At 43.9% G+C, this 72,089-nt stretch overlaps 2 protein-coding genes across 3 annotated transcripts; one reads left to right on the top strand and one right to left on the bottom strand.

The window, feature by feature from the left end:
- Positions 1-24,303: 24,303 nt before the first annotated feature.
- Positions 24,304-44,967, bottom strand: LOC306912736 (poly(A) RNA polymerase, mitochondrial-like). Of its 2 annotated transcripts, XM_079489179.1 has the most exons (10): positions 44,627-44,967; positions 44,002-44,028; positions 43,644-43,810; positions 43,222-43,485; positions 38,337-38,561; positions 36,853-37,064; positions 29,905-30,131; positions 27,583-27,675; positions 27,353-27,426; positions 24,304-25,043 (listed from the first exon to the last, which is right to left on the bottom strand). In XM_079489179.1, exons 1-10 carry the CDS (start codon positions 44,814-44,816, stop codon positions 24,711-24,713), a joined length of 1,812 nt encoding a protein of 603 aa, XP_079345305.1. In that variant the 5' UTR covers positions 44,817-44,967; the 3' UTR covers positions 24,304-24,710. The 2 variants fall into 2 exon arrangements, with proteins under 2 accessions (XP_079345305.1, XP_079345306.1); XM_079489180.1 differs by lacking the exon at positions 44,002-44,028 and having other exon boundaries at positions 44,627-44,909.
- A 968-nt stretch (positions 44,968-45,935) lies between these two features.
- Positions 45,936-53,525, top strand: map3k8 (mitogen-activated protein kinase kinase kinase 8). The gene is made up of 8 exons (XM_079489454.1): positions 45,936-46,004; positions 46,644-47,015; positions 48,081-48,251; positions 49,047-49,308; positions 50,577-50,683; positions 51,762-51,914; positions 52,800-53,046; positions 53,231-53,525. Exons 1-8 carry the CDS (start codon positions 45,999-46,001, stop codon positions 53,359-53,361), a joined length of 1,449 nt encoding a protein of 482 aa, XP_079345580.1. The 5' UTR covers positions 45,936-45,998; the 3' UTR covers positions 53,362-53,525.
- Positions 53,526-72,089: the final 18,564 nt, after the last annotated feature.

Genomic DNA, 72,089 nt, shown 5'->3' with positions numbered 1-72,089 from the left:
ACACACACACACACACACACACACACACACACACACACACACACACACACACACACGATTCCTCAGCAGGCTACTGACAAGTAGCTCAGGAACTCTCTCTCCCTTTGAGGAGAACTCACAGTGGTCACTGTTAGCTTTTCGCAGAATCCTTCCAGTGACTAATTATAGAGTCAGCCTGGCTATCTGCAACCATTCCTACGACCAGCGGATCCACATCCACCCTCCCTGGCCCTCCTGTGCTCGTGTCTAAGCAAGCGAAGCTCGACTCTTTCCAGATGCTGCTGGGCTACAGTCTTTTTCTTTCTTGCATAATGGATGTTTTCTGTACAGTAAGCGGAGCAATGGAGTGCGACACACAGGAGAACAGCACGACAAGCACATCTTGCTACAGTACATGCCACTGCACTTAGGCAATGCAGCTTAACCTCTGCGCCCCGCTATGAACCAAACGGCAGGCAGACAGACAGACAGACAGGCAGGCAGGCAGGCAGGCAGGCAGGCAGGCAGGCAGGCAGGCAGGCAGGCAGACAGACAGACAGACAGAGATGAAGCCAGAGACTAGGAGACAGAGACCGCCGGAAAGACAGACATGGAGAAACAGGCAGAGACAGAGATGGAGACAGACAGAGAATCAGACAGAGACATACAGGTAGATGGAGACAGAGACTTAGACAGAAATGGATATGAAAATAGATAGGATAGAGCGACAGACAGAAAACAGAAAACAGGCAGAGATGGAGACAGCCAGCCAGGCAGACAAAGAGACAGAGATGGAGACATGGAAACACACAGAGACAGAGAACAAACAGAGACACAGACACAAATGGAAATAGAGATGGCAGAGAGACCGACACACATAGATGAGATAGAGAAGCAGGCAGAGACAGATATGGAGAAACAGGCAGAGACAAATATGAAGACAGAGAAACAGGGAGAGAGAAATAGAGACAGACAGATGAACAGACAGAGACAGTGAGGGCGAGAGACAACAAGGGGTCCTCTGCTATGGAGATGGAGCATGTGGGAGAGGTGCTGGCGGAGTATAAGAAAACAAAACCACCCCGGGTTTCTCAAGCCCAATTGAACATTAAATCACTACAGGCGAGGAAAATATGACAGTGTTATTTCTGCTGAGCTCCAATGCAAAGCGTTCCATGAGAGGTAAAGATGGAAGGGTATGGAAGTGGAGCCAAGAGGATTAAAGAGCGTTTGTTGTTTTTTATCCTTGTTGATCTTGCATGGAAGTTAACTTCTCTAAACATGGCTGTTGTTTTGTGCCTTGGCGTGCCACTCTACTACGGTGGAGGTCTGTGGCCAACAAGGGGTCCCGGGGGTGAAGTTAAAGGCACACTCCGCAATTCCCCGCGGTGATCCCAGCCTCGTTATTCTGTGCTACAGCGTTGCATGTGGTGGGGTGGGATGGAGCAGGGGAGGTGTCGTCTGTGTCCAATTTATAATTCATGCGTCTGGCTCTCCAGCGGTTTGTCTAAGTACAAACAATGTGGAAGGGGACAGCAGGAAGCTGGGGATATAAATAAGGACAATCCATTGTTTCCTGCCCCACCCAATTAAGGCTGCTTTCAGCCCACAATGTGCAGACCCTCAGAATGTGCTCACGCGCACGCTCTGTCCTCGACATGAGTCAGTGGACTTTGATGACGTCAAGCAATAAACTAATTTGTTAGCGTTATCAGCTATCGCCTAGTTCACTACTTGCAAGTGGAATGGCAGCAGGCCTGGGTCAAATGCAGTGCATTGCTGCTACATTATTTTGGTGCTTGCTCAGGGCCATAACACCGGGCTAGCCTATTTACAGATATAGCCCCCATACGGTCATGAATTACTTCTGCACTATTGCCACCCCCCCTGGGGGGGGTCAACTGTTTTTTGGGGTATCTAATTCTGCTCTCTTCACATGTCTCAGAACCTACAGGAGAATCTAATGACCAGTCAACCACATGGACCCGAGCGTCCCTATTCTAGGCTTAGGTGGATATTTGAGGAAAATAGCATATCTACAAGTTCATAACACGTCGCTTTGTGTGACCCTGTAGCTATTTTTGTCAAAGAGATTTGGTGTCAAGGGAAACAAAGAGGGGTCAAAGTACACATCCCTGGCAGACCCTAACAAACAAGTCCATAGACTTTAAACATCTCACTTTGTGTGTACCCCATAGCGACGATTTGATTGGCTGAGCAATGTGTGTACCCCATAGCGATGATTTGATTGGCTGAGCAATGTGTGTACCCCATAGCAATGATTTGATTGGCTGAGCAATGTGTGTACCCCATAGCGATGATTTGATTGGCTGAACAATGTGTGTACCCCATAGCTATGATTTGAATGGCTGAGCAATGTGTGTACCCCATATAGCGATGATTGGATTGGCTGAGCACGGAATGTGATGTATGATGATCCTATAGCCAGATTTCTGTGTCTGTGTGTACCACAGATTCGAGGATAAAAAGTGAGGACAGGCCCAGGTGCCGCGGGTTCGACTCCCGAGCCCGACACGGCCTTTACTGCATGTCTTCCCCCATCTCTCTCCCGTTTCCTGTCAGCCTACTGTCTGTCCCTTCAAAAACCAATAAAAGGCGTAAGCCGCAAAAAAAAAAAATATCTTAAAAAAAAAGTGAGGACAGAAAAGTGAGGACGCCAATTGTAATTGGCCGGAATGTGATGTACTGTATGATGATAAGAGCGCCCCTCACTTGTGTGTGATTTTTTTGAATAAAATGTAATGCTGTCCAATCTGTATGGCAGAGTATGTTAATGTAATGCTGTCCAGTGTCCAATCTGTATGGCAGAGTATGTTAATGTAATGCTGTCCAGTGTCCAATCTGTATGGCAGAGTATGTTAATGTAATGCTGTCCAGTGTCCAATCTGTATGGCAGAGTATGTTAATGTAATGCTGTCCAGTGTCCAATCTGTATGGCAGAGTATGTTAATGTAATGCTGTCCAGTGTCCAATCTGTATGGCAGAGTATGTTAATGTAATGCTGTCCAGTGTCCAATCTGTATGGCAGAGTATGTTAATGTAATGCTGTCCAGTGTCCAATCTGTATGGCAGAGTATGTTAATGTAATGCTGTCCAGTGTCCAATCTGTATGGCAGAGTATGTTAATGTAATGCTGTCCAGTGTCCAATCTGTATGGCAGAGTATGTTAATGTAATGCTGTCCAGTGTCCAATCTGTATGGCAGAGTATGTTAATGTAATGCTGTCCAGTGTCCAATCTGTATGGCAGAGTATGTTAATGTAATGCTGTCCAGTGTCCAATCTGTATGGCAGAGTATGTTAATGTAATGCTGTCCAGTGTCCAATCTGTATGGCAGAGTATGTTAATGTAATGCTGTCCAGTGTCCAATCTGTATGGCAGAGTATGTTAATGTAATGCTGTCCAGTGTCCAATCTGTATGGCAGAGTATGTTAATGTAATGCTGTCCAGTGTCCAATCTGTATGGCAGAGTATGTTAATGTAATGCTGTCCAGTGTCCAATCTGTATGGCAGAGTATGTTAATGTAATGCTGTCCAGTGTCCAATCTGTATGGCAGAGTATGTTAATGTAATGCTGTCCAGTGTCCAATCTGTATGGCAGAGTATGTTAATGTAATGCTGTCCAGTGTCCAATCTGTATGGCAGAGTATGTTAATGTAATGCTGTCCAGTGTCCAATCTGTATGGCAGAGTATGTTAATGTAATGCTGTCCAGTGTCCAATCTGTATGGCAGAGTATGTTAATGTAATGCTGTCCAGTGTCCAATCTGTATGGCAGAGTATGTTAATGTAATGCTGTCCAGTGTCCAATCTGTATGGCAGAGTATGTTAATGTAATGCTGTCCAGTGTCCAATCTGTATGGCAGAGTATGTTAATGTAATGCTGTCCAGTGTCCAATCTGTATGGCAGAGTATGTTAATGTAATGCTGTCCAGTGTCCAATCTGTATGGCAGAGTATGTTAATGTAATGCTGTCCAGTGTCCAATCTGTATGGCAGAGTATGTTAATGTAATGCTGTCCAGTGTCCAATCTGTGTGGCAGAGTATGTTAATACAATATAACTGTCCAGTGTCCAATCTGTATGGCAGAGTATGTTAATACAATATAACTGTCCAGTGTCCAATCTGTATGGCAGAGTATGTTAATGTAATGCTGTCCAGTGTCCAATCTGTATGGCAGAGTATGTTAATGTAATGCTGTCCAGTGTCCAATCTGTATGGCAGAGTATGTTAATGTAATGCTGTCCAGTGTCCAATCTGTATGGCAGAGTATGTTAATGTAATGCTGTCCAGTGTCCAATCTGTATGGCAGAGTATGTTAATACAATATAACTTACACAAGAATTGCGGCGGTTGTATTTGGTCTCCCTGTTCCACTATTGACACATTTAGATCGTGTCAAAGGTCATGTCTCACCTAGACACAGGATCTGATGGTCAAGATTCAATTTATCCCCCGAGCAAGTAGGCAGGCTCTATTAGCTCAATGGTAAAAAAAAAAAACCCACTTGAACAGGAAACCGGGTTCAAATCCAGGGTAGAGAGGAGAAAGTTACATAGTGCTGCTTTAAGTGGTTAACTGACAGACATGGATTTTGTGCTAACAATATGCCTGTTCAGTTCAAGTTTCAAGAACGAATAACTGACACTGTGTGTTGACATCCATCCTAAATTCAAATCAGTGTATTTACTCCAATTCAAATCTGGGTGCTCCTCTGTAACCACTGTATGGTTGACCACTAGAGCAGTATAAAACCGGCAAAGCATCTGTGTAATTTTAGATTTTTTATGTTTATTTGCTCAGACACTATGATGTAAATTTGTCCATTCATTCTCAATGGGAATTTAAGGTTTGTGTAGGACGAAAATAGCCGATTTGCTCAGACACATGACGTAAATTCTTCATTCATTGTCAATGGCAATTTACACTAATAGCTGAATATACTGTAGGAGGGGCTAGCTCCCCTAAAAATAGCAGATATTATGCACTCATTGCGAGCTTGTACATCTGCTGTATGTTTTTTGAAACATTTTTGAAACATCTTGAAAGAACTATTGGTTTAGAAGGCAGCCTCGGGCCTTAATGAGTTAAGGCCTTTTGCTCAAGGGCGGGGGGGGGGGGGGGGGGGGGGGGGTGGGAGGGTTTCTAAATCATGTCCCCAAGTCTGTATTTTTCTGCACCAAATGATGAGGGATTTGAGCCATCAACCTATGTTTACTGTTTAGGCTAGCAACACCACAAATTGAGTGGTACAGGTTCAAAGCGTGATCACGTTGCAGCGCGAACCTGGAGCAGCCGGCTTTGCAATTAAGGTTTGGATCCACACAACCTGTGATCAGTGGTGGAAAAAGTACTAAAAGTAAAAAACGAATTGTGAGCTTGTAGATTGGCTATTTTCAAATGCTTAGGGCTTAAGTGGATAATGCATGTTTTTTTTTAAAAGAACCCTTGCTAATGAGACAAATATGCTTTAAAACATTACACTTGCCCTCTATAACTAAAATAAAATAAATAAAAACACCTTAAATATTTTTATTTCTTTCATAAATAGAGAATCTTTCACTCAATAGGAACTGCTCCTGTCGCAAGGTGATGATGTCATATGTCCATGCGTGGTCCAGCCCTATGGAATATATGGAATGCACGTGCTAATATAAATTTTAAATATTGCTTTGATACTGAGATTAAGCACATGCATTCCATATATTCCATAGGGCTGGACCACACATGGACATATGATCGACATCATCAACTTGAGATGGGAGCAGTTCCTATTGAGTGAAAGATTCTCTATTTATGAAAGCAATACAATATATATATATTTTTTAAACAAATTTCATTCAAAGAGTATGACATCATATTATGCAAGTTTCACAGAAAGAAAATACAACTCTTTGTTTTTATATTTTCTCCCACAACTCCTTTCCCAATCCTCCCCACCCACCCACCATCTTTCCCCACGAGGCCAGACATACAAACAACATAAATTATATACAGGTATAAAACCAATAAGTTGAGTACATAACTAAGATACACACAACATATATACAGGTATAAAACCAATAGGTTGAGTACATAACTAATATACAAAGAAAGGGATCACATGGTTACGTTCACAGAAATAATTAATAAACAACTTAAAAGGGGGTAAAATAAGAAGCAATACAATATTTAAGGTGTTTTTATTTTTTTATTGTAGTTATAGAGGGCAAGTATAATGTAAGTAAGTCAAGTTTTCAAATAAATGCAGTGGAGTAAAAGCACAACATTTGCCTCTGAAATGTAGTGGCTAGTAGAAGTAAAAGTAAGATAATTGGAAATACTCCAGTAAAGTAAAAGTACCTCAAAAGTTGTACTGTACAGTACTTAAGTACTTTCCACCATCGCCTGTGATCGGCAGCCAGTAGCCAGCCCCCCCTCTCCCTAATAAACACTAATCTGGTGTCCAGCTGCAGTCCAGGGACAGGGCACTAGAGAGGAGGAGGGGGCAATGGTGCACCTCCCCACATAGAGACTAGAGTAGGAGAGAGCATATCACATAGCTGATGTTTAGTAATGGCATAATAATTGTCAATACCCCTTCGTCAGCAGTTTGATGAGTTATTTTATTATTCTCCTACTCGAAATATTCTTATTCCGTCTCCTCCACTTCGCCTTGCTCTTATTTTTCTTTGTCTAGAGGAATCCATGTTTAATATCACGTGAAGACTTGGGGAGCACTGGCCATGCCCTCTGCAAGTCTGCAGTGATGGTGCAGAGCCTTGTTTACCGTGGGTTCCGGCGCCATCATTGTTTAACTAGAAGAGAATGGGCCAGCAAGCATGCTCAGCAGGGAACTTCTCCAGATGCATGATTATTATACTGCAACGTCCCACGGCTGCTGGCTCCCTTTCCCATCAGAGGGAGACCTGAGAGAGCTCTGCCTAAACTGTACCATAAAAACCTGAGCCAGGCATGGACCACCAACAAAGCAGGACCCTTTGTAGGTCTCGTTTAGTGGTCGCTACTACCCCCACACACATTTGGTGGGTGTAACAAGGGTTTACCGTCCGGTGGCACACCGAGCTGTGCTGATGTCTGCAAAACAGAATTACAAAATAAACAGAGAGTTTAGTTAAAAGACCACTACGACTCTTTGATCCAAGTGGTTTGCAGCAGGGGCTAAAGAATTAAAAGAGTCGGTGCAGACTCGTGGCTGCCGATGCCAGTAGTTTATTGAGGGCACAGAGACGCTTCGGACAGACTGCTTCTGCAGGGTTGCAGCAGGAGCTAACCATGAGGTGGATTCTGTGATGTTTTGCGGCGTTGTGAATAATCTTGCTGGCATTAGTGTTTTACTTGATTATGTGGGGCAGTGATATAAGCTCTTAAGTCCAAAGTGGCAGAAAAATCAATGGACTAAAAGAACAGCCCTGCGTAAGGATGCTGTGGAGAAATTGCCTTTCCATTAACCACTTGAACCCTAGCCTCCCTATTCTGGGTATATTACAATGGTAAACAATTCTGTTAAAATAGTAGACGTATATTGAACAAAAGGAGTTGGCCAAGGATAGAGCCCATGGGGGACACCGCTCAGTGAGGTATACAGTGTTTAAGTGGTTAAGAATGTTACATCTGTCTCTTATCCCATCCCCCCCTGACTGTCTTTCCCCGTGGCTGCAGTCACTTACTTGTCAATACCAGCTCTTAGTTTTCCTGGCAAACTGTGATCTTGGACTGTGTATCCAGCATCCTCGCTCGCTCGCTCGCTCTGGACAGCGTCTCCGGTGGCAGACACACCCATCCCCTTCTCTGTGGGAACCCTGCCAGCCGTGATGCTCAGCCACATTCCGAGCGATAGTGCCATGGGAAAACTGATAATAACAGCTCTGTGATAGCATTCCAAAACAAACCTGATAGCGGCAAACTATAAATATAAGACTTCAAGGTGTTTTCATCAATAAGGGCTTTACTGACTCTCTAGGCACTGTGCTGAAGCTGGCCACTCAAGTCACAAATGATTATCCCTTCTAGCGTGCTTTATGAGCTGTGTGAGTTTTGAGTTCACGTCTGCATGCTAATTGTTTATAGAGTAAAGACATTCCATTTGTCATGTCAGTTTAATAGGCTACCATGTAGGCCTGAGGTGGGAGTGTGCCGTTTTGGGTCTGACACAGTAATCACCATTCTTGGAACGCATCTCCATTCATTACTCATGTAAAAACGGAGCAATACAGCTCCGGGAGTTCACGCTAGGTGCCAAGTCCGAGTTGGAAAGTACAACACAGCCGGCGAATGAACCTGCAGCTGCCCAGCGACAATAGAAGCACTTCCCTAAAACAATGCCCAGGTCCCATGCAGGACCTCTGCATCCCTGCTTGCTAAGCTATTAATGACGAAACAGGTTGTCGGCGGTGCTCCTTATTTGGGCGGAAAACTAGATCAGCTGTGATGCAGAGATCTCATAAGAAATTCCGGGGGCTTGTTGTCCCAGTGGTGAATAAGAAATTAGACTAATAAATTGCTGAGGGACGAACACAACAGAGTCTCGTCTCGCACACTGCAGCTCGTGATGCATACACACGAGATATACAGTCTCCCCTCTCAGGGTAGCAGTCTGATGTGAGATGTTTGGTCTAGTAGTCCATTGGTCCTCCAGTCTGTCTAAGGAGACGAGCCAGAGAATCCATCTTGTGAATGGGGCTCTGTTGTGTCCCAGTGGGGGGTTGTCAGGGACAGCCAACGGCGGGTCAAACATTAGTGAAGGCAGGGGTCAGGGGTTAATCTTATGGGCGGGCGGTCACTCACACGGGTCAGAGCCCTAGAGACTCCACAGGCCCCGGGGGACAGACTCCGGAAAAAAAATGAAAAAGGGGTCACTTGTTTGCGTGCTTGAGCAATACTAGTGCACACAATATGGGCATTAAGGAAACAAACAAACAGGTCCCACCCCCCCCCCCCCCCACACACTGTTGAATGGGATTTTGGGGGATAGGAGAGTTTCTTGCTCTCTGCAGATGAATGACAAATAAACATGAGTGGATTCGGCTTTTTTGACTGCACCTCAAAACCCAAACCTGTCATCATGGACTGTCAGTTGCAAAGGCCCTGATTACATGTATGCAGCAGCTAAAATGAAGAGTCCGACAATGAAAGATGTGATTACTGGGCAGGTATGCAAACATGGTGAGTTCGACACGCATGCATGCATGCACAAAATTATCTTTTCTTCCTACACAAACACAAACACACGAATAAACATGCACGCAAGACACAGCCCAGCCCACCCCCTCCCCTCCCTCCCTCCCTCCATGGTCTGACTACATATTGCTCACACATGCTCTTGGCTTCTGGCTGCCTGCCATCTGCCTCTGTCTCTCTCTCTCCCCAGCACAGGAAGCCCAGAAGGCATGCGGGCGGGCATGCAGGCACTGCGGTGCGACAAGGGGTCTGGGGAGACAAGCAGAGTGCGGATCAACAGGCCGTGTCTGGCCCAATCCACTGAGGTTCATGCTGGGTATACGTCTCTCCTCGTCCACTGTGTCTTTATTATTAAACTATACATGCTGTACGTTGGGACCTGAAATAGGTCACGGGCCGGATTCTGCTAAATCTGTGCAAAAGGCACGACTAGTTATTTCAATGAGCCTAGAAAGACTTATTTTGGTTTTCGGGGCTTTGGGAATTTTAGAATGTCTGCCCTAAAGATATGTCACAATATGTGAGGATAATCTATAACTTTAATAGTTATCTACTCCTGTATCTCTAGTCTACAGGGATATTAGCTAAAATGCATGTGTTTGGATCCTTCGAGAATCACTGACATATTTTTAGATTCTACATATTTATTAATAAATGTCATAAGAGTACACAAGAGTAAAACGCTTTGGTTTCGGTAACAACAACAAAGAGATAACTAGGGCAGCCAAGTAAAGTACCTGCCCACCACTGCAGAAGCTGGGGGTTCGAATCTACCACGGTGCAGCCAACTTTGTCGAGCGCTGTGCCGTCTATAGGAACCCACCGAGCAGGGGAGTGTGATATGTGTCACTGTGTGTGCATACTCCTACGGCCTGGGGCGGCACCTGTCAGCAGGGGAGTGTTGAGCAGGAGTAGGACGAAGGCTCTATATGTCCTCCCGGTGGGATACAACAACACAACAGTGACAACACAAATGTGTGTGAGGAGGAATTAATTGGCATGATAACCAAATGGGGGAGGAAAAAATGGGTAAAAAGCAATGACATACTGAAACAAAGAGATAACTGAAGAATGACATTAGCTGAAGACAAATATGTGCATAGTACATTCTATGTGTGTGCGTGCATGCTTGTGTGTGTGTGTGTGTGTGTCAAACAGTTAAAAGGCCCTATTGGTGTCAATCGTTCGTTCATGACTTGATTGCCTGTGTGGATTTGCTTTTCTGGAGCATATTGCTCTTGGTGGTGTCATTCAAAAGCCTGATTGCCTGGGGGAAGTGGTTGCTACTTAGCCTCCTGCCCTTGGTCTTGTGGATGTGGATTGTGGAACCACTTGCCATATGTGGCAGCATCTGGAATAGTGTGTGGTTACGTTGCCTCTCAGATCGTTGATAATCCTATGGGCTTTTTTGACACAATGACCATCCTATATGTGCTGGATGGATGCTCACTTCCCCACATTCCTGCTCTGTTAGAGCGAGAATATATATACAGTAGAGAGAGAATATATTTTTTTCTTCAGTGTCATGCATTATGAAAAATGTCCAGCCCGCCTGGGCTTATGAGTTATGACACCATTACTTTCCAACAAACGTAAATTATGGGAACACACAGCCCAAGACAATAACATAAATTACCGATATCGACTAGAAAACGTGGTGCCACATCCCCTTTTGGTCAATATAACTTCATGATGCGACCAGTTAATCACTTCTTCGGCCAATGATGACCCCATTTTATTATGTTAATCTGTTCAGACGTTATGTGAATTTTTGTAACAGGCCATTGTACCCATTTGGCACGAAAGGTTAATCAGCTGTTCCATGGCCAAGGACCAACCTTTCCACAAAATTTTGTTTTTGCAACCCCGTTCATAACCGCTCCAGATATCCTAACAGACAGACTGATTGGGGATGGCAGATAGAGGCAACAACATCAACAGTGCAACAAACAAATCTGCTTCACTAGAAAACAGTAGCGGGCAAATTAGATTAAACACAAGTTACACAACACATTTTAAAAGTAGTAGTTCACACAAACGAATAGACTTATTTTCTTTCAATTACGCACCCCATGAAGCCTTCAATTCATAGATTATTTGCCATCAATTTATTGAATGCGATAAAAACAAACAAAATCGTGTCACCTCCACAAACACAAATGAATCCACCCATCTTTGCTGAAATGTCCTGTGTTCATCTCTCATTCAACATTTATCTTTGACCATGACTGCTTATTTGATCGCACGACTGTATCAACACAACATCTATGATTGTAGAAAGGCGAATAATTCAATCTTTATTGGTATTGCTGACAATGAAGGGACGCAAAAATATGATGCATAGACTGCAGGCCTCAGGTTGTGTAGCGCTGCTATAGAGTGTCGCAGTCCCGCCCCCTCGCGAGACCCGGAATTCCCCGTTCATTTTCCTCATAGACTTTTCAAAAGGTATTTATTTAAAGACGTTTACGCCGCGGACAAAGCCAACTCTTGTCGTGACAAATCATGACAATAAACACAATGTTTTGGGCCGAACAAATAATTAGAAAGAAGAAAAAAACGGCAGGTTATAACACTTTGTTTTTTTTCTTCTTTGTAATTATTTGTTTGGTCCAAAATATTGTCTTTGTTGTCATTTGTCATCACGACTCGAGTTGGCTTCGTACAACGCTTAAAAGGTCTTTAAATAAATACTTTTTGAAATGTCTATGGGACTGCGACGCTCTATAGTTTATGTTCAGTAACAACTGTTCATTACATAGAAAATACAATTTCAGGTGGGTTGCCACTTGCCAGCCAATTAGCTTCAGTACAGGGTATAATGCTGAACATTTAATCAACTGGATTATGCTATTTGACCAATTCTCTCTAAAGTGACAGCTTATGTTTGACCATGTGTATAGAGCTGAGCCTGATCCACCTCCCCTTTTTGCTTGCACTTTAATGTTGGATGGGTTAGAGAGAGAGCAAGGCGACACGTCATTATCGGATTCGAACTCATGACATCTGGATTGGGTCCAGACTCCAGGGCCTACTTTGTACATTGTAATTAACTGCTCGAGCAAACCAGTCTGCCGGCCCTTCTGTTCACCATTTGAGAACCAAACAAAAGGGGTTTTATTTTCTTCACCACGCTAGCTGCACCACAAAGTCAGCCACCATGGTGTCTGTACTTCTCCTCCTCCCGTGATGCCTAAACGTGGTTATTGATATCGACCGTGGGAAGGCGGTGTCACCTCTGCGTGTCTGAGTTCAAACAGAGGACACAGGCTAGCAAGCCTCCGCTCACTGACCCTGTCCACCCACTGAACTGAAGCTCAGCACTTCATCCCAAATTGTGGGTCCCGGACCCACCCGGTCTCTCCCACGGGAGGACTGGTGGCCTGCCTGCTTATTGACCTGCCTGGATGCCAATTAAAAAAACATTAAAAAGTAAAAATAAAAATAAAATAAAAAGCCTCAGGCCAGGCCAGGTCGCAGACACATTGTTGTTGTTGTGGGTCCCTTTATTTATTTATTTGTTGTTTAGTTTTTTATATATATATTTACACATAACAAAATGTTTAAGAAGTAGTGCAAATTGTCAATCTACAAGCTCACAATGGGTCGCAAAGCGACGCGCTGTGAGCTTGTAGATCTGCCATTTTCACTAGTTTGGGTCCTGGATAAACAACTAATTTCTTTTGGGTCACGGGCTAAAGGTTTGGGAACACTGCCCTACAGGACTTGCTACCAAGCGGTGCAAGCGCTTCTTGACCTTTTCACCTACTTTTTTCTTCTTCTGTCTTCTGCACACCATAGGGACTCCTAATCTCTTTTTTAGTCTTTTTCCTCTCTCTCTGAAAATGATATTTCTTTCTTTCTTGCTCGCCTCCTTCTCCGGCCCACACCCATGTTTTCATTTGCGGGACGAGTCAGAGAGGAGGCCAGACAGCAGGGGTGGGTTGCATGCATGTAACCGAAACTGGCGCAAAGGGCTAAAAGTCGTACTCCCATTCCTGCTAATAGCTCACTGCAGCAGAGTCATACATTTTACTGGCAAGTGACGGCGAGGCAGATGACTGACTGGCACATTATTTTCACTCCCCGAGGGACACATTCCTGTTTGCAAGTAGATCTATCAATTGACACAGAATCCCCTTTTATGTATCTGATACGGTTTATTAGTTTATCTTTATGGGTTCATGTCCTGGACAACCCTGGTCAGAAACGGAATGGAGTGTGAGTGGGGGCTGGGCCTATCCTATGGCCTACTTTATACTATATCTGCACAAAGCCAAGTGGCTTCAGATTCAACTGAATTTGGGCCTTTATCTGAGAGAGAACTGAGAGAGAGATAGATGCTGGTCATCAAACGTTATATCAATTAGTGCTTGTGCTTGAAATGGTCATCCCAGAGTTTTATGTATATATTTTGGAAGGGAGAACAAGCTATCGGAAGTCATTTTGAGACAGAAACATGGATATTATTCAGGGCAACAGGGTAATTCTCTCTCCATTGCTGTGCAGAGAATTGGGAGGCTTCAACGTGTGCTGCTCCCAGTATCCAAAATATCAAAGTGCTCCCATAATTACTATTTCAAGTGGAAGAGAGTCAAACCCCCCTCCTCACTCACCCATGATTTCTGTGTGGAAACTTCAAAGGCACTCGGCGCTGATCTTTTTATAACCCGCCTTTTCTTCCCGCTTAGACAAAAGGCAGAAACCAAAATCGAGGGCGTGAGTACAAAAACAGACAGAGCGGTCGAACATGGCGCTGCATGTCTGTCAGATCCATCACAAAGCGATTGGATTGCTCATGATGACCAGCGTGGTTTTCTCTGTAGGAAGACAGAGGGGGAGACGGAAGAGGAGCCACATTGTTGGATGGAGAAAGTAATGGGTGTAACATTGTGCTTTTTTATTTAACGCTGCGGCATTGTATGGGGGCTGGAAAACACATTATTATTACCAATGATTCATTTGGGATTTGGCTCATCTGGGGGTTTCTAGAGGAGTCTGAGGGTTTCTAAAAGGAGAGAGAGAAGGGGAGAGAGCGAGAGCTGGAAAAAAAGAATGTGTGGGTCTGTGGGGGTCTTCATTTGGGATTTGGCTCATCTAGGGGTTTCTCGAGGAGTCTGAGGGTTTCTAAAAGAAGAGAGAGACGGGGAGAGAGCGAGAGCTGGAAAAAAAGAATGTGGGGGTCTGTTAAAGTGGGGTCCAGGGACTCTCAGGGCTCCTTGAGGGGGCTTAAATTCACCCTTACAAGTCTGACAGTATACAAATGGAACCAAATGGATGCTAATTTCCATTTGTATACTGTCAGAGTTAGGGGGGTCCTTGAAATATAAATGTTTCAGAAACACTGCAATAGAATAGATGACATGGGAGGATTGGGGTCATAAGTCATTTTCACCTCCCATTTCAAGCTTCTCTAACCCCTCCTTTATCCATAGCCCTTTGCAAACGTACTGGCCTGCTGAGGTGTTGTCGAGAAGACTTTGTGGGGTCCTGAAGCATGGAGGGCTGGAGAATTTATCCCCCCCGTCACCTTTTCACCCTTTCATCGTTATCACTCCATCCTGTCACTCTCACTCACACTCTCCCGTAAACAGAGGCCTGAACAAACACACACACACACATAAGGCGACAGCAGGGTGAGCCTGTTTAAGTGCAGCATGCGTTTTATTCGCACGCATTTCTTCTTTTTTTCTTCTTTTTTTTTGTACAATAATATCCCCACCCCTCTTTGGTTAATTGTATCTGGGCTCACTCTGGAGTCAAGAGTGGAAAATTCCAGAACAGTAAGATAACTTCACTCCTGGGCTCCCTCGCTACAAATTAAAGGCATGTGTGGAATTTTGTGCCAGAGCTCTGACAGGGGGGAGAGAGGAGAAGAAAGAGGGGTAGGGGGTGGAGGGAAATGAGAGGGGTTGAGAGAAGTGTGGGGGGGGTGCGCTATCACACTTTGCCCCCCCCACGCTCCAATACCTCCTCCTTCACCACAGTTCACCACAGTCCTCACTGCCGTCCTCGCCCCTGCCCCCATGAGGGCCAGCGAGTATAAAGGCATTATAGAGTCTCAGGTCCGGCTGCACATGCCCCAAATGCCTATTTAATCAAAAGAAAATAAACCTGGCCACATTCGCATATTGGTGTGTCGGCATAAGTCAACGTGCCTCGGCGGGCGGGGAATTGGAACCTGCTGTTGGGGGGCTGCAGCGTAGAGGCTTCTGGCCTGTGTCTCTTCACCCCCACGCCTGCTACCTAAACACACCAGCGGAAGGCACGCCCTGGATTCAGGATGTCTACCGATTTCGTTATATTGGAGGAAATGAATCGGAATGAAAATATTGCTCGTTTGCGCGTTCTTATCAATGAATCGGCCAATTTGTAAGGAGGCGCAGCCTCGGTCGCCAAAAACCCAAGAAAGATCGCAGCGCTTCCACAACTCAACAGCTATATATTGCCATGTTTCCACATGCATGCATCTGGGGGTAATAATGAAATCTGATAATAATAATCTATTTAGGCTTTTCAGATTTTGTTTGTGCACTGGGAGAGGTTAAATGTTTGCATAGGTACAGACAGAAATTGGGCTTTCAGCACAATTCGCCACGCAGAGAGAGGGAACACTTTTCAACGAGGCCTATCTCCATCCACATCTCAACTCAGCTGAATTCGGAACCATAGCAATGCTTGATCCTCATACAACAGCATCTGGGGCTTTTTCCGGACCACAACGCAGCTCTTGTTACCGGGGTATTTGGGGCCTGGAATTTTGCGGAGTAAGGCTGTCCAGGAAAACAACATCAACATCACGCTGTTCTTAGCCTGTAACTGCATGGCCTCTTCCTCTCTACCTCCTCCTCCTCCTCCTCCTCCTCTGCACCATTATCCCAGACAGAGCTATCATGTTACCATAATGAATCCCATTAGAGGAAGGGCCCGTCCCACGCGGGTACCCAGTGAGGCTCCCCCTTGCCTCATCTCTTCTGAGGTCCTTCTCCATTCGTCTCCCTCGACTGCGTTGGCCCCGAACCCTTTGTTGAAAGGACCTCTGGAGAACTCCTCCGACTTTGGCAGACGGAAACCCTTATCATCCTCCTCCAAACTTCTAGACAATGATAGCCTTTTCCAGGGGCCACTTGGGACCGGCAGACTGGACGCTTCCTTCAACTAAGGGCTGCAGGGGAAGGAGGCAGCAGTCAGGCAATGCCTAAGTAGCATTTAGAGTTTGATTAGTTCAGAAGGCTTGAAATGGGCTAGAATGGGTTGGTTAAACAGGGCTGCATGGCTCGACAGCCCTCGGGAGGTTGACCTCAGGACCTCTTTGACATGACCCGTTGACTTTGCCGGAGGGGAGGAGCATGCCAGGATGAATAACATATGATGTAAACATGATGCTAATTAAAACAATAAACATCGCAAGCAATAGCATGAGAGGTTACGCAAAATCAGAGTGATAAAACAGCCGTATCTCAGGGGTTATATTTAGAAAGCTGTAGACATTAATTGATGCCGACACATCTCTCGCAATTATTTTTCCAACTCCTTTTCCATTGGCCAGTGCAGCACAGCTAAACTAGCTGTAATTTAAAGGGGGTACCATGTAGGTGATGTTTTTTAAAGAAAAGAGTGTTTAATATCTCTGGATTCCAAGGAACTTTTAACCTATTTTGCAACAAATGCATATCACTTCTTCCACGCTCTTTAAGCGCCTTTATACTCGACTCATCCTCAGCTAATCTACAAATCGGTCAGCCTCGTCAGTCAGATAGTCAGCCTTCCAACCAAAAATCCATGCATCCAATCTAGTCAGTCAGTCAGTCAGTCCGTCAACTGCCAGGCAGTGGAGCCAGTTTTCCATTCAGTCACCCAGACAATGAGTCAGCCAGGCCAGTCAGTCAGTCACCCAGACAATCAGTCAGCCAGGCCAGGCCAGTCAGTCAGTCAGTCAGTCAGTCAGTCAGTCAGCCAGCCAGGCCAGTCAATCAGTCACCCAGACATCAGTCAGCCAGGCCAGTCCAGTCAATCCATCAGTCAGTCACCCATGTCAGTGGGTCGCTACAGATGCTCTCTAATGAGCTGGGAGGCTGTGATCCACTGAGCTTTGCTCACATTCCACTGGCTCTAATAAGACCATGCGTCGCTCTGTGAGCTGATAGCGGCTTCATTAGCCACACTGTGAACCTGCACAGGAAGCTGATAGGGGCTTTATTAGGCTTTTTATTACGCAAGAAAAACCAGGGGGCAGTTTAATTGGAGCCAATGAGGAAGGTGAAGTTGAGGGAGGGGGAGGAGGAGAGGGGGCGCGGCGGTAATCTGTGTTTCATCTCCGCCCACCGCTGCACACTACCCATTCTTATTCTGGCTGATCTTAAGGAAATCAGAGGTGGAGGCGAAGATGAATAGAAATGTGCAGAGAAAATAGGATAATACTCCTGGGGATGAGTTCATGTTTGCTAGCGTTCTCTCATTTCTGCACAGCTATAACCTCAATGCATTTTGTGCCGGTGGCGGGCACTGGGAGATGTTTGAGGAGAACGGTTTGTGATGTTTCACAGATGCAGGCTCTGAAGGGATTTTCAGATGTTTTTCAGGAATTTGGGTTGATGATACTATGTATGTATGTATGGATGCCTCCACACTCAGCTCGGGGCCTATATTTACTAGGCTTCACAGAGTGGAAGACTTGAACGCGGATCGGTTGAGTTGTTTTATGTTGCAGTGTGAATGAGCTGCATAATGACGGATCACAAATCTGCAGCCCTAGATTTGGGATCCAGAGATAAATAGGGGCCTCGGGCATTGTCCCTGTGATGATAGCAATAATACAGTCATTATGATTATGCACTCATCAACCCACAATAACCCTACAATATTTAGCATTTTACTGGAGATTCACGTCCCAAGCAACTACAGAATGCATGAACCTCAGCACATCTGGATGGGGAATGACTGCATGTCACACTGCGGGGGTGTGATCGCACACAGCGCGCCATCGACCATCCACAGATACAATACTGATCTGTGTCGCTGCCAGCAAAGCCACTCACAGCACTGGCTAAAACAAAGGACTCCCTTTGTGGTTTCCGCCCGCACAACCATACTGTCCTGAACCGGCCAGCAAACCACGTTAAGGGCTTGTCCTTCTCCTACAGTATCTTCACCTCACAGGCCCCATCAAAAGCCACGATTCATAGACATCTGCCCATTGTGTGTGTGTGTGTGTGTGTGTCACAGCCAAATATAGCCCCCGAGAGCCATTCGTTCGCTTTAATTTGATTTCTGCATAACATCACTTCAATTAGCGGGTTATCTCCCTCCTGTTTCTTTCCAAGTCAGCTCCTGATGGTAGCTTAATGGAAGAGTTTTAACAAGCCCCTCACTGTGGCGCAGGAAGAGGTCATGTAGGCTTCTTCAGTCCGCCTGATTTAATTTTCCTCGTTCTGTCCGATTCCATATTCCATTTGGACTTACTGCAATCAAGATGAGAAAAAAAGGCAATAGTATTTCAGGAATTCTACAGTCACCTACAAGTGACATCTGAAATTAATTGTCTGAGGAAGGAGTGTGTGTGCGTGTGTGTGTGTGTGTCCGTGACGTGTACACGTGTGTGTGTGCGCGCGTGGGGGGGGGGGGGGGGGGTTCTGTAGAAGTGGAAATTGTGGACGTTGCAGCCTATAGCAGTAGCGCTCAAGGAAAACAGTCTTTCGCACTGAGGGGAATGAATCACTGTGGCTTTGATTGGAAAAATAATAGAAAAAGCAGCTAGTTCCTGATTAGAATAACAGAACCATGGATCGTATCTTTATGATTTCCTGGAATAAACGCCATTGCGTATGGATTGGGGCCAAAGAAACCTAAGCAGCGCTTAGGAAGAGACGGTCCTACACTGTACTCTGCTTGGGCCAGAACAGATGTTTGAAGTACCAAGTATGAGTGTGAACCTCTCAGTGGTGTAAACTAAAGTAACTAGAAACATGTACTCAAGTACAATTATGAGGTATTGTTTTCTTCACTGGAGTATTTCCAATTTTCAATACATTTACTTCTAATCCACTACATTCTCAGAGACAAATATTGTACATTTACTCCACTACAATTATTTGAAAACTTAAGTTACTAATTACGTCAGTTTAGGAAGATTTTTAATATTAGCCTACTACAAAATGTACATTAACCATGTGCTAACCAATGTACTTCAACCCTATATACAGTATTTATACATGACAAACTTGTGAAATGGGACATTTACTTTTTTTTACTTTTATATATTATATTTTGATGCCAATACTTTTTGCCAATACCTTTGTACTTTTACTCTCAAGTAAAGTTTGAACACCTCACCTTTGTAACAGTATTTTGTGGTATTGATACTTTTACCATCAGAACTTCTTCTGCCACAGTAACCTCTGCAGCGAGTACGTACTGTAGCAGCATGCCTGTATGTGTACATGTGCACGTACACATGTGTCTGTACAGTATGTGTACATGTGCACATACACATGTGTCTGTACAGTATGTGTACATGTGCACGTACACATGTGTCTGTACAGTATGTGTACATGTGCACGTACACATGTGTCTGTACAGTATGTGTACATGTGCACGTACACATGTGTCTGTACAGTATGTGTACATGTGCACGTACACATGTGTCTGTACAGTATGTGTACATGTGCACGTACACATGTGTCTGTACAGTATGTGTACATGTGCACGTACACATGTGTCTGTACAGTATGTGAGCGTCCCTGCCAGGACTGTTCAATGAAGAGAGCCAAGCAAGGCTTTGGGCTGACGTGCAGACTCTCACACAGCTGATAAGGCCTGGTTATGGTGCTGCTGACTGTAGATTAGACCCTTATAGGAGGAGGAGAGGGACACGAGGGGTCCGGCCCACAGGGATCACAGAAAAGGAGGTGTCCATTAACCGATCACCCTCCTGGCAGAGGGCCCGCATTATCTCTGTATCCTTGGAATGGTCTCCCCCACACCCCGTTTCAGTAGGGCCACTCACTTGGGTTAAAACACTGACTGGACACGGTCCCGATACGTGGCTTATAGTGTCCGGGCCTTAAACGCAGGGCCTTGGCCCCTTTTGTTAAGACAACAACAAGGCGGAGGGAAGCCATGACACGCTTGCATTGCTCCCCTTGTCTGAGGACAAAAGCAGGTTTTAACAATAACAAAGCACATGTGCAATATGCATGTTGTGTAAATGTTGATGGCTCATCTTTTCCATGAGTGGGAGCAGCTGGACCCTTGGCTTGGAGGGATGCGAAACACAAGCACACACACACACACGTGCGCACCATGAAAAAGAAGCACCCAGGAGAGTCTGGTCAAGCGTTCCGGATTGGAAGAGCACGTTTCCATGGATACTCCCTCGAGTCCCCTGTGTCCTGATCCGAAAGGGCTGAAGTCGACAATAGGCACCAATTGTGTTGTTTACCAATGTCCATCTCCCTTCATAATTCCATGCAGTTATTGTATCAATAGGGCCTGGTCTGGCCAGTGCTGAATGGGGAGCATTCTAAATCCTCCACACTGCTGCGTAGCCCCTCTCGCTGTCGAACAACAGAAAGAATGTGCAAACCACTGCGGTTGGTGACAATCTGGCCCCACGGATGCCAATGACTCTGCCAGGCTCCAATTAGGCACCCATGTGTCCTGCTCTAAAACAATGGCTGTCTTGGTTGGTACAGTAAGTCCCAGGCATTCCCCTGTCGGGGTGCGCACACAGCGTGCATTATCCAGCCGCTCGGAAATAGTTTTCCTTACACTCACATTACACTATATAAAGTGGGCGAGAAAAAGCCAGAGAGAGGGAGAACGCTAGAGGGAGAGAGGCAGCGAAAGAGTGCGAGTGAGACTTCTGCAGTTTGCCTGGGGCTAGCTTTATGCCTGCCTGCCTGCCTGCCAGTCCCCCCCCCCCTTAGAAACGAGCCATCCATCGGTTATGGAACAGTGCAGTCAGAGATACACACACCGATAACCTCAAGGACCCCAGCATGCAACAAGAACATTCCAGAGCTCCTTTCCTTGCTCCATCCGATACTGTCGTTGTGATGAAGCAGACAGATACGGAAAGCAGTGTTGAGGTGGGTGGAGATGGAGGCTTGCATAACCCAAGGGGCGCCGGGACGTTCTTCCCTCAACCATGGAAACTGGTACAACAATGTTGCAGGGACAATTCGTGGAACTGTGAGGGGAAGTGCTTCAGTGGAGTCAGGGAGTCGCCTAAGTGTAGTCAAGTACAGATCTGATGGCTAGATAAAGTAATGTGTTAAAAGCACTCCGGGCGGTAAGGACTCTCCCAACAAATGGGAAGTGTTGAAAATGTGCTAAAACACAAGGTGATTTTTGAGTGGTGCAAACCACTCCAACAACTGGCTTTGTACCAGTGTACCCGTGTTTGTTCGTACCAAAAAAACGAGCATGGTTGCTATGGTTCTAATGTACAGTAACTATAACAATAAATGTGTAGTTGCACCACTCAGTTCACACGGGTGTGATTTTTATAAATACCTCTGGTTGTGGCATTTATATTCTTCCATTTGTGGTCAATACCGCACAAGTAAAAAGACTGTTAAGAGCTGGGAATACATAGGCTTAAAAGGGGACATTTAGAAATCGACCGCATGCCTAGAACGTTTTTATTTCATGTTCTTTTCAACCCCACGCCCCCCCCCCCCCCCACCCTCTCCTCCAACGTTTCCTCAAATCCCACCCATGTTTTTCAAACCCTCAAGCCACCTTTTGAAATTCTTTCAGGCTCCGAAGGAACATTAGGAGCCAAGGAAAAGACAGCAACATAAACTCTGTCCTTAGCAGCATCGCCCCAGTGAACCTCTCGACTTCCTCAGAGAGGTCCAATACATCTTAAGACCTTTTGCCAGTTTGGTTCATAAATCAGGGCCTACGGTGTGCTGCCTGCAGGCTTCCAGGACGAGGGTCATTGCCGGCAGGTTAGCCAAACACATCCTCCACAGTAAGTGCTCCATCACTGGTAGATGATCACACACAACCTCTGCTCTTGCTTTTGTCGGGATTGGTAGGATGGAATGCAAGTAGCACTGACCTTGACCTACCGGGGCCTTTCGGCAGGTAGCCATAGTTCATATCTGCTAGCCAGTTAAGGATGTAATTGCCCCATAAAAAAGGCAATTTAATAGACACGGTGGAAACCCCTCTTGCGAGCGAAAGGACCTCAGGACACTTCAGACCATAGAGACCTCAAAAGCAAAGAGCTGTCACTAAAATCCCAGCTCCCAGCCTAGACTAAATCCCACAATCTCCCGCAATCACATTGCAAAGAATTCCCCTGAAGTGTCGAATTCCCCGCCCAGTGCTTCTGTAACCACCTCATTGCATAAGCGCTTGGTTGCTCCACCGCAGCATCTAGGATCCATCAGTCAAAATCTCACTCATGGAAATAAACAGATGCTGCAAGCCTGAAAACGCTAGCCACCACCACTTGAGAGGGAGAGAGAGAGAGGATGAAAAATATTAAGACATAAGAGAGAGGGACAGCAGTGAAAAAGAGGAACCACACACACACACACACACACAACACACACACACACGCACACGCGATGCAGGAAGAGAGGGGGAGTAGTTCAAAGTCAAAGTGGGCGTGGGTGTATTTGAGAGTGAAATGACGGGGGCTCCCTCCCTTTCGTTCTTCCCTTCCTCCCATGCTGTGGCCCTGTAGGATAGAGAGGGAGATGGAGAGATAGATACAAGGGAGGTAGGGAGGGAGAGAGCAGATGGAGAGATAGATACGAGGGGGAGAGGGAGAGAGAGAGAGAGCGAAGGGGAGTGACTGTTAAAAGTCTAGCCCTTCACCCTCTGACCTCCCACAGCAGAGTGGAATAACAGCTGTGGGCCACGCACTCTTCCAGCCTCCTCAAACCACAGTCTCATGGGGCCGCCACACACATGCACACGTACGAATGGGGAACTATACAGAATTGCGGAATTAACACACACCCCTTAAGTACAAGTGACTCCCAAACTTCTTAGCCCTTGACCCAAAAGAGGAATTTGACTCCCCAGGGCCCAAACTAGTGAAAATAGCCGATCTACAAGCTCACATTTTCACTATTTTAAACATTTGTTTTCTAATTTATGGAATTTTTTATTTTTCCTTTTATTTCATCATGGAATTACTTGCTAAAGTAATCATTGAATGTTTTTAATCCATGAAAAATGTAATTAACAAAAGGGACCCATAAAAATGTGTCCGCAGCCTTCAAATGGGTCCCGACCCAGTGTTTTAAAACCAGTGCCTTAGACCCTCTGTCGTTCTCCATCATAAGGAAACACAAACACACACACACACACACTTATGTAACGGGATTGACCTTTTCAGTGTTTACTTGGCTGATATTTCAAATGATCAATTAACTTCACATGATTAGCCAGCCACAGGCATTGTACGCATACTCTGACAACCCTACATTTACAAGGGCCCGTCTCCATCTGGAAGACAGACGGACGGATGGACGAACAGACTCTTGCGATTGAATTTGTCCACCATCTCTCCACAAATGTAATATGTCAGCTGAACCAGTAGCATTCTGGGTAGAGGTCAATCCATTCTGCAGACTCTACTTTTTGTTCCAGGGAATTGGGTTGCGCGTGTCTATATGCTTGCGAGTAAAGAGACGTGCCAGCTCCATTACATCATTGTTTGAGACGGTCTGCCGTTAAAAAACTTTGCTCCAGATGTGACACAGAGGAGCAAACTTTGCGTCAGCGTGTGTCTTTCCCAGTCATCCGTTAATCCATTGAGACCTGGAACGCATCCATGTCACGTTAGCGTTTAACCACATTAACCATTAACCCATTTTGGGCGGGAACCTCTGTGTTTTAAACATTATGTTATAATTTAGCTATTGAAAAATAGCAGATCTACAAGCTCATAGCGCGCCACCGAGTGGCGCGCTATGAACTTGTAGGTCTGCTATTTTTGAAAAATCGTTAAAATGTGCCTCAAATCTTTCCGAAAATTGTCATGATTTAGAAAACTTTTTTTTTTAAATTTCGACGTCAGGCCTGAATGGGTTAAAACTATGAGAAATGATGCTCAACCGCGGGGTGGTGTCTGTTCATAATGAGAGCGTGCTAATGAAACCCATGTTGTGACATTTAATAGAAATCAGACATTTCAGGCATTTTGTATAAATGTCGGTACTAGTCACTACAGTATAAGTTCATCATTTATATGTACATGATGTTTGCAATTTGCGGACACAGATTGTAGTGGTCTTTGCTCTGTAATGAACACTTGATTAGACTGCCATCGGTCTTGTCATTAGGGCTAAAATATGGTCTATGTTAAATACAGTACACAGCAATCCCTTCCTTATGGCAGGAGACATACAGGCCTGAGAGGCTCCCTCTGGTGTTCAGATTTGGAAACTGCAGCCCAGTCTCATGGCAAGAATCACAGGTGCAGAACGGAGGGTTTTTTCCCCCCCTCAAATCTCCAGAAAGGCCGGAAAACCCCTCCGCCTGCCCCAAGTCTTCTTGGTTAACTTTATTTCTTCAGGGATTGCAGAAGGCTCCTGATTCTTTCGCTGGACTTCTCCCTCCTCCTGGTCCTGCGACTCTGGTCTGGTCTGATCCCATTTGCATCCTGGGAGGGAATAAGAAGGCTGGCCAGTCCCCACGGTGTGGCCTTCGCAGCGGCACCTCCCGCCGCTTGAGGCGCCATGTTCTCCGCCTGCTGGAGCAGCCAGGAGCTCTCCTGGCACAGCTTCACGAAGCGGCCGAGCTGCACGACGTTGACGTTCTTGCTGACGTTCAGTGACGACTCAAACGGGTTCTGGATGTGCAGGGGGGCGTCCTCTGGCTTGTTCTGCTCCTTACCCTGGAGACAGCAACGAGGACAAGCTTTAGCAGGTGGGAAAACACAGGCTCATGTGAGGGTGCCCGCCTCTGTGCACGCGCCGAGACACAGGCGCGGCCCCACATTGTTACGGTCCATCTATCTTATTGGTCACGCTTTCAGGACTCGGCTGTATCTGGGGCACTCTATGCCTGACTGGTACACCACTCTCTAGTCTCCCCCTGGCTCAGCAGATGGGAGAGAGAGAGCGTGCGAGTGTGAACGTGAGAGAGATAGCGTGCGTGTCATTGTGAATGTGCGGTGATCCGAGGCAGCTTTGAGGAACAAGCCTGCAGGTCGGCACCGGCAAACTGAGACGTGCACACTAGCCACGCCTCATCCATCATACACCAAACACCTCCGATACGGTTCTGGATTCTGGGAGACACTTTGACCATGAAACATTCTAATTTCACAGAGGGTGGGTTTTATATGCCTGTATCAAAATCCCTGAACGATGTGATGTGTGTCCATCAATGTTACGAGATATCAACTGGACTCTTACGTTGGTCAGGAACAAGTTGAGAACCTACTTCTAGATCCAGACTAAAGGCCACGGCAATATGCTGAATAGATGAAGGAAAGGAGCCGTAGGGGAGGGTGGGGCTTTGTGTGGGGTGGCATAAAGCAATCAGTCAAAAGTAGTGCAGAGGACAGGAGAATTGTAGCACAGTAAAGCAGATTTATGGCTGTTTCTCTTCTGGTGAAAAGCCGGGAGGCACGGGTCACGGCCAGAGTCTACCTGCAGGCTTCCTCTGCCATCAAGCTTGATAGTAGTGTAGTATATTAGGCTCCGGGGTTTCTCCCGCTTACACTCAGGGGCTGACAGGGGTGCACGTAAAAGCAGATAACAAACGGGGGAGACGTTTAAATGAACACGCGGGGGGCTAAATAAAATCACCGTGTGACCGTTTACGCCAAACCCGACAAGAGCTATCTAATTGGGATCATGGCTCAAGGGCGACTGGGCCACATCAATCATGACACGACGGGGACAGCTGTCATCTGTGTGCACGAACACGTCATCCGCCAAAACGCTTACTTTATTACCTCCAGCTTTCTCTGCTGCATCATTGGGGGGGGATGGGGACACCTGGGAGCGACCGTCTCCTCTTTTCAATAACTCTTTTCTTTAAAGACAGAGTGGCGTGATCCCCCTCCCCCCCAATAAAACATGATCATCAGGTATTATGATTATACTAGGATGATCTTTTTCAAAATAAGTGTACAGAAAATGTTAAAATTATGTTTTTATGTGGCCACACCCACCAGTTCATTATTAAGTATACCTGGTTATCACCTTAGCACCACCCACCTGAACTGAAGCCGCACCAACAACTGTTGTTGTATTATAATGGGGGAGGGGGTGAGTTTAGTGTGTTACTAAAGTGGGCCTTTTGACTCAAAGGCTTTCAGCTTTCAGGAAGAAAACTAAAATACAGTACGCAGGGAAGACATATTTGAATATTATAACCACACTCGAGGGTCTATTAGAGTAATGTTAACTCCATAGAAACATAAAAAAGAGAAACAGTACAAAACTATGGCACTCCATCCTTAAACTATTAAGACCTGAGGCCGATTCTACAATGCCTTCTAAATCAGTAGTTCTCAAACGTTTTGGTGTCATGGACCCCCATCTGAAAGTCTTTTGTGCCAGGGACCCCAAGAAGAGAAGATTTGCGTTAGGATTGGAATTAGAATGTCCTAACACTTTAGAGATTCTTAAAAAATATCACTACATCTGCTATTTTTGAGAACCACTATTCTAAAAATAAGAGTTTCCTGAAAACTTCTCGCCAGTACTGCCTTGTAATAAAGTTAGGTTTGTTCGGCAGATGCGGACCAGGAGTTCACCAGATTCCTGGCCACGGGGTGAACAGGAACGCCATAGGCTGGGTCCCAACAGCCACTGGTCTGTTAAGTGTGTCCTTGAACAAGACGCATTAAACCATTTTGACCTGAGATCAGATTCTAAAAATGTCTGTTTGAAAATGACAGTTTTCTGAAAAAGCTGTCGTTCTTCGATTTTTCAAAAATAGCAGACCTACAAGCTCGTAGCGCGCCACTCGGTGGCGCGCTATGAGCTTGTAGATCTGCTATTTTTCAATAGCTAAAGCATAACATAATGGGGTTCCCGCCCAAAATGGGTTAACTAAGGCGCTCACGGCCGCAGTGAATTGCTCCGAGTACGAGTGGCAACTAGTGACCTTCTTGGTTCTGAATAATATACCATGTGCTCCATCATCATTCGGTGTGATATATAAACAGAAGACACAAAGTGACTTTACCTTTCTGATGTTAATGGACATTCGGTCGAACGGAAAGGTGCCGTAGAACTCGAAGAAGTCGCACAGCAGTTGCTCTGAAACAATGCAGAGAGAGAGAAAGAGAGAATCAAGTTAGCGTTGAGGGCAACCCCCCCTCCATCCCACAACCCCTAGGCTAAGGAGGACGCACCCACCACTGCACCCACCCCCACGCCCCCACGCGCCCCACCATCAAACGGTCTTGTACCCACCTGCTGTTTCCGTGTTTCCCTGGCGGCAGATCTTGGTGACGTCGCTGACAAACGTGCAGTCGTTCCCCTCGATCACACTCCTGTCCGCGGGGCCTTGTGGGACGAGAGGGGGGGGGGGGGGTACACGGGATAAATGACTGCCCGAACATTAGCCATAAACAAGACACAGATGGATGGAGAAGCTTTGTTCGCAAGAAAAAGACTTTGACGAGAGAGAGCGAGAGAGAGAGAGGAGAGCAAAGAGAGAAAGTGGGCATGTGGTCCTCTGTGATTGAGTTTGGTGCCAATCTCTGTGGCACACCGCTGTTTAAATGGACGTGTTGGAAGGCGTGCATGTGTTAGTTGCACTCTCGTGCACTGCACGTATATGTGCGTCAAGTCTGCAGGAGGAGCTGTGACGGAAAGGGAGGGGCTATTGAGTGGTCTGGGGAGGTGGGGGCGGGGGGGGCCTGGTTAAAGCTCTTTCCAGAGTGATGGGCTTTTATCGTGCTGTAAGCACTCTTTGTGATAGAGTCTGCGATAAGCTGATGGCAGGGCTGAGGGGAAGGGGGCCGAGGCCAATAGATTGCTTTTGGAAGGCAATTATCAGGCAGCCAAGGTGAGTGTGTGTGTGACTGTGTGTGTCTGTGTGTGTGTGTCTGTGTGCGTGTACGTGTAGTTGTGTACGTGTGCGCGCGTGCGTGCGTGAGAGAGAGAGATTGCAATTTAAGCATTTATTGCCACATATTACATTCATACCTGGTACTGTAGTTATGTCAAGGTTTATGCCTTAAGCTATGAATCCCACCTCCATAAATTACATTCACATAATGATCACCAAATCAGCACTCTTACTGCAATAGAGCCGATTAACATTCCCCATGGGGAGATTGATATACAATCTAAACTTGACTTAACCGATTTGGTGTCCAATCAAATCTGCAGCGTCTCAGACTCGGATGACATTTAATGTGAGATACTTGTCCTTGTTTAATGACTTAGTGTAACCTCTGTAGGTTTACACTAACCAACATGTATTAAAAATATTAACACATTACTATAGTTGTATTAACCACTTGAAACCCTGCAGTACAATATACATTGTATCACTTCACCAAAACTAGATGATCGACAAGCTCATGACACGTTGTGAAGATCAGCTATTTCCACGGAATCTTCACCAATCAATCAACTATATATTTTTTGAAGGGCGCTAGCCCCTCCTATGCCCAGCTTTCTGGGTTTGTGTAAACGACAAAAGTGAGGACGCAAATTGTGATTGGCAAGAATGAGATGATGTATGATGATAAGAGTGCCCCTCACTTCACACAGGTGTGATTTCTTTTTCACCTAATGTTGGCCCATTATGACATACCCAGAATAGAAACGCTCGGGTTCAAGTGGTTAAGCAGACGTTATAGCCCCTCAGAATCGTTCCCTAATAATTCCCAGAAAGGTCAGACTGTCCCCACATAAGCACTGCTCAGAGATGGCTTGGGCAGTAGAGTGGTAATGAGGTATTTTATATGGCATCAATGTGTCCACGATAAGATTTGCGTCGGCAGTTAAGAGTGTGCGCCGATACTTTTATTATGTTGTGTTTAATTCGTTGGCCGGCGCCTCAGAAGGACCGGTGTGCCGTGCACCTTTTGATAATCAATGTCATTGTGCTGTCATGCAATCTCATCAGATCCTGCGATGCAAACGGACGGGCACAGACGACGTCAATCAACCATCTGAAATTTGAAAACCATGTTTACCCTTAACCCGTCGAAATTTAAAAAATGTCTTCTAAATCCTGACAGTTTTCTGAAATACCTATGTTTCTGTATCAGTGGTGCTCAATATTTCATGTCAAGGACCCCAAAAATGATATGTATTTCGCCGCCGACCCCCATTTGAAAATATGTAGTTCCAGGGACCCTCTAGAAGCAAAGATTTGAGTTAAAAATGTTCGCTCTGAAAGAATATACAGTATATTCCAAGATTTGCGCCACAAAAATAGCAGACCTGCAAGCTCATCAAGCTTTTAGATCTGCCATTAACAATGAACTGGACCTCTCTGCTTTCATGGTCAATGAAAGAAGAGGATAGTTCAATGAGTCTGTTATGTTAGTTACATTACTAGTCCCCAATGTGTCTTGAAGCCTGACAGGATGGGAGTGAGAATAGGTTTATTGGACGACACGACACAAAATAAACAGTGAGTCAGTGACTGAGGCTCATTAACGCTCATTATAATACTAGTGTCCTATGCCTTCATGATGCAATAAAAAGGTTCACACCAGGTTATTATAACAAAACAAAACAAACAAAATAACAAAATAGTAGTTAGTTTGCTACCTGCTAGGCCTTGGAGGTGGTCCAGGGTGGGGATTAAGGGTGTGCTCCTCCGCTGTAGGAAGAACAGTACCATGACTGTGAGGGAGAAGTTGGTGATCCAGGCGCCCGGGATGCTGCTGGTGATGCCATGAACCCTGGCCCAGCAGCGGACAGCGAACACCAGGCTGCGCACACGCTCCTCCAGCTCTCCATACAGGTACAGCAACTCTGTGCTCTTTATCGCCACCCTGTGGAGAAGACGCGGGTCAAGAGAAGCGGATGGAAGAAATTGAACGGGCTCTATGCACACAGAATAACTCTTCATATTGTACTTCCAGGCCCCGTCCCTACTTCCTTCACAGGTGTTACCGATGATACTAGGTCCATCCCAACGAATTAGAATCATCTGAAAAAGTTCATTATTTGCCATAATGTAATAAAAATAAATAAACATATATTTTAGATTCATTACACAGCAACTGAAATAATTCAAGCCTTTTATCGTTTTAATATTGATGATTATGGTGTACAGCTCATGAAAATCAAAAAATCCTATCTCAGTGAATATTTTATGAGACGACTACAATAAATGTTTTTTTAAATGAGAAATGTCGACCATCTGAAAAGTATATTAATGTATGCAGTTACTAGTCTGGGCTACATTTGAACAAATTATTTCATCAATGTGTGAATTGATACACAATCTTTGTAAAGCGCCTTGGAAAAAGGCGCTATATAAATGCACCATTTACCATTTACCAATGGGGCGTGGCATGGAGGTGATCAGCCTGTGGCCTGTTGAGGTGTTATGGAAGCCCAGGTTTGCTTTGATAACAGCCGTAAATTAATTTGTATTGTTCAGTCTTATGTCTCACACCTTCCTCTTGACAATACAACCAAGATTCTCTGTGGGGTTCAGGTCAGGCCAGTTGGCTGGTCAGTTAAGCACAGTAATACCATGGTCAGTACACCAGTTACTAGTAGTTTTGGCACTGTGGGCAGGTGCCAAATCAAGCTGGAAAGGAAAATTAGCATCTCCATGAAGCTTGTCAACATACTGAAGCACACAGTGCTGTAAAATATCATAATAGATGGTTGTGCTGAGACTGTACATAACACAGTGATGATTTAGGCCATGTTATCTGACTGGCAATCCACTGACACTGTGAAACTGTGAAAATGTAACAATGGTTTCAACACAACCATCTTTTTAGAGTACATTGTGATTCATTATGTTGACAAGCTTCATGGAGATGCTAATTTTCCTTTCCAGCTTGATTTGGCACCTGCCCACAGTGCCAAAACTACTAGTAACTGGTGTACTGACCATGGTATTACTGTGCTTAACTGACTAGCCAACTGGCCTGACCTGAACCGCACAGAGAATCTTGGTTGTATTGTCAAGAGGAAGGTGTGAGACATAAGACGGAATACAAATTAATTTACGGCTGTTATCAAAGCAAACCTGGGCTTCCATAACACCTCAACAGTGCCACAGGCTGATCACCTCCATGCCACGCCCCATTGATGAAATATGAAATAATTTGTTCAAAAGTAGCCCAGACCAAGTAGTAACTGCATACATTAATATACTTTTCAAAAAATCATTTTTAGTGGTCTCGTAAAATATTCTAATTCACTGAGATAGGATTTTTTGATTTTCATGCGCTGTACGCCATCATCAATATTAAAACAAAAAAAGGCTTGAATTATTTCAGTTGTGTAATGAATCTAAAAGATATGAAAGTGTATTTATTTGTATTACATTGTGGCAAACAATGAACTTTTTCAGATTATTCTAATTCGTTGGGATGGACCTGTAGCTGTAGGCTCAGTTCCATTTAGTGTACAGTGGTTCTTTAACAAATGTGGGTAATTTTGTACACTCTCAGAGTTACAGACCAGTACAGGGCCATTTGGAACCCACTCAAGGACGGTTGGAGACCCACTAGTGGTGTAGCAAAGTGTTTCCGGTGAGCCAACATGCACAATAGGATAGCAGCACCCTGACTCTGTTTGACCAGAATGGAACAGAGCCTTCATTAGTTATCCTCGGTAACACCTACGTAAGTAGGGAAGGGGCCCAAGCTCTTTCCAAAATGGCATGTGTGCCTCTGATGTTACATTATGTGGATGGTACTGTGTGCGCGAGTCATTATCAGATTGGATCTTTGATAATATTGCAGGGGACGTGCACATGCCAAGAACCTGGGAGTGATACTGGACAGTCAGCTGTTTCTTAATGCACACACATTGTCTTGCAATCGATTGCTCGTCTAGGTTTGCAGTTTGCACTTTCACACATTTTAAGACCCTTCCCAGGTCCTTATCCAAGCCTCAGTCATCTCCAGACTTGACAACTGCAACTCCCTCTTTGCTGGTCTGACTCTGCATGCTCTCTCACACTTCTATAACTCAAGCAGAATGTCGCAGCATGCCTGGTCTTCAACCTGTCAAGAGTTTCACATCTCCTCCTGACTTCTGCACTCCCATCACCATGCTATGTACGTTAGACGTTTGCTTTCTGTTTGCTTGTCCACAGAAGTCTAGTGTGCCATTTAGATGACATACGTATGTTTTACAGATGCTAGCATTTATGCCTGAGCAATTAATAGACAAATCACAATGTGAACTAGGTATTCTAGTGCTTTGGGTAATATTTGTTCAGACATTATACAATAATTTCACCCTCACATGTGTATTACAAGACTTTGCATGTTTAGAAGTCATATTTTACATCACTGTCAACCAGTGATCCACAGACCACTAATTTGGGGGTCCTTGACATGAAAATGTTTGAGAACCACTGGTTTAACCCATTAAGACCTGAGGCTGATTAAAAAAATGCCTTCTAAATTCTGTTTTCTTAAAAACCTATGTTGCTACTGTATATCAAGGACCACCAAGATGATATGTAATTGGCTGCCGGCCCACCGACCATCTCAACATATTTTGTTCCAGGGACCCACAGAAGCAGAGATTTGAGTTAAAAAAAATATATGATGATATAGGGCTGTCACATTTTTAATCAGATTAATCACAGCTTCAAAATGAATGAATCATGATTAATCACCATTCGCAACAAAATATGCCATGTTTTCCTGTATATTGTTGTGGAAATGGAAATGACAGAAAGCGGATATACATTTATTTTTTAATGTTTTTTGTTTTCTAATGCATTTAGTATATGATATGATGTGATCATTTGTAGGCCTAGCCTACACTGAGTTAAATGAACACTGGCTTTTGGCCATGTAGACTGGGGTCCCAGTCCAGAGATGAAAATCATAATGAAATGGCCTAGGCTGCCTGGGCCGTGGCTCAGCGGTCCAGGCACCTTGGCTGGTGATCCAGTCTGGCAGTGTGCCGCGGGTTCGACTCCCGATCCCGACGGCCTTTACTGCATGTCACTCCCCCATCTCGCTCCCCCATTTCCTGTCAGCCTACTGTCTGTCCCTCCATAAAAAATATAAAATAAAGGCGAAAGCCACTAAAAAAAACATTAAAAAAAAGAAATGGCCTAGGCTAATTTGGGGGTCCTTGAAATTAAAATGTCTGAGAATCTATGGGTTAAACTGTAGACTATAGTTAATTCACAAAATACAATAACATGGCACATAACCATTTTTGTAACAGGGCTTGGTTTAGAAAAGCCTATGTTTTGCGCTAAAGTAATATATCAATAACATAAATGTAGGTTTTAAGGCTAGAATGGCATTGTAGAGAAGTGGACTAGTGAGAGACGAGATTGTCTCTCCTTCATTGCGGGACTGCAGCACTCTGGAGATAGTTACAGTCGTGAATGATCCGCTTCAGTCAGTGTTTTAGTTCGTACCTGGAGTTGTGCATCATCTCCGCTGTGCACAGCAGCACAGGGGAACTGTCAATAATATGTACATGGTCGTTTTCAGTCGCTTTCCATGTGCGACACAAAAGTACCATGTGTTTTTTTTTTGGTAATAGCCTACTGCAGGCGCAGCCATGCTGATTCACGTAATCGCGTTGGACAAAACGAAACCAGCCGGACCAACGTTAATGGCTTAATGTACGTAGTTCCCGCAATTTCAAACTGTCCACAAGATGCGACGGACCTGACGGTACTATAAAACATGTTGCGAGTGATTCTTGCAGCGAGTTGCGTCTGAGCCTGATAGCTACACACTAGTAGTGTGCGTGTGTGCATGCGTGCGGAGGAGGGGGAGGAAGACTGGAGGAGGCGTGCGTGTGCGACTGTGTGTATTAATGAATGATGATGCAAAGCGGCTTTGCTAGGCAGACAAAGTAACGCAACAGAGTTACAGAATCAAGCCACTTGGCAACCCAACTACAATACACAAGTTATCTCTGGTGTTGTTCAATCATGACAGATTTGTTATGCGCTGGACATTCCTGAGCAGCACGTTAGGGTTAGGGGGAACACTGCGCATTAACGCAATTAATTAACGCCGTTAACGCTATAAGTTTGACAGCGCCTATATATATATATATATATATATATATATATATATGGGATGGGTCCGATTAATCAATTAATCGATAATCTTTAATAGGACCCGATATCGATTATTAAAATTAATAATGGATAATCGTTTTTTTTTAATGAAAATCTGTTGGAAAGGCAATATTGTCATCCAAACAGGACAGGGCTATAAGCCTACCAAAGTGTGACTGGGATGTGTCTGTGTAGCTGCAAATCGATAATATTGAATTATACAAATCGATTTTCATTTTGGACACATGCAGCAATTGCTCAAGTCAATCAATATTTTTTCTGAAATAGCAGATCTACAACCTCATAGCACGGCACGAAGTGATGCGGTATGAGCTTGTATATCTGCTATTTTTGTATGAAAGTATTATTTGAAAGTATAAAATAAAGCTTTTTAGCTCAAATCTAAAATTACAGAGATGCTGGAAACAAGCCCAAATTGGCAACTACTAGTGTTACGCGGGCTGGCTTTTTTGCATAACCCACCCGTCCCATCCCGCCATGGGAGCCAGCCCGCACCAACCTTGCCGCAAAATATATTAATCAACAACCCGCCCGCCCAACGACCCACAAAAACAAAAAAACGACCGGCTTTTCAACAGCAAGTTCAGTTGCTTTCGCGAGAGAGAGGAGGAGGCACCTTTATTTTTCTTTTACATTTCTACCCAGATTTAGAGGAATATCTCATTTTAAACACTATAGGAAATGACCCAACCAGTCTGCCCTGCAGCCCAAATTACAGGTTATCAAAGTAAAATGAGCAGTTGCTTGCTTTGCCGCTATTAATATTAAGTATTGCATCATTTGCATCGCATGTATAATCACATTTGCTTGATTGCCTAGAAGCGACTGACTGAGAGACTAGAGAGAGAGAGAGGTGCGACGCCGTGACGGTCCCTCGAATGAACATAAAACTTAAGCCCAACACTTATATACACATACTGTACGTGACATGACATACTGAACGGTTCACTTCACTCGTTTGAAGCATGTTCTCATTTTAGTTTCGATTGTTTAGGCCTATACTTCGACTTCGTTGCACGGCGGCGGTACCACGAACCCAAAAATAGCCGCTCTACAAGCTCACAACGCGTCGCCTGCGACGCATTGTGAGCTTGTAGATCCTATAATTGTGTGTGTGTGCGCACTGTGCAGTGCACGCCTGCACGTTCACTCGCTCAATTAAGAAAGATTTAATCATCATTGCGCTGATGACGGCCAGGTTCAGACTCAGAGCCTCAGAGGGGCGAGAGCCGAAAGGGGGAAGTTTTAACATGCAGTTCAGGACGGAGAGGACACTTTTCTCCGACGGTCAAAAAGGCTGGGGCTAAGCGGCAGCCCCCTTTCATAAGCACAACAGAACAAGCTGATGATTTCAGCAGGAGGAGTAGGAGAGCAGGTACGGGAATGCTTTTTTCCCCTCCTTTTTTGGGGAAGGGGGGTGACCCGCCCCGCCCGCTGCACGATAATTGCGCTGAAAACCTTGACCTGTCCGCCCGCCCCGCCCCGCAAGACCTGCGGGCAACGGGCCGGCCCGCACATCACTAGCAACTACACTATCCTGGGTTCAAATCTGTATGGAGCCTTTCTTTGTGGAGTTTTTCTCGTCATGTTCATGTGGGTATTCATTTGGTAAAGAAAATATACCAATTCTTTACCAAATCAAGCGTATACGTATAACGAGAAAGGTGTGAGCCTCTGTGAAGGGCACATCTATTTGATAAATGAATCATGAAATGCCCTGCTACTGTACATACATGTCGACAGTCAGTGGTATTATGATGAACATGGACAGAAGCAACCAATGGAGAGAGATGCCTCCATCAGTATGATTGACTTAGTGGCATTCAGCTAGCGCTAGCCAAAAGCAGCGCTAGTGCGTTGACAGATTAACGGACGTGCTTCGAAGACTAGGACATCAACAACAGAAAAAAATCCCCCCCACAACAATTCAGAGTGGGCGGTTCGTTGAACTCTATTTCCTTCGAAACTGCAGAGTGGTTTTCTGAACGTTAGCAGGTGTTCAGAGTATGTGTCACGTGTGTGTGTGTGTGTGTGTGTGTGTGTGTGTGTGTGTGTGCGCGCGTGTGGCCACCACCAGTAGAAACCACATTCTTCTTAAAGTCAGAAAGAGAGAAGTGAAAGGCAAACAAGCCTCTGCTCTCTCTGCTCTCTGGTCCCTTAGATCAGTTTCATCGCCTACTACTCAGGTTTCTGTCTGGGGCTTGTGCAATGGTGAGTGTGGCCAAAATGTTTGAAACAGAAACACAGAAACGACATTTGGGACATGACATTAAGGCAATAAAAAAAGGAAAATCCGAGAACATGCTGACAAATCAAATTAATCATCCATTAGATGACATGATAAATAGATGACATGATAAATAGCTATGGTTTTGGTGTTTGGTATCCCCTCTGTGCCTTGCCTTGCGCGCGCGTGTGTGTGTGTGAGAATGTGAGTATAGACAATTACTATATACCTATTGTTGGCCGTAAGGTCACACTGGAAACCCGAGGGTTGGTGGGCAAAGCGGACCAGAGGACAGCGGGCATTCAGGATCTTTATCACCCCGACACAGCCAGCCCCAAAATGGTTCACACAGTCCCCAATGACAGACAGGATGTTCTGGGTGACGGCCCGCTCCGAGTTGTTCTGCATCATCTGGTACTCTAGGGAAAAGCCCGCTTTAGGCTGGGCGAAGACGGCACAACAAGGTTAGCTTTGGAGAGCAAGAAGTGTGAATGTGAATATTAGTTGATATGTCAAGATATCACAGATGTCTGTTGGACAAGAGACATGATTGGGCAGAGGCTACATTCATTCTGACAGCCACACACTGCGTTTGGACATATCTCTTTCAATGTGACGCTTCGGTGAGCAGAGAGCTTTTGATTCACCCGCGTCTCCTGACGAAATTAAATCACATTAGTAGATTTTAAACTTGCTTCTCTTCATGCAGGACATTAGTTTTGTCGCTAGTAAAGCATTCTGTGCTCTTTTGATCTCGCCACTTAGATAATAGATAGCATTGTGCCTCACGCAGGGCGCAGCTTTGTTCTTAACGGTAATAGCAGCCGACACTGATTGGTGTGATCAATGTAATGGCCAAAACACACCTATGAATAATTCAGGGCCATCAAGGATCTGCCGATTCTTGAATCCTTCCAATCCCAAGTGAATCTGACATTTGTGTGTTCTGCTGCTACTGTATACAATCTGGTCTTCCAACATGAAGACATGCTTGCTTTGTAGTGCATTTCTCACCTACAGTATCGAGTCAACAGTATGTTTACCCTCTTAGTAAGCAGCAGAGATAAAGGCTTCAGAGGGGCTTTCCCTGGATCACATCTACAGTAGCCAAAGTGCCAAACACTATTATCTGAACCAGACGTTCCCACAGCATTTAAACAAACTATCCTCTGCTCTGCAACCAAATAGAGAGGGATACAATATAATATTAACTGTGATAGTCGGACTCATCATCGTTTAATTACTGATGCCACTTCCGAACTACAAATGCTCGTATCTTTCCACTTAAGTTCTCAAGTTAGGATGTCATCTTATAGTGCATGGCGTTTGGCACAAAGACATACACGTTTGTATGGCATTTGTCACGTACAGGAAGTTGTGAGGATGAAGAAATACCTGACACCTAAATAGTAGGTGTCAGGTCCTCTAAACCACGGTGTGATAAAAAAAAGCAGAAGTTAAGTAAATAGAGGAAGTGATGCTGGGTGAGATCATATATTATCTCTCTCTCTCTCTCTTAACTCTGAGTGTACAAATGGAACCAAATGGACCATTTGGTTCGAATTGCACAATCTCTGAGTTACAGAGCCAAAAGGGTCCATTTGGTTCCTAACCATCATTTAACTGGGGAACCCCAACTCCATCAAGGACCCCTGGGGTTCCCCGGACACCACTTTGAGAACCACTGAAAAACGCTGCCTAACTTTAACTTACCAACTTCATGTTCCTTCCACTGATGCCGTCCAGATCTAGAAACATGTCTAGGTCACAGCCCAGTTTTCCAAAGCCATTCACAGATGACCCGAACGGCCTGACAGTGCATTCTGGGAAATATGCAGCAGCGATGTCGTTGAGCAGGGAGCAGACCAGGAAGCGCAGGCACGTAGACTCCTCCGTCAGCTGGTAGGCTTCTCTCAGGGTGATGATCTGCTGGCCTATCTGAGGGCAACACAGCCAATAGGAAGAAATGTAAACGCAACACTCCACTGATTGTCAAATAGTCTAGTCCCCGATTATAATACGAAGTTTTTTAGGATATTTCCATTGGGGGAAAAAACAGTCTTAAGTTATATTCAGGCCAATAGGGTAGGTAGATAATTTCCCGTTGTAGTGCCCACGCTGTGGAACGATCTTCCACCTCATGTTAGAGCTTCCCAAACCTTGCCTGTAAATCACGTTTGTCACTGAATCACTTGTACTCCTTGGCGTTGAGTTGCTGTTTCCACTGCATTACGTCTTTATGTTGCCCCGTTATGTTTTTTTGCTCTTGGTAAAAAAAATATTTTTGGTACTGACTATGCAGCACTTTGGTTCAACACTTGTTCTAAATGTGCTTATAATTAAAGTGGATTGGATTGTCTGAGTATATTAATTTACTGTAGTTGAAACTTATCAAGCAAGCAATGCAAGCAACTATCACTTTGTGCTTTTCCATGGCTTCCAGGCTTGATTAACTAAAAGAGGTGAATCCCTTAAAACAGGGGGTTTCAACTGGTGGTCCGTGAAGGTTATTGCACATGGGGAGGCAGTGGCTCAGTGGTAGAGTGACCGGATGGCAACCGCAAGGTTCCCAGTTCAAACCCGCCCCCCCCCCCAGAGTTAGTGTTAAAGTGCCCTTGAGCAAGACTCTGAACCCTGAATTGTGGTTGGTGCCTTGCATGATTTCCTCCGGCATCGGTGTGTGAATGTGTGTCTGAATGGGTGAATGTAATGCACAATCTCTGTAAAGCGCCTTGGATGAAGGTGCTATATACTGTAAATGCACCATTTTTCAAGCAAGCAATGCAAGAAACTATCACTTTGTGCTTTTCCATGGCTTCCAGGCTTGAATACGGTAACTAAAAGAGGTGAATCCCTTATAACAGGGGTTTTCCAACTGGTGGTATGGGCTAGGTTACATGGCTAGGTTAGAGCCAGAAAAGAACATGTCCCTGTCAACCACTATAGCCAAGAATAGACTGACAATCAGTTGAAAACCCCTGCCTAAAAAGACATGTACTGTATGTATTCATTCATTGTATCCCACCCAGGTACTAGAGCAAAAGAGTGGCCTTGCGGTTAGTGTACAAAAACACTGGCAGTGGCTGCAGTCCCAATGTCCCCTGCTTGGCACACAGCATCAAGCTTTGGATTGGGGGTGATATGCTAAAATGTCATGTGAAGGAGGTGTATTCATACATCAAGCTGCCTCATGCTACAGAGTAAATGGTAAATGGTGCATTTATATAGCGCCTTTATCCAAGGCGCTTTACATAGATTGTGCATTACATTCACCCATTCACACACACATTCATACACCGATTGCAGCGGAAGCCATGCAAGGTACCAACCAGCACATCGGGAGCAATTTGGGGTTCAGTGTCTTGCCCAAGGACACTTCGACATGTAGACAGGAGGACCCGGGATTCGAACCGCCGACCCATGGATCATTGGACAACCTGCTCTACCTCTTGAGCCACAGTCGCCCCAGTAGAAACAGAAGATAGGCTCCTGCCCTATGGCTCGGCGAGGCTTACTTTATAGAGCACCGACACCATTTAAAGTCATACACACTTGACACAGAAGTGGCTCTTCTTGGCAATGAGCATAATTGGTCAGTGAAAAAGGCTGATGGCCTACGCTCAACATCCTCTACCCCATATAACTAATTAAGTCATAATAGCTATAATTAAGCTAAGTGCTATAATTCATAGCTCACAATAACATATGAATACAAAATAGGGAAGGTACAAAAAAGTGATCAAAAGACAACATCTAAAACGTAGTGAACACATTGTGAAATGTGTGTGTGACTACGTAGCTTTTAGAACATGTATAAGGGTTAAAAAGGGGAAGATCTCACAGTCACACCATGTAACTGCAATTTATAAATGTATTTTCTTTGAAACTGTATAATTCATTTTCACTTTTCAGTAGCATGTCAGGCAGGGTTCAGGGTTGTTTGCACGTCCACTGCACATGAAATCAGGGGATTAACCGATTAAACACTAAAGGACTTGGTAAACTGGAACCGAGTTGGCGCTGTACTTGGACTGCTTTTTTGAGGGGTGCTAGCCCCTCCTAAGCCCAACTTTGTGTGTACCTCATATATGATTTGATTGGCTGAGCACGGAATGTGAGGATAAAAATCACACCCGTGTGAAGTGAGGGGCGCAATGACGTAAATTCTCCATTCATTGTCAATGAGAATTTAATGTTTGTGTAAGTCAAAAATACCGATTTGCTCAGACACATATGACGTAAATTCTCCATTCATTGTCAATGGGAATTTAATGTTTGTGTAAGACGAAAACCTACACCAATAGCTAAATAAAAAAATCACACCAGTGTGAAGTGAGGGGCGCTAAAGTCTAACTCATGTTGATTAGGTGATGTAATAGTGATGTAAAACGAACGGTGCCAACACAAACATTAAACGCCATTAACAATAAAGAGACAATATGACGTAATGAGTTACATTATGACGTAAATGTTCCCTTCATTGTCAATGGCGTTTACAAAACAAACATTGAACTAAAGACAATCATTAAACCTGTATATAGGAGGGGCTAGCGCCCCTCAAAAAGTGAGGACAGAAAAGTGAGGACTAGGGATGTTAAAAGTTAATCGTTAATCGCTGTTAAGAAATTAGTCGGTTAAACTTAAGTTAATAACTAATCAAATTAATCGGCCCTGTATCGCAAATGGTCAAATAACTATTTGATTAAGGAATATAATAAGCCTTTTGTATTCTTTCTGTATATCAGCAAAGTGTGGATTTTTATGTTAGACATTAGAAATTAAGATTCTCCAAAAAAATAATTAAACGCCGCTTATCAACTAACCGGTTAATCAATCGATAAGCTTATCAAAACGTATCAATGAACTATTAATGCATCCCATCCACGCCAAAAGTGATTGGCCGGAATGTGATGATGTATGATGATGGAGCCCCACTCACTTCACACAAGTGTGATTTGTGAGGGGTGCGCCTCCTATGCCCAGCTTTCCGTGTTTGTTTAAAGACAAACATTGTCTTGTGATTGGCTGATCACGGCCCATCGCAATGATTTGATTGACTGAGCAAAGTACATATTGAAGATACAAGTGAGGGCAGAAAAGTGAAGACAAAAAAGTGAGGACGCAAATTGTGATTGGCCAGAATGAGATGATGTATGATGATAAGAGCGCCCCTCACTTCACACAGGTGTGACTTATGTCTACACTCTACACACTCTTTTTGCAAAATAAAAGACAATCTACAATCACGTGTCGCATTGCAATGCATTATGAGCTTTAAAGATCGGCTTATTCCACCCAAAATATTGATGCTGGGGTTCAAGCGGTTAACAGGAGACATTATCAATTGGGAACACACCGGGAGAAAGGGTTAAAAAGAATAAAAATAGGAAGACTCCCGTGACAATCGGGTTGGCAGCTATGCATGCAAGAATAGGTACTTCCTCTGAACTTTCAAATAGCTTTCAAGCAATTTCTCTGTTCTCATGAATCTCCCTCTGTGACTGTCGCAACAAAGAAGGAAACCAAAATCAATACCATCAGAACACATCAAGACTCTGAAGTGATGTTGCATACATGCATACTTTTTAACCTTGACATAACTCAAGCAGCACTTCTTCTAAAATTGGCACACACTAACCCAGGCCAAGAGCCCAGATCATTAAAAGAAAAGAAAAAGATTAAATTAAATCCTGATCTTATTCAAATAGTGAAATCAATAGAACGTTGACTTGTACTTTTTATAAAAGCAGAACCAGGTTTTGCAATATCTACATTGTTAGAATCCACTGTAAATGTGTGTGCTAAAAGATTTACTTTAGTCTGTATCACCATACAATGCAAGAATATGGATGATCAATTTCTATTAAGCACACACACACACACACACACACACACACACACACACACACACACACACACACACACACACACACACACACACACACACACACACACACACACACACACACACACACACACACACACACACACACACACACACACACACACACACACACACACACACACACACACACACACACACACACACACACAAGATGGGAATGCATTGCATGCCCCACCCAGTTAGGCAAATACCCTTTATACTTAATCGCTGTAACCGTTGTTAGGGTAGCCAGTGCGGTACCCCGTTAGCACAGTACTATTAATAATGTTTAGAATGCATGACCCGGCTGTTTATTCAATACCTGTTGTCACAGTACCTCACAGCACCCAGTGCGATAACCACTACCATTCTCCCAATCTACCAGATATAGATACAGTGATCCCTGATGTCGTCATAAACTTCCCTGACTACCGATGTTGTGTTGATGACATAAATGGGAGACAGATGGATATGTCCTGCATTGCCATGTATAATAATGCTCTATTGTGCATGCTGGCAGCCACTTAAAGCGAAGCAGCGGCACAAACGCAAAACCCAACCTCTTGCACCCTCCAACAGACAGAGATATGGTGTGTCCTCCTGAATCCTGTCCTCCACAGTGAGTGGTCAAACAGATACGGACAGATATCGTCAGTGGCAGTGCTGCCATGGAATTCAGAGCAACACTGCGCCAGTGAGTCAGTGACTACTTACACTCTCTTCGTTAGACAGCTTCTGTACGAGCAGGTTGACAGGGATGGTGGTCTGTGGTTGGAACTGTAAGCCTGCCTTGCCCTCCACGGGGCCTAAACTCTTCAGGGACAGCAGCCTGGATTTGAAAGGCACCGTGTGCCAACCATGGTTGACACTAGCCTCGGTCCCAGGCTTACTTTTGGGGTTGACACTGGGGATAGCAGTTCCTTTGTGTAACGAGGCAATGCTGTCCTTGTTGGCGTACTCCACCACTGCATATATTCCCTGCAAGAAGCAAACAAAAGTGTAAGAAGTAGCTTAAAAATCAGCTGAGCACATACTGTCCATTTAGGAGAGAAAAAACAATGACTACTTAGCACCTATTATGCAGTAAAACAATGACTACTTAGCACCTATTATACAGTGGTACTTGATCTACTTACATAGTTTTCATAAAAGAAGCACTTCTTGATATTCCCATGTTTCGATAGATACGCGAGGACGTTTTTTTCGTTCAATTTTTTCGGACAGCTGATGAGCACAGACCTCTCAGCCTGTTCTAGTCTCTCTGTCTGGACAGCTTCAAACGACCTGTATTCAGCCCTTTGTTCTGATGAGAAAGCACCAAAGAAATCAATCACTATCAACTTGTAATGCATCTTGTGATTATAAACAGTACAAAATAAAAGTTACCACCATACCAACTGACAGAAAAACACAGTTCAATAATAATACAAGGTCTGCTAAGAGGATTTAAACCTAAGAAAGCTATTGGCTTGTTTCCATTGGGTTCCTTCATACCGGTATCGAAAGGACATGGGACTGGGTCTTAAATTGGGAAAAGAAAAGAAAGAAAAGAAAATGTCACGAAGCTATGCTGATAAAAATGTGTTGCCATGTCATTCATTTTAAAATGGGCTTGGTAGCCTATAGCTTACACGCTATGTGGGGTCATTATAGCCTTGGATCAAGATAATCATAGATAGATGTACTTTATGATTTGTATCGAGCCTGACAAGGAAAAGTCAGACTCGATAAAACATTGTCATACATGTCATGATGTCATGACACAAACACACTGTCACTGACAGATAGTCTTGACTTGAGCCAAGACTCGTTGGTTGCTAATGCTCTCCCTTTGATTGATAGTTTGCAGAATTACAGTACATTTCAAGCACAAACTCAATACAAAGGCTGTTAACTGTGAGTGGACGACCCAATTAAGCATTACACTTGTTTCCAATAGGGTCCACCATGTTCAAATCATCAAAAACATTTAGAGACGTACAAATAGACATTTCTATATAGACAGAACAGGAATTCATCATAAAGGAGGTAAAAAGGGAAAAGAAACATATACAGTGAGGGAAAACAAGGGGTGGGGGGGATTCACGTTCGCTCTCTCTGCCTGCAGGAGTCGACTGACCTGTTAGTGTTACATCTTTCTTCAAATGTTCCTCTCGTGCCGCAACAACGTTCGTTCCCAGGTGTCTATGAATCCTCGCATCAAGCTTTTTAAAAAGACACTTTGCCAAGGCGCTCCTTCCTCCCATATGCAACCTGCACATACTGATGGAGGACGCCATTGTTGCTCTCAACCTGAGGTTAGGGCGCATGCGTGCGCGCCTGTTCTATGGCAACTGGGAGTGAACAAAACTCAAAAGAAAAATGTCAAAACGTAATAATACCATAATCTATGAAGAATATATACTAACTAGAAAGGTGCAATTCTGGGAAATTGCAAGTGTGGCTGCACAGACGCGAGTCGCGAGGAAACCACTGTCATGTGAAGCATGACAACAACATGTGAAGCATGACAACAGTCAGTGACAACAGACACATGTGTGAAGCATGACCAAAGGCTTCACTTTTCTGTGAGCAAAAAGCAAGTTCACATACTATTGCTGGCAAAAACTTCTCGACACTCTTTATATAAGGCTTCGTGGCTGGATGATTGTCAGTTTTGTCACGATGATGATGCCAGTCCGTATGAACCGTCCGGATCATATATGGAGTTCTGCATTAGCATGATCTCAGCACTAGATGTCTCTGTAGATTGATTGTGATGTCAGAGTCAGACTTGGATAGGTGGTTTAGTGGTTATGGAGTTCTGTTCCAATATTCATGGGATGGGAAACTATATTATGGTGACCTCTCTCAACCCATATCGTGGGGAGTGAAAGCCTTCGTTAAAGTAATACTACGCCTAATCTATTAATAATAAAACACCACAACTAAAAAATGAAGACATCATTTATATAGGCCTATAAAATAAGTGGACTGCTTTGCAACCCCAAGTATACTGTACATGATAATTGATACGATGAAACAACTTTCTTATAATTTTAATTAACTTTGAATAAATACATAAATTATGAATTAATTATGTTTCATTGCTAAAAGTTGTTTCATTGCTATTAATTTGTACTACCGGTACATCATAGAGAGGATCACTAGTTGTAGCCAAAATTTCGACCACACATGATGAAAAGTAAAGCGCAATAGGGATAAAACCCTAGAAGTTAACTTGAAAATTAAAAGAAAGGGAAAATGAAAAACGAAACTAACCGAATGATTGGAAGAAGCCGCCCGCGGCATATGACGTTAAACTCTGGTGTCTAAACAACTCCCCGCAAGACGCTTTTAGTATCTACGACATAACATCCCTGTTGTTAGTTGTTTGCTTCCATGTTGCGTCAGTCAGTCTGTCTCTGTGTCTGTATGCTCACTCAGTGTGCGCACACAACAGCAGCACGCACTATGGAGAGAGCGCACTCCAACTGAGCTCCTCGCACAACATGCAGGTAAGTCATTTTAAACTAAGTTAAACATTCCTTAAAGTTTGCTCTGCCCGTGGCTAAAATTGCCAGAACTACAGTTTAATGTGGTTACCTTTGTAAAGGCTTTGTTGTTGTATACTCTCGCTCTCGGGGTTATATAACTGGGGATTTATCATTTTGCTGCGCACCTCACCTCATTGCGTAAACCTGTAGCTAGCTACTGTGATCATGTGAAAGACAAAGTCAGTGGGCAAATTACAACGTCAACGTGACATCTAACCTATAGCCGTGCATAAATAATACATTGTGCTAACATAACAGCGGCGGCGGTACGCCTTAAAAACATACATTTGATATTTACATGATCAGCAGCACTGTGGGCTTTGAATCACTATGCAAACATCAGGTTTGAGTCACTAGGAAAACATTAGGCAAGGAGCTCCCCGGCCCCGGGGCTTCCCAAAGTGTTGTGGGAAGTGTTGAAATTATCTTTCACTGGGGAGAAAAGTGAAGTCCCTCCTCTTATCACTCTAGCAGGCTTTTATGTCTCATGCTCTGCACTTACAGACACATACATAGATTTTCTTTGAAACAGACTTGCTGGGTCTTTGTTTCTCTGAAACGAAACACCATTGACCTAATTTGAGCAATGATGCCTTGCAGAGCCAGGAGAACAAGACAGGGATGCATATCATGGAGTATGACAATGGAATTGAACTTCTGCTGGCTCACATGAACATTGAGGACATCATTGACGCTGTGGAGAATCTTTACCACGCGAAGGGAGTCGAGGAAGAAGAACTAGGTTTGTCATTAGAAGAAGAAGAAGACAGTCTATCTCAGGAGGAGATGGACCAGAATGAAGAGGCAGTGGACTCGGCAGATTCGGGGAATGAAGAGAAGGTTCATGGTGGTGGTGGTGTGAGGTATGGGACAGTGTCAGACCTCCTGTCATTTGTGAACCTCGTCTCTGACATGCAGCCGGCAGCGCTACAGCACCAGCAGCAACAGGAGATGGGAGTACTTCTGAATAAGGTAAAACATACTGACTGTGGTCAAGTATTGATACTGTTTTGATATGGCACAGTAAAATCATTCATTCATCCTTCATTCATTGTTTAACTACATAGCAACTAGCAAAGAAAAGCTTTGCAATGTGCCAGGACTGTGTGAATGCAGATGTGGATGCTCAAACATAATATAATATGCACAAATGAGGAAAGATAAGAATTCAGACAAAAGTAGGAGTGATTTAACTTGAGTAAGGAGCCAAAACGTACATGACCTGTACATGCAATGGAAACCCAGTCTGGTACACAGTTTTTATACCTGCCCACAGCTACAACTAGGAAACAGACATGCATAAGGAGAAGAGACTGGAGCAGCACAGACATTTAGAGCCTTTTATTAGGTGCTAAGTATACAAAAACTTCAGAGATCTCGTCCGAGATCGGACGAGATCGGGTGTGTTCAGGGTGGTATGGCCATAAGCATGCTTAGGAGCTGAAGAAACAGTCACTACTGTCATAGAACAGTACTAGGCATAGCTGAGCAAACAAAGGAAGGAAGTAAATAATCATGTGAGTTCTCTAGAGATGCAGTTCCAAATTCCTAATGTTACTTTCTTTAGGCAGAATTATAGAATACAGCTAATGGAGAAGAGTTACAATTATAAGGGATATTAATCATGTTATTAAATGTTTATTACTTCTCAGAAATCCTAAACAACAGCAGTGTGCATGATCTCTCAGGCATACTTTAAGTTGTGTTTATATGTAGCCATGGGAACCAACGGTTCCTGTAGTGTGAGGTAGCTCGATGTTCCAAGTACAATCCCCCCAGCCATGATGTACAAGTAAACCCCCTGGATATGACGCTAGTATGTCACAGGGACCCTTGATGCTGAGTGCCAAGAAGGGGTCCCATTTTTATAGTGATTGGTATGACCCTACCGTGGGATTGAACCCCATCCTCCCAATCTCAGGGCAGACACTCTCAGGGCAGACATACAGCCACTGAGCTCATTGTGTTTATGCTTTTATGTAATACATTTTGGACAGAGAAGCTGCAACCTTTTTTATATCTGCCTTTTGCTTGCAGAAGTATATGGCTGTCAAGAATGGACGCTATCAAATCAATATGGACGTGGTCCTGTTTCAGTGGACGTTAACTTACAAGAATTATGGCTCAGGTCTTGTGCCTAAAGGCTCCTTTGGGAAAGTCCATCTGGCTCAGGACGCCAAAACCAGGAAGAGAATGGCATGCAAACTGGTGAGTCCTGCTGCCCAGCAATGATTGGAATCCAGCCAGAGAGAATTTCTCATAACTGTTTAACTTGAGAGCCAAGAATGTTGTAGTGTACTTCCGTAACAAGTTGTACCCTTGTTTATGTAGACACTGCTAAGAGTGTTTTGCTACTGAATCTCACATAAATATGACATTTTTCATGTTTGGACTTTGCATACACTGATAATGAGCCGTAAAGAGGAACATTGTTCAGGGGAAAAATAACTGCCTCTACAATTCATTTACTAGACCTGTCGAGTCTAGTAGTCTGACACTAAGTTAGTTAGTTACAACATTATTCAGAATAGTGTGTGTGTGTGTGTGTGTAATTGATTTGAGCTCCCTCTATTAACAATGTCCCACTACAGTCGATGAAATGACTCAATTCTATTCTATTTACGTATACGTGTGTTATTCAGTCCCTTTCACAAAGGGGCCTTATATATTTGGTGTTTCCTGAAGTGGGAATTATTAGCAAACAAGGTCGGGTGGCTTCCCAGTCTGGTATTGTCACAGCAACTGTGATGTTTACAATGTTGACAGTAGACATAATCACACACAGTCACACACGCAGCTGGAAAAAGCTTAGTGGCATGAGTTCACTACCCAGTAATTCAGTTAATCTCATGCATAATACAAGATTGTCCAGTCGATGGAAAGATGATTCTATTGGTCATCAAAGTGGTTTTCTCGGTAGAACTGATGACACAGGGGACAAATCTATAGGATGTTGTGTGGACATTGTACAATAGTTAATTTCCTTGCATGCTATTGTCCTAGATCCCCATGGAGAACTTCAAAGCTGCCGAAGTGGAGATACAGGCACGTTTCCGCCACGAGAACATCGCTGAGCTCTATGGCGCTCTGCTGTGGGATCAACACGTCCACCTCTTCATGGAGGCTGGCGAGGGCGGCTCTGTCCTGGAGAAGCTGGAGAGCTGTGGGCCCATGAGAGAGTTCGAGATCATCTGGGTAACGAAGCACGTTCTCCGCGGCCTGGAGTTCTTGCACTCCCATAACATCATTCACCACGACATCAAACGTAAGCGTGACAAATATAAGGCATGCAAACTCCCTCTTCCTCTCATCTGCATTTGATGATGGGATTCAAGATTCAAGATTAGAGAGGCTTTATTTGTCACTCACTCATACAAGCATAATCAGCAAAATGTTGGCATGGCATCCTCTGCAGACTGTACTAACAATAACAATATGCAACAACAGAGATAGCAATCATAATGTTTTATATAGGATATAACATTTTAGCACAATGAGAAATGTCCTCGTTCAGGGCTTTGTTTGGCTCAGCGAAAAAAATATTGTTGCTGACACTCTTTGTGATACCCTTGTGACACCTTATGTGACAACAGTCTTAAGACATTATATTTAGAAGGAAAGCTACAGGCCATATGCTGGTAGTTCTGCTTAGAGCCAAACAGTAGTAGCCTCAGGCATGGGGCTGGGCTAACTGGCGCCCTGGGCAACCCCCCCCCCCCTGAGGCATGCCCCCCCTTAATGCACGTTAGGGTCAGGGTTTCAATTTGGTTTGGGTCACAGTAAGCGTTGGATTTGTTATTGCTGATAATAGCAATGTTGAATTCTGTTACAGTATGTACTTAACAGAGAGCAACACAGGAAGCTAGCTAGGTCGAGTTAATGCAGCTGGGTTCCTCTATGAGAGCTAATCTCAGCCCAGGGATCAAAGCTCTGCATCCACAGCCGTCTGTCAGCCAGTCACAACCTAAAGGCTCTTTGGTGTCTGGAATTTCCAGCCAGATCCTCCCTCCTTCCCCTGCGCCCTCCGTGTAGAAGGGTTAAATGTAGGCTGCAGCCAGGAGAGTTATGACAATGGTGTGCTTTGTGGCCCAGGCCTGTGACGTGCCGCTGTGGTCCTCTGTGTTTCCTGCCTCCAGTCAAAATATGTAATTTCACCTCAGTGAGGTAACGAAAGAGAAGGGCGAGCGCTTTTGGAAACGCCTGCCTTTAAATTATCTGTCAAATTGTGTGCTGCCTCAAAGCATGCCAAATGCTTGTTTGGCTTTCTCAGTAACTACTTTGAAGACGCCAATGCCCTTTCCCACATAATGCTGCTCCAGTGTAAACACAGTATAAGGCTGCTGAACAGCAGCATGGTTGAGAACTCTTTAACTGTGTTCATGTTCAGCAGTGTTCATTTCCTCAAATGTTAGCCGACACGCCCATCGACTAACAATAACTTCAGCAAAGAGGAAGACGGAAGTAGCTTCTTGGCAATATCCTCTTTGATACACAGTCAATATTAATTTGTTTTTTTCTTCCTTTTCTCCTTAGCCAGTAATATTGTCCTGATGTCAGACAAGGCAGTGTTGGTGGACTTTGGCCTGACCGTGCAGATGACAGAGGAGATGTACATCCCCAGAGACCTGAGGGGAACAGAGGTGAGAGTAATACTAAAACTTCAATATAACAAATGCTGACCCATTACTAACTACAGTAAAGACATTTAGAGCCAATCACTTCCTGCTGGGTTTCAAACACTGTTTATAGGTGTTTCTACCTAAAAACAAAACCAAAAAAACAGCTGTCTTCCTTTTTTGCGACTGGGGTTTTGAGACTCCCTTTTTCTGTACAATTTAGTCTAGAGTCTTGTCAGCACTTGCCTGTCAGTTAGATAAAACTATCTGCAGAAAATGTGGGAGAGAGCTAATTTCTTGCAAGCATTAATGCCGTAAGCATTAAAGCATTATACCCGTTGAACTTGCACAAATACTTATAGTGTTAGCCAAACAGGAAAAACAACTAGAAACTAGTGCATGCGTGCGTGCGTGCGTGCGTGCGTGCGTGCGTGCATGACATGTGAGTGCGTATGTGTCCATCTGCATTGTGGCTTGGCTTGTGGAAAGTCCCAGGGCAGACGCCCAGCGGTAATAACAAGGAGAGGGAGCTAGCTAACAGACAGCTAGCAATACTGGGCTGTTCTGGCTGACATTAACATGACATTAACATGTGCAACTGAGTGGAATTTCCAGCATACTGAAATATGGGCTTTAGTAATATGTTAGTTGTTTGGGCCACTGCATTATCTGCACTCCCCTGATATACAAGGTCAAAATCTTCAGGGGTAACTCCTGATAAAAAATAAATGTAAATATCAAATTAGAAATATAAAACATATACCGTAACCGTACATAAAGCTTTTCCATATGAAATGCTCTATGGGATTTTATACAGAGGGAGTCATGCACACATTAGCCCATGCTGAGCCTAGATCTGAATTTTGGGCAGTTTGCTGTGTCACATATTATGTCAAACAAGTCCCATTGTGTGCAGTATGTGCATTGTGCAGCATTAGCATAAGCTTGTTGGCATAGCTAGCATGTTTTTTGTTTGTTTGTTTTTTGGTTGTTTCTCCTGAATAATTTAATTTACTGGAACTGATAAAAGAGGAACTGCAGTTGTGCTCCCATTTAACCTTTGGAATAACAGCATGCTTTATTCAACCTTGCCATCTCACAGATGTATATGAGTCCAGAGGTTGTCTTGTGCCGGGGACATAACACCAAGACGGACATCTACAGCCTTGGTACCACTATCATCCACATGCAGACCGGTAGCCCCCCCTGGGTGAGGAGATACCCACGCACCTCCTACCCATCATATCTCTACATTGTAAGTAATGTACTGTGCATAATGACTGCTGTGCAGAATGCAAAGGAATGATAAATAAGTCTGAGTTGTTTTCCAGCTTTCTAAAAGCTTTAGAAGAATGATGAATGTTTGTATGGTTTTAGTTTTTACTTCTCTGTAAGGAGGGTAATGCCCATCACATCTAGCCCAGTAGTCAGTCATGCAGTAGGCGCATAGTATTTATATACTATGTGCAGTGACAATAAATTGAATCTAATCTAAAAAAAAAAAAAAAACCATGCCATGGTCATTTGTCTTATCACACAACTAAATCCTCCTGATTCGAGATGCACAGCAACAAAGTTTTCCATGACCTTGTTCTGCATTTTCCACAGCTAAGATTATCATAAGATATTAAAGCATGACTCTTGTTGACTCTTGACTCTAGTTTGTAGCACATATAGCTCCAGGGCCTAGTGAGTCAGCCAGTCAGCCTATTGCCGCTTCCATTTGGTTCTTTGAAAAGGTTTCCATGACAGAGGTTTTGTTTTCTGAAGTGGGTTATCGGCCTCTGGATTTAACTTATAGGGTGACTCACTTCCTCATGAAACCACTGTCATGTGGAGGCTGTTTTTAGAGTATTTACTCTCTCCAACGGTCTGCGCTTGAGAACTCCTCCTTGATCTCAACCAAAGTAATATTACACACTACTATACAGTGACGCTCAAACAAGAAACAAAGGATTGAGTCGACGCCTGTTAGAGGACTTGCACATGGCTACTTGACTGATACTGCTGCCTGCAACCTGCGCAGTTGCACTCCACTTGTTGTGGCTTTTTTGCATTTGCTGTGGTTTTTACTGACAACGATTTTGCTCGTATCCCCCCCCCCCCCCCCCCCCCCTACACACACACACCCACAAACTAGATCCACAAGCAGGCGCCTCCTCTGGAAGACCTAGCGGAGGACTGCAGCCTGACCATGCGCACCTTCCTATGCCGAGCTCTGGAGAGGAACCCTGACCAGCGAAGTTCAGCCACGGAGCTGCTGAGGGACGAGGCCATCAACCCGCCCAGGGAGGAGCAACCGCGCTGCTGGAGCCTGGACTCGGCGCTGGGCGAGGCCAACCACCCCATGCTGCGGCAGCACAGCCACCATACAGACACCACACAGGGTGAGGCCTGGTAGAAGATGTGCTCGTTTAGACACGGCTGCTACTGTAGCTCTTGGGCAATTCAATTCGGGGGGACGCATCCATGTGCAAATGCAGTCACACAGACACTCACACGTGCAAATATTGCAGACACATACAGTACATAATGCTTACCAGAATTAACAACTCTTCTCTTTCTCTGTAGAGTCTTCCCTGTATACTGAGGAGTCTGGCCACACGAGGAGGAAGGGCTCTCTGTATATCGACCTGGGGGCCGTGGCTGTGGCCAGTTACTACAAGCTTGTGAGAGGGCCTCCCGCCACAGAATACAGCTAGCACATGACATGTGGCTAAACTGGCACGTTTTCTTTTATAATTGAATACTATCCTTCACTCTTTGAGCTGTGATATACTTCAAAGTTGTCTGTGACATTGCCCTGTGAAGTGTGATTCTTTAGAAGAGTTAGGATATTGTTGTAATGAATGGGAAAGTGGGGTGAAAATATGGTCTAATGCAGGGGTTCTCAACCCGTGGGTCGCGACCCCTCGGGGGGTCGCCAAATTATTTTAGGGGGTCCCCAAATTATTAAAAAAAAAAAAAAAAGATTTATTTTTTAAATTGTCTTTTCACGATTTTTCAAAAATAGCAGACCTACAAGCTCGTAGCGCGCCACTCGGTGGCGCGCTATGAGCTTGTAGATCTGCTATTTTTAAATAGCTAAATTATAACAATGCTTAAAACACCAAAAGGGGTTCCCGCCCAAAATGGTTTAAGGTTATTGTAGCAGTCAATTTATATTGGGGGTCGGGAGGGGGCGGGGCGGGGGTCCCGAGACGTTGCCAAAGCATTTTCGGGGGTCCCCGGCCAAAAAGGTTGAGAACCCCTGGTCTAATGTCTTGTGAATGATTCCTCAGTTATCTTAGCAACACTGCAGGTCAGTGATTGAAAGTGATACAGTGGTACTATATCATTCAGCATCTCTGTAGTGTACACACAGTACAGTACAGTATTTGCTATTGGTGTGGCTAAGACGCAGAATGTCTTGAAGGGAAGGATGTGTCAAGGATGTGTCTGTACTGACATCTCAAGTGATAAAAGGAAAGGCTTTCACTCCAGTATAATCCTAGCTAGTAGAATCCAGTTTGTAAAGACAAAACAACCTACAGTAAAAAGCTACAAAAGCACCAGGATTTGTCAAAACCATACTGTAATTATTTTGTAAGTGAGGTTTTGAGTATAATCTATAAATATATATATATATTTTTATGACAATGGACATTTCTGTGAACAGGAATTCACTTGACCTTAAATGTTTTGGGATTGTACAGTATGTCTTGGAATGAAGCGGTGTCTACATTTACATATACTGTGAGTATCTTATGCAAAATGAATTGTTGTGGTTGAGACACAAATAAGAATGTTGTAAGACTAGTGCAGTGCACATTCCTGCGTGCTGGTTCACAGTGGGTCGGTTCTGGAGAACCGCTGATCGGAAGGATTTTATACGTGACTTCCTTGTCCTCGGCAATACACTCGCTAAGTGTGAAATCGATCGGATAAACAGTTCTGGAGTTATGAAGGACAAATAGACAGACAGATATTTATGGAATTTATAGATATGTATTATGTACTATAGTGTACTGTATGTGTGCACTGTGCAGACATTGAAATTGTTTGATGTATAGTTATTGATGAACTTTTGAATGTTAGTTCCTATGGAAATGTAATAACATTATCATTGTAATTGCTGTGCAATTAATTATACTTCTATAGAGTGCCTGTATAGAATGTTGTTCCGTTGTACATCCAGTTGAGATGATGTCTGTTGTGGTTGTTGTGAAATATATATATTTGGGATATGGGGTGTTTTTAAAATGGATAGTGTCAATTACTTTTCTATCTGTATGCCCTCAATAAAATGAAAGACCAACACTCCTTGCATTTGCTTTTGTCACTTACAACTATTGAATAAACTTTGGAATAGTCATTTAAAAAAGATGGTTCAGAAAGGGTAAGAGAAGAAACTCCAACGTCCATGTCATGTTTCACTTTCAGTCTATGGTCACCTTCAGGCTCTTGTTCGATTTATCTGAGGAAAGTTTGTTCACCGATTAACCTAGCTCTATTGGTTGACTTGCAGATTGTAGAGCATCTACTGCAGGGGTGCCCACACATTTATGACGTGAGATCTACTTTCAAAATGACCAGCTCAACAAGATCTACCCACTGAAAAAATAAGTGTACCATTGCTAAAAATAGTTTAAATATATAATGTACCTGGGGGGGGCTTTGGAATAGGGAGAAATTATGACAGGCAGTTTCTGCTGTCAAAATATGTCCCCCCTGTATTTAACTTAAACGCCCAATGCATTCTCAATGGCAATAGCACAAACTTTGCCATGCTACTAGACCTACATACTAGAAACCCCATTCAAACCTATTTAGGTTCATCTTACGGTGGACATGTTTGCCTGAAAAGAAATCTTTGAAATGTTTCATAGTTTTAGAAATAATAGTGCTTTCAAATTTGAGAAATTCACAATGGGGCTCAATGGCAGATATTGGCACGTCAAAAAAGCACTTTCACCTAGAAACTCCATTCACACTTTATAATTCAGCTTACTGTGGAGACACATGCTGGAACTTTTTACTTTGAAATGATTTGTACTTTCTGAGTTATTTAACTTAAACGCCCAATGCATTCTCAATGGCAATAGCACAAACTTTGGCATGCTACTTGTCCTACATACTTACACCTAGAAACCACATTCAAACCTATTTAGGTTCATCTTACGGTGGACATGTTTGCCTGAAAAGAAATCTTTGAAATGTTTCATAGTTTTAGAAATATATAGTGCAAGGACACTTCGACACCAACTCTGGGGGAGCCCGGGTTCGAACTGGCAACCTTGCAGTTACCATCCAGCCACTCTACCCCCTGAGCCACCGCCGCCCTGTTTTGGTTTGGTTTTACTATAGTTTATGACAGAATGGAGAGAGAAAGCTAAATTCATTGACAAAGTACATTTGGAATTTGTCACCCATCCTACACACCCTACTGTATAGCTCACTTAGATGTGAGCAGCATCATCAACACCATCATAGAGCAGCAAGGACATTTCAAGATCGGTTAGAGGTCAATTTAAGACCAGGGCCGGCCCGAGGGGCAGGCAGAATGGTTATGGCTGGGTTTCCCAAATAAAATTTGTGTTGCATGTAGCTTGAACACACCCCTCTAGGCCGCAAACAGAAGTCTGTGTGCGGCCTAATTGGCTCAGACACTATGTCCTTTTTTGGGAAACACTGTCAAACACAACACCATAGCAACAACTCTGGTTAACAAACTGCCCTCCCACTCTGGGCTCTTTGGTGTAGAGCACATTACAACCTTCTACAAAAACCTAGGTGTTTGTAAAGACGATTTTAAACTAGTTATGGTAACAACTGATGAGGTAATTAAGAAACTGAGTGCCCTCCAACCCCACAAGGCCACAGGCCATGACAACATTCCCTCCAAATTTCTCAGAGACTCAGCCGTCTCTATAGCTCCAATCATCACCCACATAGTAAACCTCTCCATCAAACAGGGACAGGTCCCCCAAGATTTCAAACTGGCCAAAGTAACCCCCTTGCACAAGAAAGGTAGTAAATTAGACCCCGGCAACTACCGCCCTATTTCTATTCTTAGTTCCATCTCGAAAGTGATGGAAAAAATAGTCTATGAACAGGTTGAAAAGTATCTTGCCACTAATAAATTATTGTACGAGTTCCAATCTGGCTTCAGAACATCCCACTCCACTGACACATGCCTCCTCTATTTGAGCGACCACATCAAACAAGAGGTGGACGCTGGCAAATACTGCGGCATGGTCATGCTGGACCTCCAAAAGGCTTTTGACACCGTGAACCACTCCATACTGGTTAACAAGCTAAAAGCAATTGGTTTCGATAGCACATCAGTGAGCTGGATGCAATCCTACCTGGAGGGGAGAGAACAGATGGTGGAAGTGAACGGAACACTGTCCCCCCCCCTCCCAGTGAGCTGTGGCGTTCCACAAGGAAGCATACTAGGGCCTCTACTGTTCCTAATATATGTAAACGACATGACTTCAGCCTGTGACTGCAACTTGTTCCTGTTCGCAGATGACTCAGCACTGCTGGTCTCGGACAGGGACAAACTGCAGGTTGAAAATGCCCTCAGCTCTGAACTCGGTAGAATCTGCACCTGGCTCGCTGATAACAAACTATCTTTACACCTGGGAAAAACTGAATCCATTCTCTTTGGCTCTATTAGTAATCTCAGCAAGGCAAATGGCTTCTTGGTTAGAGTGGGTGACAATGTTATCACACGTAAAGATGAAATTACCTACCTAGGTTCCATCCTGGAGGCTAATCTTTCCGGTGATAAAATGGCCACCAACGTAATCAAAAAAGTCAACCATAGAACAAGATTCCTCTACAGGATCTCCTCACTGGTCAACAAAAACACCTTGAAGACCTTAACAGGAGCCCTTGTACAGGGTTTCTTTGACTATGCATGCACCTCCTGGTACCACAGCACCTCAAAGGCCCTTAAAACCAGGCTCCAGACTTCCCAAAACAAACTGGTCAGGCTCCTACTTGATCTAGCCCCCCGAACCCACCTCACCCCTGCCCACTTCGACAGGCTGGAATGGCTTAGGGTCGACGACAGAGTACAGCATCTTGCAATGGGTCTGGTCCACAAGATTCGATACACCACCAAGATACCCATGTACCTGTCTAGATACTTCCTTAATGTTAACGAAGTCCACACCCACAACACCAGAGGGAGTGCAACGAACCATGTACAACCCAGATTCGGCACAAACAAGGGACTAAATTCTTTCCGCTCCTATGCCACCAAAATGTGGAACGCCCTACCAACTGTCATTAAGACATGCGAATCCCTTGACTCCTTCAAAACCGCTCTCAAAGGGCACCTACGGATGGCTGCAATTCGAAACTGGCCCCCGTAAAATCTGAATCCCCCCCCGCCCCCCCCTTTTTTCCCCTCACTGTATATATTTCTTTTCCCTTTTTACCTCCTTTTTGATGAATTCCTGTTCTGTCTATAGAAGTGTCTATTTGTACGTCTCTAAATGTTTTGATGATTTGAACATGGTGGACCCTGTTGGAAACAAGTGTAATGCTTAATTGGGTCGTCCACTCACAGTTAACAGCTTTTGTATTGAGTTTGTGCTTGAAATGTACTGTAATTCTGCAAACTGTTAATAAATTCTTCAATCAATCAATCAATCAATAGAAATAGACAACCTAGACTAGAGCACAGCCATACCTGTCCTCATTGCGCACGTAAGGCCTCCTGCATGAATACATTTAGAAGCACTCTGTTTCCCTAAACTTTAGGGAAACAGGTTTGCTTCTAAATGTTGACAGGTGTGTGTAGGCTTTAGGGCCTAAAGCCTACACACACCTGTCAACATGTGGCAGTAGTAAAACCATTCGCAGAGAAATGTGTGATGTGAGTGGTGACTTTCTTCATCTCATTTAAATATAAAAACTTTGAAATTAAACAAACATGTTTAGGCCTACTTCAGCATCAAAGAAATTAAATTGCCATATATATATATCATCATTTTTTGAAGAGTGAAGAGAGCCTGTCAGCTGTCCAGCAGTCCAAATATTATTAAATTAAATTTCAGGCAAAGTGATGTCGGCAAGGTAAATGTAGGCCTATATGAAAACACTACTGTCCCATTGTGCAAGTGAATTAAATTGAATAACATTAGATTGTGGGTTAATAAATATAGGCCTAGACAAGGAGGTTAAATGGGAGGCTATTGTGCAGTCAAAGTTACCAATACAAGCTAGTTAATTCAGCATTATTTTATTGACCGGTCAGGCCGGTATGGTAGGCCTCAGGTCTACCATACCAGGCCTCAGGCCTACCATTGCGTGGCACATCTATGCACGGAATATCTATGTTCACAGTGAAAGGGGGTGTTGTTGAGAAGAACCACACGCATACTCACTATGCATATTTCCTTTGGGAAACCCAGCCATTAATAAGTAAAGCCTGAACCATGTTGAGTTTCCACCGTCAGGCTTAGCTTAACTCAAATAACCATGACTCCAATTATTGAAGTGTGGGAGGGGAAACTGGTCTCTCTTTCTCTCTCTCTCTCTCTCTCTCTCTCTCTCTCTCTCTCTCTCTCTCTCTCTCTCTCTCTTGCGCACTCTTCCGTTTCCCTCTCACACTCACTCTTAGGCTACTGCACACTTTTTCTCCCTGTGTGTTTTTGTGAACAAACAAAGAGACAACCTCAAACATCTTCGTGAAGAATCGTGATGCATTGAACTTACTTCCTTGTCTTTGCGTCATGGTGTGGGTGGTGTAGCTGGTGTTGATACAGTTGATTGATAGCAAGGGAATCCCTGACCTACCTGTAAACACAGAGACAGATTAGCCTAGGCTACTGTAGTAACATTTTGACTGTAAAGAAAACCCTTGCTGTAAACTTGATTAATTTGATATGGTATAGGTTATGATGTAGTTTATAGCCTCATTTCATCTATTTACCATTTATTTTATAACTAAACTAAACTTCCTTAAATCATAGGAGAGAGAGAGAGGCCTATATACTATACTATACTATACTATACTATACTATACTATACTATACTATACTATACTATACTATACTATACTATACTTAGTATATACTTATATACGTAGGTACAACTAGGCTACATCAATTTGCAAATGAGTCATATTCTTAAAATTCCTCCATATCCAACTAATTGTGTACAGCTAACAAACACCACATCCACTGTGTAAAGTTTAATTTATGTCTAACTCGATTTGCTCCATTTGCCAGCTAGCGGTGACATTTTAAGAATCTTGGAGAGTTTCCCCAATTGACTATAAATACGTTTGCCTCAAAGCTTGCCCTGTCTGTAGCTGATAATAAATTACAACCTCAAACATCTTCGTGAAGAATCGTGATGCATGGAACTTACTTCCTTGTCTTTGCGTCATGGTGTGGGTGGTGTAGCTGGTGTTGATACAGTTGATTGATAGCAAGGGAATCCCTGACCTAAAGTTAAACACAGAGACAGATTAGCCTAGGCTACTGTAGTAACATTTTGACTGTAAAGAAAACCCTTGCTGTAAATTCATGAACTTGATTAATTTGATATGGTATAGGTTATGATGTAGTTTATAGCCTCATTTCATCTATTTACCATTTATTTTATTCCTAAACTAAACTTCCTTAAATCATATGAGAGAGAGAGAGAGGCCTATACTATACTATACTATACTATACTATACTATACTATACTTATATACAGTATAGGTACAACTAGGCTACATCAATTTGCAAATTAGTCATATTCTTAAAATTCCTCCATATCCAACTAATTGTGTACAGCTAACAAACACCACATCCACTGTGTAAAGTTTAATTTATGTCTAACTTGACTGTTGGAATCCAATCGATTTGCTCCATTTGCCAGCTAGCGGTGACATTTTAAGAATCTTGGAGAGTTTCCCCAATACTATAAATAAGTTTGCCTCAAGGCTTGCCCTGTCTAGCTGATAATAAATTGCAACTGAGTTCTGTGCAACAACCCTCTGTGGCCCAACACAACACCTACAGTATCTTTTTTTTGTAAAGAGGAAACATGAATGAGCAACAGAAAGCAGTTCACACAGATCGTATCAAGGGTTTCCCTAATGAACGATCATGCAGTGGACAACAGGGGACACTGACTACATTCACTAGAATTATGAAGAATTATGCTGAAGGTCAGTTCACTCCCTGTATCAGATTAGGGAATCCACTGCAGTCCTCACCATGATGAATTGATGGAAACTTATAGTATTTCCCTTATTGTATTTCCTTTTACACACGCGCACGCACGCACGCACACACGCACGCACGCACGCACGCACGCACGCGGAACAGAGTACCTCCATCCAACATATAATCACCCAAAATAAGGTGTAAATGTAGATTAAATTAGTCTGACACTTAACTTGAATTTTCATTTCAATGGGCTTGGCTGCCGATTCAGGGGCTGGAGCCAAGCTAAGATTAAATAGCATACAGATGATGTCTTTATTGTATCTGTTGTGCTCAAATTTTTGTTTTATTTGTTTTGTCCACTGTTTACCCTTCGTTTCGTATTTTATTTTATTTTTAGGATTCTCTGTTTTCCCTCTGTTTTCTTTTTCACCTTCCGTCATTGTTTTTCATAATCTTGTACATTGATTTAATTTAAACAACCAAAAAGAATGGAATGCCGATGTATGGTTATCATGAACCCTGTAACTGGGAGCGAACTGACTAAAACGGACTGAAACTGCTCAAAGAGGGTTCCCCTACCCACCTGGAACTGTATGACCCGTAACACAATGAAAGTTGATAATAATGAATGTAACAAATGACTTGTAACAATTACAAAATGTACTGTGACGCCCGATGTGACCCGAAAATTCTGAATAAAAACAAAGTTTAAAAAAATAAAAATAAATAGCATACAGAGATCTTTGGTACTATCAATACAGTATTCTGTCAACAACAAAATCTATTGCTGTGAGTGAGAGGTAGGCTAGTGGAACCTGTTTTACAGTCTATTGGTGGAAACGTGAACATGTGATGCTACATCCCCCTCTAGTGGATCATATGTGGCACGTCAACAAGCAGTGGTACAGTCAGTTCAGTGGTATATGAAATGAAATGAAATGAAATCTATATTTACCCAGGGTATCTGGGCTAAGCTCAAGAACTTGTTTCCAGCCAGGCCCTGCTCATAGAACACATTTCATCGTAGTGGTTGATGCCTTGTTCAAGGGCATTTCAGCGGTGGTAATTTTAACGTGTCGGACGGCTGGTTCGAACTGGGAACCTTCCGGTATCTAGACCGCGCCGCTATCCGTTCGGCCATGCAGCAGTATATTTCTCAATGCACCCAACCATGTACACTAGTGCTGATTCTAAGACAGCTTTCTCTGCAAAGGATTATAGTATATTATATCAAGTATCATGACTATTAGAGCAACTGGTTATCAGTTTCAAAAGTCTCTGCTGTATAGTGAAGCCTGGCTGTAGGTTCCTGATCAAGTTCAACATTATTCGCCATTTTATAAAACACACACACGCACACGCGCACACGCACACGCACACACACACACACACACACACACACACACACACACACACACACACACACACACACACACACACACACACACACACACACACACACACGGCCATGTATGCAGGCCAACCACATCAGGATACTGCAAACCAGGCTGCCTGAAACACAGGCAGTTTGACACACCTCAGTTATGTTTTTACATTATCATTCAATCAGCTGGAGTAAGCCGCACAACTTAAACATTCATCACTTTACCCGCTGGCATCCCTATTTGGGGGCATTTCATTACAGGCAATCGAGGCAAATGTCCAAGAATTGTACAATTTAAAACATTACACAATGCAGATCCTGTTGATTTAGGACTTTAGGCTACACTTACAATTGTAAAACATCAAAAGGATCAGACCCTTTCTCACCAAGTAGTCTGACCAGATCCATATCCAGGCCTCATTCATCTCAGCTTAACTATTGCAACTCCAGCATATGCAGTGCACTGATTCCCCTCCATATATCATCCTTGCTGCCCGCACCCAGTACAAAACACTGGAGATGCCCGGCCTACATGTTGATTACGGTTCATGCTTATTATGATCTCGCATTTGTAAGTCGCTCGGATAGGAGCGTCTGCTAGAATCTAGATGCCTACTGTAATTGTAAATTGAATATTGGCAATTTTCGCTATTCGTCATGGAACAACATATATATGTGCTTGCAGCCCTCCCTATACTACTGAAGCGTGCAAGCATTTTAATCTGGGGCGATGGACTGATCTCATGAGTTTTCAATCCCTTATGTGATTTAGATTAATACAAGAATAATTTAAGGCATATGATGTGGGAGAATTTTCACTCTAGTCACTGTTATTTTGTATTTTATTTTTCTTCCCTCATCAGAGAAATCAGGTGCCTTCGCTCCCAAAAAATAAATGATAACTCAGTGAGTGTTTCATCTGTTTATGGGAGAGCCTATTCCATGTTCTCAGATAGAAAATCAACAAGCTGCTGCCCGCATTGGGCTATGTTTTGCCTTTTTAGACAGTTCGCAGATCCACTGTCCCAAAGCTGGAATCAAAGTTAGAGAAATAGCTTACTGACACGTCAGATCGCAAGTAGGCTAAATATCTCTGTTTCCTACATGTTGTTTTTTAGGTTCACTAAATATGTGCAATAAGGTCAAGTGCAAGGTTTCACTGTGTGTCCTATACCCAAGGTTTTACTGTGTGTCCTATACCCAAGGTTTTACTGTGTGTCCTATACCCAAGGTTTTACTGTGTGTCCTATACCCAAGGTTTTACTGTGTGTCCTATACCCAAGGTTTTACTGTGTGTCCTATACCCAAGGTTTTACTGTGTGTCCTATACCCAAGGTTTTACTGTGTGTCCTATATATACCCAAGATTCGAACCCAGGGATACAGAAACATCTACCACTGCTGGAATCGCTGCTTGTCCATGGGTGAGATTGGGATTATGAGCTTCAAGCAGTACTATATTTCTCAATGGAAGAATAGGAAGACCACCTCCAACCGTGGCAGATCTGCTATAGCAAACTCTACTAGATTGGTAAATATATATGTTAGTCAACCTTCTATAAAATATGCAAATCTCTGCGTGTGTTTATGTCCTTTATTTGCATATCTCGAGAATCGAGATGCACTTTTCAAACTGTGCATGCATCCCCAAGGAGGACCCAATGGAGTGTGGCGCCTGGCGTGAAGTCGGTTGGATGCGGTCGTCCAGAACCGCCGATCCGACCACTATCATCTATGTATGTAATGTATATGCCTATATAATAATGGCATAAATGGACAACATCCGGTTGTTCAGAACCATGCTATCCGCCCAATATGTCCATACTGTTAAATATGGGCATAGGCCTATGGGCATATATGACATCAAGGTCATTAATGATCTCCATATAAGGGCATAAAAGGGACACGGAGAGACGGATACAGATACAGAGATAGCCAAAATGGACTATAGGACAGACAGATACAGAAATCTCCATATAGGTATAAAAGTGACACAGACAGATAACCATAACGGACTAGGACAGACAGATACAGAAATCTCCATATATGGATATAAGAGTGACACAGACAGATAACACATAGGCTACTCTGTATACAACACGCCTGTTTGATGGACAAATCCACCCATTGGGCATATGGATGGAGATCCCATCAGTAGGCCTATGACAGATAGACTGACCTCAAGAGAGAGAGAGAGAGAGAGAGAGAGAGAGAGAGAGAGAGAGAGAGAGAGAGAGAGAGTTATAGCCCACATTCTCCAGCAGATGGCGGTATTAGTCCACATGTTAGTCATGAGTGAATTGTGCCTTCACGCACAATTCAAAATGCCTATTGGTGCTGTTGGCTGAGTTTCTTTTTATTCTTATTATTTAACTGGTTATGGTTATGGTTATCAGGTTATGGTTATGGTGATGGTTTGATGGTAAGTTATGGTCTGGTTAATCAGGGCTGCCAAGTTTCAGAAAAAAGTAAGAGTGAGACTTAAAATGTGGCCTTTTTTAATGTCGATTTGGCCTTTTAAGGGGTGAGACTTGGCAAATGTTCACACAAGTGAACATTTTCACTATTTTTTGAAAGATTTGGAAAGTGAAAGTGGTAAAGTCTGTCTGTGGGTTTAACCAGTGCATGGTAGAAAAAGTACTCATGTATACGTTACAAGTACAAGTCCGGAATGGCTGAAATGTGTATAGGGCTCAATGTTTATTGTTTAATGTGTGTTTTGTAATAATAATCAAAGTAACTAGTAACTATATTGGAACCTTTGGAACATGAAAAGTAACAATTGTGGACTGAACTAAACGTATAGGTTTCTGTCCAAAAACAATGATGTTGCTACTACTGAAGCAATTTAACCACATTAACCATCGTGTCCCCAGGGCAAATGTTCAGAAAAGTACAAATACATTTTTAGATCTACAGGCCACACAATGTCACAATGCGATGCATTGTGAGCTTGCAGATCAGCTACGTTCGCTATTCGTCATAAGTAGCTACCTTAAGTTCATCTAGAAGGCCAACAGATCTTTATCTAAAACACATGATAATTTAAAAAAAATGTTTAACTAAAAAAAACGTAGTTGAAATCAGGATGAATGCAATGATGGATTTTCTTTTACTATGACTGTACAGGGAAATTACTAAACCCCCTAAAATGCAGATTCACATATATTCACAAAACAGTAAGTCTGTGTGCGTGCGTGCGTGAGTGCGTGCGTGCGTGCGTGTGTGACTGTGTGTGTGAGTGTGTGTGTGAGAAAGAGAGAGAGAGAGCTATGCTGGCAAGTGTGAAAGCCTTCACGCACATGGAGAGATTAGTAGTCTTGTAGGAGCAGGTTGAGTGAGCTACACCAGGCATCAGTGAATGTGCGTGTGTGTGTGTGCGTGTGTGTGCGCGTGTACGTGCGTGTGTGCACAAGTGTGTGTGTGTGTGTGTGTAGACTGTAGTGAGAGAGAGAAGGGGAGAGACCCTCCATTTACGTGCATATAGTTGATACACAAATGTTTCAATATGCTTGCCCTGATGTTTGTGCATACTAGTGTGTACGTTTGCATGTGTGTGCACCCCGCGCGTGTGTGTAAGTGCGTGTGCCAGAAGTCCATATCTACGGAGGCTCTAAGCTCACCCAGGGGGGCTAACAGTGGAATCTAACTGGTCACAATGACGCCTTTGTCTTGAGCGTAGAGCCAGAAAGCTGCTCTCAGCTCAGCAGGTGATTACTTTGCCTCAGACCTTGGAGAAAACATTGCAATAGTTTAAGCTTCATTTATACTCCATTGCATGGCGGACGCCGTGCTCGGCTGCTCGCCGACAACAACTCATCTTCGAGTCAACAATATGTCTGTTCAGTGCTTGTTGGCAAGCGACACTGTCATATACAGTGTACTATGAATTAGGCTTTGACTCCTTTACATGACTACCATATCAGTGTGGACTCTGGAAGGGACATGGTTTGGTCCCTGTGAGAGGGAAATTACTTCTACAGATGAGCTGGTAGGGGTTAAGTGCCTTGCTCAGGGACACTTCAACACATAGATCCCGCCCAGGCAAGCCCATGCAAACCCATGCAGGGTCGAACTGGCAACCTTTCAAGACGACCTCTCTGCCCGCTGAGCTACGGCTGCCCAGTCTAGTTCTATAGAGCCTACTGACAATTTCATCTTATATCAACCAATAATCAACACTTTTATTACTCTTTCTCAATCGTTTCACATATTATCGTGTGGCATTATGTGTTATTGCAATATACCCTTGCAAAAAAACAAACAAAAACAAAATCAAAATATGCGCTCATGTGCTGTACAATATGACATCTTGTCAGCCAGGAGTATGACCAGTGACCACCAGCTTTTCAGTGTTTGTCCAAACAAAACTAAGGCTGAGCCCCCCCCCCCCCCACACACACACACACACACACACACACATCACACACACACACTCCGAGAAACGACCAGGCTCTATGAAAAGACTCTGGCAGGAGCCTCTATTCAAGTCATAGGTGCTCCATCATCACGTACAAATATGGACAACGTGAACGAACGGTGCCGGTCTCCTCCGCCATGGCTGACAAAGCTGTGTCTGTGCTGCGGTGAAGCAGGCCGGTGCATGGGGCACGGCCACTGCCATCAGCCCCTCGTATGAGATGGATGGGCACGTTCAGGCGCTGACATTTGATGAACCGTTTATGTCACATATGACATCACAATGGAGGCACTCTGTTCCATCCAGTTATATTTAATATTGTGTGTGTGTGTGTGTGTGTGTGTGTGTGTGTGTGTGTGTGTGTGTGTGTGTGTGTGTGTGTGTGTGTGTGTGTGTGTGTGTGTGTGTGTGTGTGTGTGTGTGTGCGTGTGTGTGTCTGAGAATCATTCTTCTAACCAAATATGTCCTTTGTCAGAAGAAGCACTTCTGTCACTTTGTCACTTTATGTTTCATCTTCTAAACTGTTAGTGTGAGGTGATTTGTTATATGAATGACTGTGTGTGTGTGTGTGTGTGTGTGTGTGTGTGTGTGTGTGTGTGTGTCTGTGTGTGTGTGTGTGTGTGTGTGTGTGTGTGACTGTGCGTGCGTGCGTGCGTGCGTGCGTCTGTGTGTGAGAGAGAGGGAGGGAGAAAGAAGAAAGAGTAGAGCGAGAGAGTGCTGCACCAGTCCAGGCATCAGTGAATGTGTGTGTGCATGTGTGCATGTGTGCATGTGTGCATGCCTACGAATGTGCTACGTGCTACAGTATGTGCTAATGTGTTATGATCATGAAAGTCATTGATCATTTGCATAATGATATATAGTGTGTGTGTGTGTGTGTGTGTGTGTGTGTGTGTGTGTGTGTGTGTGTGTGTGTGTGTGTGTGTGTGTTGCGCATACATATTCTCTGTTGTTTGTATTGGCCGCGGCAGCCTCCTGCTGCCCGCCTATTTGTGTTGCCCTCCGCGGGGCTGCGACTTGGGCTTACAACACAGGATGAATGACTAAGAACATGACACATATTCTCTGAGGCGAGTTTCCCCACACTCCTTGGCACTGACAACGGTCCCTCTGGCTCGGGGCTCGCTGAGAAGGAGAAAAATGCCCAGGGCAGAGAGAGAGAGAGTAGCTGGACGTCGTACATGGTACACCCACCGGCATCCCTCTGGGAGGGGTGTGCTGGTTAATGTCACCCAAGCAGAAACCAAAGTTCTTGCAATGAAACCTGCATGCGTCTTCAACTCCTCTGCATAAAATGCACAGGGAGACGCTTTCTGCAAAGCTTGATGGAAATTAAGTAATCTGAGTTCCATCATTAATGGAAAAGAACAGAAATTCAGTGAAATGAAGTTGCTTCAGTGATATTAGGGATGGTGAAAGCAAGGCATTTTGTAGTGAAGTGAAACAACTTAGATTGCATGGTCCTGACTCCTGCCACAGTGATGTAGCTTGTTTTCAGATTAAGCAATCCGGACACTGTCCTGAAATGCACTTTGTGTTCATCATTTTATATCCTCAGGGGGAAATAGCTGGTCTTTCAAAACACCACTTTCATTGCAACATTGCTCGGTAAGGGTAAAGCAGCACGCAAACAGTCAAAAATGACACAAATGGAAACACAACAAATTCGTCACAACAATTACATTTGTCTTACATTTAGGGGACACTGCACACAACACAGACACAAAACTGCTTTTGAAGAATTTGTGGCATGGTTTTTGTTGACTTTCCAGCTGTATGTGTGCCGCTATGCAAAACACTGTCATTGGCAGCTTGTGGGGGAACAGACATACACTGTATCTATGCAGTGACTGTCATCTCGGCAGACCAATAATCTAAACCTGTTTAGAGCCAGTAATAACCATGAGAAAATGAATACTTCTCTGGGTGTAGGGTGGCTTCACAAACAGTAGTTAACCCAAATCACATGCAATCTTCCCAAGAATGCATCAACCTCATCACGGGTGGTCTTTGATCCAAAAGCATGTTGGACTTCTCCTTCTGTATAATACTCCCCCACCACACACCCCCATCCCCCACCCACCCATCTCTTTCTCCAGGGTATGATTCAACCACATGTGACATTTTAGCAGGGTCAGCTGAGCCCTTTTCATAAACACGATGTCAGGTACATTTACCGTGGAGCTGGGTCCCCTCAGGTTTGCCTTTCCCCCCCTGTTGGCCACAAAGAGACTATCTGCGGGACTCTATCTGTATGGAAGAACTGTAAGAGAGGTTTGAGGTATTTTCATGGGACGGGGGAGGTAGGCCTTTTGCTTCTTGAAATCATAGGCCCTCTCAGCAAACCACCACCATGGATTCCATCTGTATCACATTACTAAGTCCCAACTACTCTGTGCTGTTTGTGTTCCAGTTCTGTGTATGCTTTGTGGTCTTAGCAGTGCAGATACTAATAATCTCTTTAGGTAAAAAGGTAAAAAAGCGAATAGTATGCCCCGCACCCCACTGTTGAACTCTTGGGGAGCCCATAAGAAACAAACATCTAGCTAACACAAGCTTGTGCAATTGCAGGAGCAGTAATCCTGGCTGGCTACTGAAATTCTGAACGCAAAGCTGATAAGCAGTTGATCTTCTTTCGACATCCTGACCCTGGAAAGAGTGCTACGGGCCAATGCCGCGGGGTCTCTGATAAAGAAAGAAGAGCCTGGCTAGTGAAAGCTGCTGTGATGGCACATGGCCTGTCCTTCTGATGTTTGCCAGCCCAGCGAACGCACAATCACAGCCTCGGGTACTTTCACTCTGCACAGTCTTTGCCAAGTTAACGTACAAAATAAAACTATACTCATTACTAGCTAACCAATTAAGCTGTGAAAATAGCAATATTTTCCTTTTTCCTTTTTTAACAATCCTTTTTAATAATCCAAAGTATTTTCTCCTTTCCTAATGTACAGTGTTGCGTTGACCAACTCATTCTGTATTTCTGACAGGGACTGAAGCTGCCAATTAGTCTTCTCATGACCACGTCCACTGAGAATAGCCCCGACTTTCTTGCGACTTGTCTCTACACACACTAGGGCCTTGGCATAATGGTTATTAGCAATAACAATGTGACATTCACTATTACAACATTGTACCTTCTCTTGTTCAGGGCTATTATCTGATTCCTGATGATCTGCCATTTGTTCATAATAGGGTCTGTGCTGAGAAGCTAGAAGGAGTTCTTCGAGGGGCTGATGAATGAAGGAAGTGAGAGATAGAGAAGGGAGGAGGATGGGGGGGTAGTGAACCAGAAAGTGAGGGGGATTGGTAAAGAGGAAGTGAGGGCAGGCAGCTATGAAGATGATGAAAAATGGGAAGGCAGTTCTGGAGTTCCTCACTAGATTGTTCAACGCAATCTTAGAAGGCAAGACAATGCCTGATCAGTATACTGGTATCTATATTCAAGAACAAGGGCAACATGAAGAGTTGTAGTAACTAACTACAGAGGTTTAAAGCTGATGAGCGATGGGAAAGAGTAGTGTAAGCCAGGCTAGATAGATACCTTTATTATCCCGCAGGGGAAAATCAGGCCAGAGGTAAACGCTTTAAGAGAAGAGGTGACAAATATAGCAAGCAGCAGTATGGGCTTATGCCAAGGAAGAGCACTACAGAGTGACGTGCTGTTCGCCTTGTGTGTTAATGGAACGTAGAAGGTCAGAAGGAGCTACACTGTGTCTTTGTGGACCTAGAAAAAGCATAATAGGGTGCCAAGAGAGGAAATGTGGTGCCAACCGAAAGAAGAAGAGGAGCTCAAAATAGGGACGCCACGTTGAAAGTGGTTAAGAGACCACAGCCCATTTATTACAGTATTTAAAAAATATATTTATATAGCCTAAATACCCATTACAGAGAAATCTTTTCAGATGAGATTGTCTTTTTTGTTGAACAGTATCATTTTCCAAAAACAATGGCCCTGCTGTGTCATGTGCTAGTATATTTGGGGAGAGGCAACAGATGTGATTCTATACCAGGTTGGTGCGCAGGCGAACGTTTGATTTTTAGCTTCCCTTTCCTAGAATAGCGTTGTTGGTTTAGCTTTAATCATTCGCCGCCTCTTATTAAAGATAGTTAGTGTCATGACTTCCTCTGCTTTCCCTCTCTGAAATTCAAACCTCTTGAGGCGCCCATACTCCCCACACCACCACCTCTCCACTAACCTACCATGAAAATCTACAGAGCCAGCCAGGCAAATCACTCCTCATTCCCCGTACATGAACCAGAGTACATGTCTTGTCCATGTAAATACAGGTGAAATGGGAGATCTGCCAGTGGAAGGAAAGAAAGTTATTTTACTGTCTCCTTAACCTTAATCCCTATTCCAGAGGACTTGGCAAGCATCTGAGCTTTCAAACACCGGCCCGGTGAATGTTGTTAAGCACTAAATCTCAATTAACAGCAAGGAAGCATACTCTATGGCCTCTGGGTGCATTTATCTCCTGCGGCGGGCTGGGCCCAAAGGGCCGACAGAGAAGGAGGAGGAGGTGGAGGGAGTTAGTGGAGGAGTCTAAACAACCTGTACATTTTCCAGCTCATGAAACCATCACTAGCCCACGTAGAAGAAATTCCTGCTCGTAGGATTTTTCCTTATTGAATATAATACGTCTGTGTTGATGACAGATTCTAATGCTTGCATGGTCGTCGTCCTTCAGGATTTTCATTTCATTCATTGTGGGAGCTCTCAAAGTTGATTCCACTCAAAGATGAGAAAGATGACCTCTGGGAGACTTACAAGTTATATGTCAACAGCAGTACGGAGGTGAAAGTATTACATTTCAAAGTATAGTCTCTTTAAGCAAAGTTGGTTTGCTCAGACGCCATCTTGGTAACAAGCGCCAGACGATAGATTCCTGACTAACAAGACAGGAGTCCCATCATCCATGTCTAAAGATCTGACATAAAGTAGCCTACATAATTATCATTTGCAATTCTGGTGATTTCTGTACAAATGGAGTCCGATGTTCAATACGTATCTATGATAGTCAGACATTCTTTATGATCTGCATAGGTGTGTCAGTGTCAGTTTTAATCACAGCAGGTCATATTATTGTGAAGCCATATTTGGCCTTTCAAATAATTAATTCATAATTAATTAGGCTATGTTTTTGCCATTTATATTACATGAAATCCTGTATCCTAATTAAGAACACAAGAACAGGACGTCTTGGCACATAAATAATACTTCCAGAATCCAGACTGACTGATTGTGAAGTTTCCATATATCATTACTTGACCATTAGCAGAGCCCTTTTCCACACTTGCCAGCTCCCCGAAGAGGCTAGCCGAGGATAAATGAGCATTCAGCTCTAACGTGACCCCTTGACCTCAGAGCAAGGTGGTGCCTTTTTCATTCTTTTCAGACGGCAAACGTTCACATGAAACAGGGCACCAAAGACTTATGGTGTCCGCATTGTTCTCGGGGCAACCCACT

This window comes from Electrona antarctica (assembly GCF_951216825.1).
Source record: "Electrona antarctica genome assembly, chromosome: 20".
NCBI lineage: Eukaryota > Metazoa > Chordata > Actinopteri > Myctophiformes > Myctophidae > Electrona > Electrona antarctica.
Note: the sequence above shows the minus strand (reverse complement) of the source record. Positions and strands in the feature narration are given on the sequence as shown.

What these genes read in the sequence shown, in the direction of transcription:
- map3k8 (XM_079489454.1), top strand. An exon ending in AGAGAATGGCATGCAAACTG is followed by an intron (nt 48,252 to 49,046) that starts GTGAGTCCTGCT and finishes CTATTGTCCTAG; the next exon opens with ATCCCCATGGAGAACTTCAA. An exon ending in CATTCACCACGACATCAAAC is followed by an intron (nt 49,309 to 50,576) that starts GTAAGCGTGACA and finishes TTTTCTCCTTAG; the next exon opens with CCAGTAATATTGTCCTGATG.
- LOC306912736 (XM_079489179.1), bottom strand. Translation starts at nt 44,816, where the DNA reads ATGCGCCCTAACCTCAGGTTGAGAGCAACAATGGCGTCCTCCATCAGT. An exon ending in AGCTGTCTAACGAAGAGAGT is followed by an intron (nt 38,562 to 43,221) that starts GTAAGTAGTCAC and finishes TGTTGCCCTCAG; the next exon opens with ATAGGCCAGCAGATCATCAC. An exon ending in GTGGAAGGAACATGAAGTTG is followed by an intron (nt 37,065 to 38,336) that starts GTAAGTTAAAGT and finishes GTCTTCGCCCAG; the next exon opens with CCTAAAGCGGGCTTTTCCCT.